Source organism: Capsicum annuum, chromosome 1 (assembly GCF_002878395.1).
Source record: "Capsicum annuum cultivar UCD-10X-F1 chromosome 1, UCD10Xv1.1, whole genome shotgun sequence".
In the NCBI taxonomy this organism is placed as follows: Eukaryota; Viridiplantae; Streptophyta; class Magnoliopsida; order Solanales; family Solanaceae; genus Capsicum; species Capsicum annuum.
The window spans coordinates 75,662,295-75,734,383 of NC_061111.1; the positions used below are offsets into that span (position 1 = coordinate 75,662,295).

The window sequence follows — 72,089 nt, forward strand, 5'->3', positions numbered from 1 at the left end:
CTAAGTTCCGTAGACTGATAGAACGTACTGATATCTGAAGACTGACTGAGGGTACTGTTGTTACTGAGATTTTTACTTGGAATAGTGAAATCATTGAGATTGCTGAACTGCTGAGATTTCTGAGATTTCTTGAGTCACATGGTTGACTGAGTTCTATGGATCATGGCTTAACTGAGATTATCGTGAAACATGACATGGCTCTAGGCCCACAGCTAAATTATCGGGTACAAGTACCCCAGGACTCGATGGAAGAAAACTGACAAAACATGAATTTTCTCTTCTTGAACACATGACCAATATTCATAATTCAAAATACCATAAATTGGGGATTTCATACTACACATAGTTCTCAAAGTCTTATCCATGGAAGGGAATGCACATAACAATATTCCATAAGTCCATCAATCTAGTTTCATGAACATAACATCAACAATAATAATGCATAACAATATCATAGAAGTCATTATTTTCATAAGAGTGTAGCATACATTTGTCATTTAGGTGACAATTCAACTAAAATACATGACTTCTAGTCTTTTAGGCATTTTATCAAATACCTTACATGCACACTTTATGGCATAGGTGTATTCATCAATTTAACAAACTTGAGCCACCCAAACTCATGAATTTCAACTAACATGCTCACATACACCTAAAATTACATTAAGATACCATCTTTAAACTCCAATAACAACCATCAATATGAACATGATCACACAATAAAAAGAAAATCATAATTTATTATTTAAAACTTTATTCTTGGACTCCATGTATGAAAGGAATCCATGGATGAACACTACGCATACCTTAGGGTTTGAATCATGAAAGAAAATTAACCTTTCTTGAATGTTCTTTGATTGATAATCTTAATTCTTGAATATCTTGTAGAGAGTGTGATGGGATCTTGAAGTTAATTGAGAAGAAACCCTAAGTTTGTTCATGGGTACAAAGAGGGTTAAGTGCTTTTGAAACTAAATACCAATAGCTAAATATGTGTTTTTGGTGTTTTATGTCGTGGGGTAAGGTTTAGGGTGAGGGAAAAAGGCCAAAAGACCCCAACAAACTTACTTCCTATTTGCTGAAATTATCAGCTGACGACATGGGCTTATAAGCTATCAGGTCTGTGATAGCCCATCAGCCCAAGTCCTCACCTAGGACCTGAAATTGATGGGCTTCTGCCTAAGGCTGATGACATTAGCTGATAAGTCATAAGAAATGTGATTAACCATTAGAATGGTCATTAGAAATGTGATAACCCATCAGACAGGTCGTCACTCAGTTTCCTGGTTGATATGCTGGAATAAAATAGGTATAACCTTTTGCTCTGATATCGGATTAGGGAGAAATTGGTATTGTTGGAAAGATAATTCAATTATATATCTTTTTATGGGTCATGAGATCAAAAATTCTTAGTACACTGAGAGATATGCCTCAATCTAACTTAGTAAAACCTAACCTATCAGGAAACTAAAGAAAGCTCAAAAGATCCGCTAAATCACCATTTTTTCCTTCTGAGTAGTTTCTGCAAGATGCCACACTATCAAAATCACATTCTACTCATCAATACGAGTATAAAGATACCCATATTTCACTATTATACTTTGGATCCAAAAATCATACCCATATATCATGTGGGTTCCACTAATTAAATTTCATTTTTAAAACTAACCCATCATTCCCTCATGCTCAAGGAATCATTAAAGTAATAAATGGGTGGAATAGAAAAAAAATTTGGGATAAAATCAGGCCTCCAAAATTTTGGGATTACTGAACAATGAATGAGAAAATCCACTATGAAAATGGTGAAATCTTACCAAGAATCATAAGATAATTGAATAAATAAGTGTTAGTCAAGCTCTCAAATCACCTACAAGATTTAATTTTAAGTTATCTCTGTTCTTAGGGGTTTATCTCTCTTAGAATGGATGAATAATAAAAGAATCATGCTAAAAGGGGCTATTATATCCTTGCCAGGTTCTCGAGTATCATTATAGCGAATCAAGGCTAGTGATGACCAAATCTTTTAGCTGAACAAGGGAGTTGCAATCACAGCATTTAGCCTCACAATCATGGGATTAGTTTCCTCGCTTAATGAGTTGCGATCGCATCCTAAACCATCGTTATATCGATTTATTAGATATAGTTGTGACTTTGAAATTCAAGCCCTCAATATTAATATCAAAATATTATAAATTATGATGAACTATGTAAAAATACAAAATTCAATGTTATGGAATCAATGGTGCCTTAAAAAAATCCATCCAAGGTTGTTCTGATGAATGTTAATCCTACACCTAAATTCCAATTTTCTTAATTCTCTGACCAATTGGTCAAAATTATCTCAAGTGCCTCAATACCTGAACAAATAGAACTATTAACCTAAAATTGATATTTTGGAGCTACTGAAATAGTTTGAATTTTCATTTGAGATTATTCAGGTAAATGCTCTAGCTGATGGCTAATTGGAACCAGTGAAGACTTCAAAACATAAAATTGACTCTAAAAACCAATTTATTGCTCGATAACTAAACTATCATTCTCAACAAGTCATAAATAAGTTTGAAAAACTATAAGAAAGCTCTAATGAAAAAATTAGTTCAAATGTAAAAAATGACCAGAAGAGTTGTTACAACCCGTACCTGAATAGGAATGCGAGTGGGTTACTTTCGAGTTTTTAGGTGGTTTGACTCACACTTCTTATGTCTTTGATACAATTTTGGTCATCATAGATCTATTGAACAAGTCATCCCAGTTCATCCCCATTCAGACATTCCTTAGTCCCTAGAGATTAACTTATATTTATATTCAACAGGTGGTTTGCCTTTATGGGGTACCCGGGTCTATTAACTAATGTCAAGGCTCTTAGTTCAATATTAGCTTCTAGAAGACATTTCAATAGGATTGGGAAGCCAGTTGACCTTAGTACTTCTTTATATCCCTAAAAAAATGGCAATTAAAGAAAACTGTTCAGTTTTTTAATGTTTGCTTCATTCTTATTTTTTTCATTTTGAAGGTCAGCGAGACCAGTTTTTATATTTGGAAAAGTTTTTTTTTATAATAAAAAATACCATTTCAAGTGTTCATATGGAACTATTTGAGGTGTTGTATTATAGGCATTATCGATCCCAATTTGGTTAGTTAAAGATTTCAGGGGTCAGGCCCTGTGGTTCAAATTTATTTTGTGAGTCTTTTGATTGGGTTTGGGTGACTCAGGATAGGCTATGGGTGATGATGCTCCAATTACACCCTTTAGAGGTAAGCAATTGTCATCAACATTGTAACCCAATGGAGGTTGGGGTTTAATACTCAGGTATTGAAGACAAGGTTTCAATTTTAGAAGTTAACTAGGAGTTTACCCTTGATACGTAGTAAATCAACATAGAAGTAAAAATAGGGTTTTATTTAATGTTTTCAAATTTAACAATTTTGTTGTTTTGAGAATACCATTTCTAAGCATGAAATAATTAGTGAAATAAAGTGTGGATGGTACACGGGTTTATGCCTTACTAGGTAGGTGTTCATGCATTGGTATTTGATTTTTTTTTCAAATTTAGTTAGAAGTCATGGGTAGGCTAGATCTAGAAGTTTCAGTGTTGATTTGTCAATCCAACACCAAATATCACAAATTGGTTTTTTTGAACAACTCATAAGTGTAAGGATTTTAGCAATCTATGGGATCAATTGACATGCTTACATCTAATAGATGCTATTAAATGAACTATTTCAAGTTTGTTACACCCATTCCTCACCCATATCACCTTTGTCAAGAATGATATGGGTTCAAAGGTAATTGGGCTTTCAACCTCCAATTCTTATTTAAGATGTGAAATAAATTAAAAATCCATATCAAATTGCTAATTACGGAGACAAATAAACAAAATTAATGCAGTAACCACAATCTATTCAAGTATAACACCAAGATAAAGATTAACTACTCATAGAGAGTGAAAGTACAGATATAACAAAATTTCCTTCAAATTGATACTTAGAAAGTAAGGAGAATGCTATGTACAATCTTTAATTTTAATAAATATTCTATAAGAACACTAAATTCATCACTGTAAAGTCACTATAGTGTTTCTTAGCTCAAGAAAAGTACAATCGTAGATGAAGTGAACCGAAAATCCTTTTTTTACCCTAATTACTATTTGCCAAATATTATAAAAATGCCACTGCACTAATGACTTGCTTGAGCAAGGTCAACATAGGAGGGGCGCAGGTCAAGCACATGTCCAGCATTACACTGTTTAGACCATTTTGGCCACCTGCATTCGCATGTGCCTCAGGTTCATATCACAATTCCCCCCAAAAATAAGTGTCTTTCCCATAAACTTAGGTGTTCACATACATACCCTACTTAGAATCATGCAATGCCTTAAAGGAGGTTAAGTGCAGAATGCAAGATTTTCATAAAGGGTTTAGGGGTTATTGTATTATTATAATAAAAGAATAAAGAAAAATGTACAAAAGGCTCAAAAGGGTTACCGAGGAAAATGTTAAGGTAGGAATTTGGCCATTTAATTAGGTAAAAATAGCCTCGGGTCATCCTCTAGACCAAGTTTGCCTACGATTTCTCTTTGATAAACTTGGGGAAAGGTCTAGACAATGCGTATGTGTATGAATTAATAAAAAAACCTCATCACACAAACAATCATACTCACAGGAAAAAAAGTTAGTCTCCCAACCAATTTGAGCGTAATAAGTTACTCTATGTCAAAGATAAATCCTTGTAAAGAGAGCGCCAAATACTGACTTTAATCGTCTCACTTAAGAGAAAGCTCCTAAACATCCTTCGTTTTTTCCAAATGAAAAAAAACTCTCTTATTTTTTTCTTAAAATCATTTTATTCCTTGCCAATGACATTTTGAAAGAACTTTCAAACTTTAACCTATTCTTAATCAACTCAAAATACTAGACACTTTACATAAGAATGTCTCCTTATCACCCATCATGGTGAAATATACGTTGGCTCAACAAAGAAACTAAACAAAAGTAATGTGAAAAGATAAAAAGAAAGAGAAAATAAATTTTCTCCTTGGAAAAGAACCGAGTTTTGATAAAAATCCTTAGAGTTTATTGAACACATATATACAAAAAGAAACAATAACAATACTCAAATTTTTTTAGCATCACTCAAATTATAAAATCACCACCTAGACAAGCACACTCGTGTATCACATTATATCATGTACTTGTAACAAGCCCAAGAATGTCAATATCTAACATCATCATTAATATGCCTAACAAGGGCCAAATCAAAATCAATGTCAATCATCAAGAATAAGCACCCCGAGGGCTAAATTTAAATAAGCATTAAAATACAAGCCCTATAAGGGAAACATATATATAAACATCAAAATGTAAAAATATATACAAATATCAAAATGCAAAATTAGAGTTTGTCTATACAGCCCATAAAAAAAAGTTATAAAATGAGATCAATATGCATTGACCATAAATGAATAATAAAAATGGGACAGATATGATACGTATATACCCTCTATTATACTTAGGGTGTACATATTCCCCCATAGTTAATGAAATGATATGTATATTCCCAACACACTAATGGTAGGAACATATGTGTACCCAATGTATGGAAAGGGTATATGTGTATCATTTATAATAGTTCGAAGGTATCTTTGTCCCATTTACATATTATTTTTTTAACCCAAATAACTAACAAAAATTAACTAGCTGACCAAATAAAACCACTATGCAACCTTCTCCCAGTAATACTCAAGAGACACATATCTAACAAATACATTTTTCCACCCGTAAAATAATATACCCTCAATATAGTAACACCCACTAGGAATAACAACGATCCTCCTCTAATTCACCATTAACAACATAAAAATTAACAAAAGTACAATAAAAAAAACTAATTACACTTTCTCTTTTATTTCAAATGAAAAAATAACCCCACATATTCTATACAACTATTACCAATTTTAGAAGAAAACTAATTCACCCATAACACCCCAAAACAACACAATGATGAATCATCGCTGCACTCTTAGCTTTGGCCACCTCTAGCCTAATCTCCAAACATCTTACTAATAACCACAAAATAGCAGTAGGGACCAATCAATGAAATTTGAATGAAGTTAATATTCAGGATAAATCTAAAGGTATTATCCGGTTTGGAAAAAGAAATTTAGGTCAGGTTGAGTTTGTTTGAAATCTTGCTAGATTCATCAAACCAAAAAAACCACATGATGAATCATCGCTGCACCCCTAGCTTTGTCCACCTCTAGCCTAATCTCCACTATATCTAACTAGTAACCACAAAATAACAGTAGGGACCAATCATTGAAATTTGATTGAGGTTAATGTTTAGGATAAATATAAAGGTATAATCACGTTTCAAAAAAAGAAATTTAAGTCAGGTTGAATTTGTTTGATATCTTGCTCGATGGGTTTATTAGGCCAGACAGTGTATTTGGGTTATTTATTTAGGATAAAAAATAAAAATAGAAAAGGAAAAATATATTCCCAAACTATGATAAAGTATACGTATCTACCTTTTTTCATGTTTAAACTTCTATCAAAATCTCATTGTAAAAAAACTAAGCATTAGTGGTAAACACAACAAAGCCATAACTTTAATCAAACCAAAAACACCAAATGATGAATCATCGTCGCACCCCTAGCTTTGGCCACCTCTAGCCTAATCTCCACTACATCTAACTAGTAACCATAAAATAGCAGTAAGGACCAATTAATGAAATTTGATTGAGGTTAATATTTAGGACAAATCTAAAGGTATTATCAGGTTTGGAAAAAGAAAGTTAGGTCAAGTTGAGTTTGTTTAAAATCTTGCTCGATGGGTTTATTAAGCCTGACAGTATGTTTGGGTTATTTATTTGGATAAAAAATAAAAATAGAAAAGAAAAAATAGATCCCCAAACTATGATAAATTATACGTACATACCTTTTTTATACTTTGGGTATACATATGCGCCTATTGTTAGTGTGAGAGTCATAGATGTACTATTTCATAAATGGTAGGTGCATATGTGTACCATAATTATGACATAGGGTATATACATATCATTTATCATAGTTCTAGGTTATATTGTCCCTTTTTCGAATATTTATAAAGGATGGATGCCTTATCCCCTATAAAAAATCATTACAATTTTCCTAATGCAAAAATAGAAAGGAAGTAGAGGAGGCAAAGAATTCCCTAAAGTGTACTAGGCATTTGGGTCCCTGTTAGTAGATGGTTGTCTGATCTTACTAGAAGCCTCATCTAACTAGGCTTCTTTAATTGGATTTGTTATAAAAGGCAACGCATACTCTTGTTGGGAGCTAGAACTTGTCTTAACCATTCATGCATTCTCCTCATCTATGGATATTTGCTTGGCAAGATCAATATGTTGGGCTTTAGTAAGCCCATTGGATAAATCTATCCTGACCTCATCTGTAATGTATTTATGACCCTGTCCAAATAAGTCTGCAAATAGAGTTTCCAAGACTAAATACTTTAGAGGGAAAGATACCTCCACCTTATCAAGATTAATAGGGCTTACCATATTAAACTCTACATACAAGCTATCAAATTTTCCCTAAATGAAGTCATCGCCTTACAATCCCCTTTCTCGACTACCATGTCTAATCTCTACTCAAAATTAGTCATGCACATACACAGAGGTTTCATGTGCCGCATGTAATATGCGATGAAGACATAGAGAGGTGCCAAACTCCACTTAATAGCACTCTAAATAGATAGAAGAATGTCAACCACCAACAGTGTAAGATTACCATTTTTGTCAAATTCATGGAAGTGACATTGCAAATATAACTATAAAAGACTTCGCAAGTTGGGTAGGCTAAGGTGGTGGTGTGGTGCTCGAAAGAGGAGTGTCGTTAGAAATATGAGTAATGTCTGAATCAAGTGTAGGAACTAGAGGGGCCTCAACCCCCTCTATTCTAGGAAAATCTCCCACAACCAAATCAACCAAAACTAATGCTTTCCTCTTAATACCATGGGATTTCCTCAACTTGGCAATGTGTGATGTCAATCACTCCAGCACATATAACTCTCTGATAAATATTTGAGTAGAAAGTGACTTTGTATTTAAGGTGAAGCATTATAATTACTTAAGTAATAGGCAAAAACGTTCCCAGATTCTTTGATCTCAACTCTATCACATCTTCTATCAATTCTCCCAAAATTACCACAATATTATCCATTATGTACCCAAAAATGATAGCCCTATTTACTGTGATATCTTTATCATTCCTTGAAAGAAGTAGGCAGTTATGAAAAAATCAAAGCCAATGATTGGCTTCAACAAAAATTTCCCTCATTTTGGTATGAAGAATACCATTTTCCTATATAGAAAGCCCTTTAAAACCATACAGGAAAGTGAATGGAAACATTCATGACCACAAAAATCTCTCTTCTTGCATTCCACCTTAGATTCTATCTCAGAAGCAATATATATCTCATTAATATCTTAGGTCGTGCAAGGGAGTTCACTGAATTAAACTAGTATACTAGAGAGACATGATTCTTTGGAAATTAGAAGCCTGTACAATCAATCATTCATTGTTCCATACAAAATAAGAGGCATAAAATTCCTAGACAAGTTCTTGAAAGTAGAGTGAAGGATGAGGAATGGAGACCAAATCTTTGAAGACATGTGAAATCAAATCTTTTATTCCATCAATTATTTTAGGACAATGTTCTTCAGATCTCTTCTTATTAAATATCTTGACAAGATTAATGCCCCAACTTTTTACCCAATCATCATAAAGGTCTCTTGCAGCCTCTACTCCAAAATAGATTTGATCTACCTCGATGCCATTAACTTTGTACGTTCTACAATGGTCCACACTTTTTGGCATTGTTGGATCACTTTAGAGGACGATTCTTTGCCAATTTTGCTTATTGATTTTGCCTTGCCCTTTTCTAGAGTATTTTCATTCATAGAACCTCACTGAAAATTCTTTCTTGGAGATATACCTACGAATAATAAAAGAACAAAACCTAAATAAATGAAAAAGATGAGACACAATTTTAGGATTTTCATATATCAAGAAAGAAAATAAAGCTAAAGAAATATAAAGGTCAATGCATGGTAACATCGCAAGTAAACTCATTGGACTATTTCATCACAACATTAAAAAATTTAGACTCTACATTGCCATATAATCTTCATATTTTACCAATTTTCCTAAAATAGCATCATACCCTTATGAACGGATTAACCTAATCTTTCATTTGGTAAGGCAAGCAATCATGACTCCCGGGTTACTTAGACTTCACCCGTGGATTCTATGTCAAGCACATTTACCAACCAAAGCCATGGAAACAACTTTTATTAACAAACAAATTCAGTAAGAAACTACCCTTTTTCAACCATTATGGTGCAACTGGACTCATACTGATGATTTAAAAATGGTCAAATTATACTCCATAAATGAATTCATTAACCATTAGTAAAAGTCAAGTCAACACTCTCTCATTGGCATTTTAGCAAACATATGGTGTAGATGAAAAATGAGAGCTTTTAAAAGTAAAATAAAAGCACTTGTAAGCAATTTCAATTTGACATTTCATCGCCAAAGTACATCCATGGTTCTCATACTAACCTAATTAGACCCCACACCACTCAACTCAACAAACAAAATTCAAGTGGCCATTTCATCAAACACATGGTGTGCACTAGTTTAAGTATGCATGAATTACCAATTAAGAGTGTAAAACAAGAACCCATGCCATAATCTTCAGTCCAACCATAACAATTCACCAAAATAAGCTCAAATAATTCCAATTTAATGAAAAAAGCTCCCTGAAATATGAAAAAACATTTACAATTTAAAGAGATTTCAAAGAAAATATCACCAAAGACCATACCTTTTAAATTCACATAAGAGATGAGAGAGAAGCCCAATGTAATGATTCGGAGTTGAATTCTTGAGTTACGAAGTGAGTACTTTGAATTTAGGTTGAAGGAGTTTGAAAATGTGAATAAAGAGAAAATGCGGAGTTTTTAAGTGTGAAAATCTTCCTAGAGGTAAAGATGGATGAAAATTTTCCAAGTATGGGAAGATTTTTTCTTATTATGTTATTTAAAGTTAATTTTAGATTTCAGTGTCGGGTAAACCAAATAAAAATGTGACCATTTTTAAAGACCCAACTTTTGGCTCAAGCAAATCCCACATTGGTCAATGTAGTAACTACCAGTTTTTTGGCTCAAAATTTAGCCCACCTGTGTGACACATGTAAACGCAGGTATAAAACATGTGATATTACCTGTAAACATCCAAAACAAGATACAATTAGTATACAAAACACTAGAAAAAAACAAGAATAAACCTTGGGTTGGCTCTTAAGAAGGGACTTAGTTATAATCATGGCATGGCATCACTCGATCATCATTTGAGATCCTTGAAATATTAAGACTAGACCATAGACTCTCCAGGTACACTGACATGGTAATACTTCAATAATTTTATCATTACCCAGTTTACGAGTCATGATGGAATCTACTTTTCCAACTATTATGTAAGCTAAATTGTAGCCCAGATCTAGAAACAATGGAATAATCTAGGTGAAAAAATTCATAAAATCCAAACACTTACAAGTAATGACTTACAATAATAATAAGGCAAGAATAATAATCCAAAAGATAAATAAAACATCAATAACCATTCCACGACTTCATAGTGTCGGTACAAGAGCTATTAACAAAAGGAATATGACTACTGAAATAGTAAAATTCAAATTCATCTCAACTAGTGAAAGACTAGACATAAATAATAGAAGGAAAAAGGGAAAACCTACTCCAAGAATGTAATGACCTTTCAGGTCATTTTTCATATTTTTGCTTATTTTTGCCTTTAAGCTTTTTCATATCTACCCTAAGTTATTTATTACATACTAGGACTGACAGTTCGATTATCGGGTAGTTAGTTTAGATTTTAGAGCTAGTCCCACATTTAGAAGTCTTTACAAGTTCTAAATAGCCACTAAGCTAAAACTTTAGTAAAAAAATCTCGTATTCAAATTCTGACTATGCAACGAGCTTTGGAATACTCATCTCAGATTAGGTGGACCATTGGTTCTGGTCGCTAGGCTCCCGAGCTCATTTTGACATATTGCTAAAAAGTTGAGAAATTAGAAATATGGTGTGGGACCCATATTTGATCGTACAATATCGAATGAAAAATTCGAGTGTGCCATCACATCTAGAATGACAAATTTGGTTCTAGTAAATCTATTTCATACGTTAGGTATCCACACCCCCTACAATTGGTATCAGAGCCCAGTAATTCAAAAAATACGGAAGTGAGATATATGTTAAAATTATTAGAATTTACCTATAAATTATTAAATTAACCATGCGAAGACCATTTAAAAATACAGAAGCTTTTAGAAAAATTAAAGAATCTTTAGTTAGTAATTATTCAGAATATATAAGTCTAAATAAAACAAAAAAAAACCCACAAAGATTAGTCTACTTAATTACATTAATATCTAGTATTGAATCAAAATTAATAATCCATTTAAAATCTAGAAGAATGAAACACATACCACCTAATTATGATAATATTAGACTTAGATATCCGCCAAGATATTATAAATATAATTTAAAATGAATAAAGTACAACAATACAAAGAATTAAAACAAATTATTTCTGAAAAACGTAAAGAATTAAAAATAAGAATAAAAAGACTACATTATAATATATTTGCCGGAGTTAGTAAAAACTCAATAGATATACAAAAAGATGAAATATCAAAATTAGAATCACAAATAGATAGTTTAGAATATATATATCAACATGAACTATTCACAATAAAATGAACAAAGAAGAATTTATAATAGATGAAAAAATATATGAAAACCACGAAGGATCAAAAATAAAAATAGTATTTTCTAATCTAGGAAGAAGATATAAGAAAATAGGTGAACATTTATATCTAATGTTTGAAAAACAAGAATTAAAATTAGAAGATAAATTGATAGTAATGGTAAGAATAGAAAAAGAAAATGAAGAGATAGATAGGAAAAAGGAAATAGAAAAAATAAAACAACAAACTACGGAAGAAATACGAAAAATAGAAGAAACTAAAAATAGTAGGATTGCTGAATTAGAAAAAGAACTACACATGTTAAAAGAGCTGTATGAACAAAGGCAAAAAGAAAAAGAAGAAAAAGATAGAGAACAAAAATTACTGAACGAGATAAATCAATTTAAGGAAAAATTAAAAATAAAAAACAAAGAATTAGAAATAAATAATATAGATGTTGAAGAGACAGAGACAGATAATTATGATTCCGAAGATAGTGAAACATATACAGAAACATTAACAAATACCAAAAATTTAAAAATCAATGAAAAACAAAAAGAAATTAATGAGGAAAACTTAGAAAGCACCCACACAGAAATAAATACTCTTGATAAAAAAGAAGATGAAAATATAATACCTAAAACAACAGAAATAAGAAAACCTATGTATTATAAGAATAAGTTTAAAAAATATAATGAATATGACAAATGGATACCAAAACAAATAATTAATAAAAATGATAACTTTTTAGACCTAGACTGTGTAATAGATACAGAAAAAACAATACAATTATGGATAGGATATATGACAAAATAATTATTAGATAATAATATAAATATAATAGATGCACCAGAATATATAGAAAAAACATTAATAGGATCAGTAAAACTATGGTTTGCAAATCTAACCGAAAATAGCAAAAGAGTGTTAAGAACTAATAAACCTATAGAAGGAACATCATCGACAACAACTAAACTAACACCTATAGAACTATTAAAAAAATATGAAACAGCTATAAAAGATGAATTTGGTAGCACGACAACAATCGAAGAAGAACAAAATGAAGAAAAAGATACAAATAGGAATTTAATGTTAAAATTAGCAATATGTAATATGTGCTATATAGATGAATATACTTGCGCATTTAAAGAATATTATTACAAAGGAGCATATAGTATAGAAGAAAGTAAAGAAATAAGAAAATTATACTTTAATAAATTACCCGAACCATTTAGTTCAAAAATAATAAAAAGTTGGGAAGAAGCAAAAATAGTAGATACGTTAGGAGCAAGAATAAAATATTTACAACAATGGTATAGAAACTTATGTGAAAAATATAGAGAAGAATTAAAAATGGAAAAAACATTAATAAGAAATTTAGCTTGTTGCAAAAATAAAATAGCACCCCAATTTGGATGCGAAGAAAGATATTATAAGAAAAGAAAAAGACATAAGAAATATAAGAAATATAAAAAATCAAAATATAAATATAAAAAACCAAGAAAAAGATACTATGTAAAAAATTATAAACATAAAAGACCATATAGAAAAAAGAAATCTATAAAAGAATGTACTTGTTATAATTGTGGAAAGTTAGGACATTTAGCTAGAGATTGTAAATTACCTAAAAATCCAAAAAATAAACAAATATCAGAAATAAAAATAGCAAATACCGAATACATGCAGATAGATTATATAGATTATGAATTAGAAAGTGAGGATAGTATATATGAAATTTCAGAAAACGAAACAGATAATGAAACAGCTAGTGAAATAGATGAATTAAATGACTGAAGAAGATATAAAAATAATAACAAAGGAAGAATATTTAAATGATGAAGGAACGGAACAAAAAATAATATTTGACAGTAATATATTTGATGAAATAAAAGGAAAAGAATTAGATTTAAGTGTAGACAAAATATTTAAAATACCAACAATAAAAAATATTTTTACTAGGAAAAAGGATGAATATTATGTAGTATGCCAAAAAGAACATGTAATAGACTGCAGATATGCAAAAGGCAAAGTTAGTATACCACTGGTAACAAAAAGAATATTTAATAAAGAAATAAATGATATAAAAAGTAAAGGAGATCCAATAAAATATGTACACCTTGGAGGTACAGAGATACTAATAAAAACATGTTTTAGAGAAGGAATAGATACACCAATAGAATTATATTTAGCAGATGATAGAATTATAAAACCTATAGAAAAAAGCATAATAACTGCCGTAAAAGGAAATCTAATATACCAAAAATTTAAATTTATAATAAGTGCAAATTATTCAGTAGCGGTAACAGATAGAAATATAGATAAATCACTTGTATTATATTGGAAAATATCAAGAATAGAATTAACCCCATGAAGTAAAATATTTACAGCAAGATGCAAAAATCTATATGTATTAACAACAAAACATAAAATAACAGGAAAAAATAAGATTAACAAAATACGAATAGAAAGTCCATTCGAACAAATATTAAAAACAATAGATTATAATGATTATAGCTATAGAGACATAGATATAGAAGAAAATTTAGAAATAGTAAATGATAGAATAAGTACAACGAAAAGAATAGCTAATGAAAAATCAGAATCATCAAGCTCATAAAAAAGAACAGGTTATGAAACAAATTCAATAAGTAATTTAAACCAATATTACATAATAGGAAAAATAAATGAAAAAGAATATCTAATACTTTTGAATACAGGACAAGAAGAAAATTACATAGCAAAATATCTAGTAAAAAATGAAGAAATAAAGACTGATAATAATATGTGCCCAGATCTACCAAGAAGTTTAATAAATAGTAAAAATATAGCAGAAAAAGAAATAATAATAGGAGTTAGAAAAATAAAAATAGAATTCGAAGTAAAGGAAGAAATGCAAAAAGCAGATATAATATTAGGAATAAAATGGTTAGAACAAGTAAAACCATATAATATAGAACATACACAATTAACCTTAACATATAACAAAGAAAAGTTATTCTTAAAAAGAGCCTTAACATGAAATGAAGATATATGTATTAATAAAGATAGTAGTAGAAGGATATTACAGTAGATATTATACGCCTATGATAGATACATGAGCACAAGCTAATTTATGTAGATATAATTGCTTACCAGAAAGTAAATGGGATAAATTAAAAACATCAATAATAGTTAAAGGATTTAATAATGAAGGAAGCTTAATTACTTATAAAGCTAGAAATGTAAAAATACAAGTATGAGATAAGATATTAACAATAGAAGAAATTTATAATTATGAACTAACATCAAAAGATATACTTTTAGGAATGCCGTTCTTAGATAAATTATACCCACATATAATAGACAAAACAGACTGGTGGTTTACAACACCATGTAAACAGAAAGTAAGAGCAAAAAGAGTTAATAATAAAATAAGAAAGAAAACTGATTGGATAAAAGGAAGTGAAAGAATTACACAAAAGTTAGAAAATATAAAAAATACTGAAGATACAATAGAACTAGTAGTATTTTCGATAAATAAAACAGAAATAACTATATTTTCAATAAATAAAGTAGAAATAATTAAGAAAAAATTAGAACAATTATATAGTGAAGATCCATTAAAATGATGGGAAAAACATAAAACTACTATAAAAATTGAATTAATAGATAAAAATAGCATAATAACCCAAAAACCATTAACATATAATTTTGACGATTTAAAAGAATTTAAAATGCATATAGATGAATTATTAGAAAAACAATATATACAAAAAAGTAATAGTAAACATAATAGTCCAGCATTCATAGTAAATAAACATAGTGAACTAAAAAGAGAAAAAAGTAGGATGGTTATTGACTATAGAAATTTAAATGCAAAAACTATAACATATAATAATCCAATACCAAATAAGATATTAAAAATAAGGCAAATACAAGGATATAATTATTTTAGCAAATTCGATTGTAAATCAGAATTTTACCACCTAAAGCTAGAAGAAGAATCTAAAGAATTAACCGCATTTACGGTACCACAAGGATTTTATGAATGGAACGTATTACCATTTGGATATAAAAATGCACCAGGTAGATATCAACATTTTATGGATAGTTATTTTAAACAATTATCTAATTGTATAGTATACATAGATGATATATTATTATATACAAAAACTAAAGAAGAACATTTAAAATTATTAGAACAGTTTACAGATATAATAGAAAAATCGTGAATAAGTCTAAGCGAAAAGAAAGCTGAAATTATGAAAAATCAGATAGAATTTTTAGGAATACAAATAGATAAAAGTGGAGTAAAAATGCAACAACATATAGTACAAAAAATAATAAATTCGAAAGAAGAATTAGATACAAAGAAGAAATTACAATCATTTTTAGGATTAGTAAACCAAGTAAGAGAATATATTTCAAAATTAGCAGAAACTTTAAAACCACTACAGAAAAAATAAAAAAGGATGTAGAATATAACTATAATGAAAAAGATAAAAAAACAAGTCCACAAAATAAAATTACTTTGTAAAGAATTACCAAAATTACAATTTTCAAATGAAAATAGAAAATTTATATACATAGTAGAAGCAGATGCTAGTGAATATAGTTATGGAGGAGTACTTAAATATCGATATGAAGCAGAAAAAATAGAACACCATTGTAGATACTACTCAGGTACGTTCAACGAGACAAAAATAAAAGGGGAAATAAATAGGAAAAAATTATGTTCATTATATAAATGTTTGTTAGCATTTGAGCCATATATTGTATATAACAAATTTATTGTACGAACAGATAATACATAGGTACGCTGGTGGTTAACAAAGAAAATACAAAATTCAGTTACAACAATAGAGATTCGGAGACTAGTCTTGAATGTATTAAATTTCACATTTACAATTAAAGTGATCAGTACTAACAAAAATTTCATTGCAGATTATATATCAAGACAAAGCTACACAGACTGAAATAATAGAAGAAGATACTCTAGAAAAAATACTTAACACCCTAACTACGCTTTCAATGAAAGTGGACAGTATGGGTAATGAGATAGAAAAGCTAAAGACTAATGAAGATAAACTGAAGTCTATAGCTACAAATCAGCTAACTCAGCAGTGTGCAGAGCTATGTCGATCGAAAGACATTAAAGTTCCAGAGCTAGAAGGAGACGTTGGGACACTCCATAAAACCCATAACATTTACCAATCTACTTCTGCAGGTACAAGCAAAGGAGTTAGTCGACCAAGATACCAGAATATGAATATGAATAAAATATTTGAAAAACCATTTACACCAAAAACACAAAAAGATCATTTGTTCATACCCCTACAAGTTAGCACATACCGAGATAGCCTAAACCAAGATAAAAAAGTTTACAACTACACCGCCCAGAAATACATAGAAAATATCTACAGAGTACAAACTTTTCTAAACCATAACCCCAGAGCTACAAACATCAAAGAACCAAACACCAACTATATAACCCAAAAATTACAAGGATATAACAAACTAATTGCACTACCCAAAACTAACCCAAGCCTAGTAAAAACTTATTTTGACTATGGACTATTAAACACCATATATACCCATGACGGAGAAGAATTAACATCTATGGAAGAATTACACAAGATATTCACCACCTACAAAAGGATAACGAAAGGAAATCTATTTTACATAAAGTGTTATACTGCACCAGCAGAGATACTATATGACGAAATAAAACCAGTTATACAAGTTGTAAAAATAGGACTAACTAGAGATATGATAATGTCAGAAGATATTACACAACAATCGGAGATACCCAGAATTGAGATACCCGACTTCTACGCAAATAAACAACTTATTGGACTAGCTACGATTATCCAAGAACTAGCAAATAATTATACTAATGGAAACCCAATATGGAGCTATTATTCGAGAGATCATCAAATGATTTACTCTAATTCAAAAGAGCTACGACAAGCAGATATGGAAGATGTCAGACAATGGATAATGGCATTACTTAACCCAGAAAAATAATCTACCGCAAGAGCAATCAAAAAAGGATTTATTTTAGATGGACTACTGACAAGGTATTGTAAAATGATTGGACACAAATATCCAGATCACCAATGTTCAAGATGTAATGGAGAAGATAACATTATTCTAGAAGTACATCTAGAATAAAAGAAGACAAAATGCCAGCTGGAAAGATAAGATAAGAAGCAATAATGGAGATATAGCAGATACAACAACATCAACGGAGACAAGATATTGAATTATTTATGATCATTGTATAGATTTTGTCTTTACATAAAAGAATTGTAATTATTGTAAGTTCCTATATGTAGACTTGTAGACTTATAGACTTGTAGAATTTTCTTAAAGGCTATAGGTCTAGGTAGTAGCCTTTTTGACTTTTTATTAGTAGCTCTTTTTTTAGCATTTTAAAAAAATGTGTGACGATTGTAAAGATTTCATTCTATAAATAAAGGAAGCCGAAGGCATTGCAAAGCAAGCCTTCATGCTTTGAAGCAAATACTCTCTCCATTCCACAACAAATACTTTACTCTGTTAATTAAATAGACATATTTCAATGAAAAAAGCTATGGAGGAAAAAACTTCAGAAATATCAAAACTACCCGAACAAGTATATTTATTTATGATTATGAATAGCTAAATTCGTAATTCCCAACAATCATGCTATGATAAAATAAATTCATATTAGTTACTTTATAGTAGAATTATTCGAAGAGTAATATGTTAAGAAGTTTATTAACAAAGCGAAAACGGAGAAAAATCCCTAAGAACTATGCCATCCTAAAGGTGAAACCAATGAGGCAAGAAGCCGTGGCGGGGAGTAACCAGAGTAGAGGCGCTGTTTAAGGGAAAAAGTATCCGGACTACCATGTTAATAGTGACCGAAGAACATATTATTTAAGAATAATCTAGTATATAGTAATCTAAGATGACCATATTTTGTTATGTACATGGTTGAAGGGAATATTTTGAAAAAAGCAATTTTATGAAAATGAATAATTATTTATCTGATGTGATGGTAGATAAATTTAAAATACTTATTTTGTATGCGCTTAAAGATATAAAAGTAGCAGATATAAGAAAAATAATATTAGAAAAAGCATTTGGTAAATATTACATGACTAGAGTAAATTATGTACCATACCTACCTAATTACTCTTACAAATACTTACCATGATAAATTACATAGAATTTTTAGAAAAAGATATGAGAAATATACAGTTACTAGAAAAACAGATGAAAATAAATATAGACAAATACATGGAAAATAAAGATATAAAATATATAGAATTTCTTAATAAAAATATGCAAGAACTACAAAGGCTAAAACAAACAACTACAAAATATTATAATAAAATCAATTTTAAAAGATAGATCACCTAGATTATCTTAAAGTTTTAATCTTATATATACTTAAAGATATAGAAATAATAGATATTAAGAAAATAATATTAGAAAAAGTAATAGACTATGAAATTGAAACCATAAATTGGCTAGAACAGTTATACGAGGAAATTTACCCAGAAGGATATTATACAGATTGAGAGATGTTAGAATATATTAGAAAAACTAGAGAAAATCAAGATAATCTAAATAATGAAATTAATTATAGAAATCGAATTAGGAAAATAATGGAAAATCTAAAAGAAAAATTAATATGGATAGAAGAAATCTTAGAAAATTTAGAAAAAAGTACATGTGATAGTTTATATAATTTAAAAAACTCACTACGAGAAGAACAACACAAGATAATAAATAACATTGAAAATCTAGAATTAGATATACATTACAGTACAGTTAGGATAAATTATTATACAGAAATTTGTAACTCTGCAATTACTACAGGATAAAATAATAAACAAATTAATGAATATATCTTACGAAAAAAGTAAATCATTAAAAGATATTGAAACAAAATTTAAAAAATATCCACGCACAAAGAAAAATAGATTTACTAGATACATAATAAATCTATTTCATACGTTAGGTATCCGCACCCCCTACAAGTTGTGCTGGTGATCGCCAACTAGGCCTATGCGCATGACTCCTCATGCATAGGATGTAGTGCAACCGCCAAAGGGATCTCGTGATTGCGATAACCTCGAAAGTTGAGAGGTAGTGTAATTCCACACCTGTTGGTCATGATAGTGACATCTTATTACTTTGATAGGGTAATAATAGACTCTTTATGTTGCGAATTAGCCCATTCTTCAACCATACATTGAGAGAAAAAAAACCTTACAAGTGATAGCTAGAAGTTGAAGCTTGATGGTGACTAAGGAGCTTGATTGACATGCATTTTCATAATTATTATCTGATTTAAGGTAGGAATTCACCCTTCTCTTGGTGGAATATCTTGATTATTTTCTAAAAAGCCCTATAGCTTGAGTGCTTGATTTTAGTCCCAATTTAGCTTGGCTTTCATCCATTCTTCAGTGTTATGATTTCTTGATCATTTATGATCATTTTGTTGGCCTCACAAAAGTAATATTTTTAAGTGGGTCCCACATTAGATTTTTGATATTGTTTTGGACCCGAAGCACAATGGTGCAATATGGGTATCATTATTCTCATAGTTAAGTATTGAATGTAATTTTGATATCTTGGTATCTTGAGGTGGTTTATTGGATGGAAAAGTGAAGGTTTAGTAGTTTGTTGAGAATTCTTCAACGTCGAGATAGGCTAGGTTTAACCCTCGATAGATTGCGCTACATTATTTTATTTGTGTGATATCTTGTTAAATTTGGGATGGGTTTTAGGTGTTGATTGATGTAATTCAATACTTGGAGACGTTTAGGCTATTTTTACATTATAAGCTTTAAATACTTAACTTATTCTATTATTCTGTTAATGTATTACACTATTTTTACACTATAAGCTTGAAACACTTTACATATTCCCTTAAGTTGTTAGTGAATTAGACTTCATTCCTTATGTTTAGCATGAGAAGGTCCTAGATTACCCAAATTGGGCCTAATTGAACTAGTTTTTCAAGTTTTAGGTGAATTCCCTATCTTAGGTCTAATTAAGGCTTATTTGACATCTAAGAGCAGATTTAGGGACTTTAAGCCTAGTTCGGGTAGTAGTTTTCATAAAATAGTACTCGAGGATTAGACTGATGTATTTACAATTTTTAGACTCTTGGATTATATTGTATGATTACAAGATACTTTAGTACTGACCGTTCTAGGTTGTGGGATTGGTATCTTGTACGACTATTTATCCATAGAGAACAATAACTTATTTATAACTTGTGCTTCTTTATTTCACCTATATTTTGAATTCCCTTCCAAATTAGTCCATTATGTTAGATCTGCATTATGGTTTGGCATACCTACTGGTGAGATTTAGTAGGTGCTATAATAACTCATCAATCGAGTCATGAAAAATTGGTATCAGAGCCTAGATTTGACCAGTATTATTGGTGCAAGAGCAAGTGTCTAGCAGTGTCCTACAGATTGGAACAATATCATTCATTTTATATATTTTGGAGGATATGGTATATTCTTAAGAGTTTATCCATTCATTCACTCTTTTTATGCTAAGAGTCTGAGTTAGCTTGTAGAGTATTTCCTTGACTTTACACTTTTGCAAATGGATAAGACATGTGGTACCACTACATAAAATGAAGGTCTGAATATTGAGCCTAGGCATCCTACTTCTATTCATGGATGACCTAGAGGTCATGGATAACTGCATGATGTGTACCCAACTACGAACATAGATAGGCCATCTACCCCAAATAATATTCCCACTTCTAAGCTAGAGATGCTATAGCCAGCAGTTTGTAAGTAACCAACCCAGGCTCAACCAGGGTTGAATCCTTCTTCATTACTCAAAGAGGCATTGAATCAACTTTTAGGGATAGTTGGTAGTGGTAGTCTGATGGTGCATAGTCTACTAATTTGAGTGGTACTAAGGATGGGGTGCAACCTGTAGCTCTGAATCCCAGAGTTGATGTTCTTTCTGCACCGGTAGTTGCTCATCCAGTGGTTTGCTAGCCTTGTATTTCTTCTGAGGATCAAAATATATTGGGTAGATTCTTGAGATTGGATCCACCTAAGTTTTCTTGTTCTCTAGACGAGAATGCATATTAGTTTCTAATTACTTACAAGGATAGGCTCCATAATTTAGGCCTAGTTGAAGCACGTGATGTGGATTACACTATATTTCAGTTGGATTTGTCTGCTTATCACTGTTAGGGAGGTTACGTGGATTCTAGACTAGATTGATCATCTGCCTTGTCATGGACATAGTTCTCAAATAAGTTTATGTAAAAGTATATGCCTTCCAACGATAAAAGATTATTTGATTGATCAGTTTACTAGACTCGAGAAGGGCTCCATGATTATAGTAGAGTATGAGGCCTATTTTCATGATTTGGCTATGCATGCAACTTTTATTCTTTACATAGAGTATAAGAGAGTTTTTTGCTTTGTTATAGAATTAAGAGTCCCCATTCACATGTTTATTCAGACTTTTAGCATTGTAGGTAGATCTTTGCAGATATTTTGAATCATGCACTAGTAATGGAGGAGATGTATTATGAGTCCCAAATGGTCAAAAATAAGAGGGCAAGTTATCAGGGAAGGTTTAGTGGGAGCTATAGTAGTTCCTAATTCAGAGGTAGTAGTTCTTATGGTAGGTATTCTATGTGTCCATCCTATCAGCCTCAGAGTCAGTCATGTCAATAGGTTTGGGAATCTTTTCATATTACTTACGAGGTTAGTCTAGTTCTAGTAATCACCCTAGTCAAGGTAGTGTTCAGTCTTCTAGGGGTTTGTCTTCTAGTAATTTTAGTTGTGGTGGTTATTCCAGGACAACCAGATCTATTAGTTCTTGTTCAACTCTAGGAGCATGATTTAGTTGTGAGTCTTTTTATTATTTGGTGTGTAAGTACCCTAGTCATAGGGCAAATGTTGTTTTCACTCAGGGTGATTACCCTATTAGAATTGTTTATCCCTTATATATAGGTAATTCTCATGGTCGTAGGGTGGTTCATAAGGTACTCAAGAAGGTCCTCAGGCCAGTAGGACAGGAGGTCATTTAAGTGCCCAACCAGATGGCGGCCGTGGTCAGTTTTATGCAATACCTATTAGTCCCATGGCAGAGTCTTCATATTCTATTGTTATAGGTATAGTTTTAGTGTGTCGCCATTTGGCACATGCTTTATTTTATTTGGAATCTACTTATTCTTACATATTAACTTATTATGCACCATAGTTGGAGTCTTTTTATGAGTCATTATTAGTGCCATTATGTGTATCAACTCCTATGGGTGATTTTTTAGTAGTAGATTAAGTATTTATATTACGTGTTGTAACAGTTAGCGATGTTGATACTTATGCTGATCTTATTACTATGTATATGGTGGATTTTGATGTGATTTTGGGTATGGACTAGTTATCCCACTATAATGAGGTCATGGATTATATTTCTCAGATTATTACCTTTTCCATGCCTGGTGTACCCCCTAGTAGTATGGAAAGGAGTGGTTAGCTATGAGACGATGGGGATTATTTCTTATATTTGTGCTAGGAATCTTATTATGGGGGGGGGGGGATACAAGACTTATCTTGCTTATATTTGTGATACTTGTGAGAAGATTCCATGGATTAAATCTGTTCCTGTTTCTTGTTAGTTTTCTAATATGTTTCTTATTGACCTACCTGGTATTCCCCCAGATCATGAGATTGATTTTTTTATTGATAATGAGCTTGGCACCGGACCTATTTCTGTAACACCTTATTGTATGGCTCCTGTAGCTCTTAAGGAGTTATATTCTCACCTCCAGGATCTTCTTGGTAAGAGTTATATTTGACCAAGTGTGTCTCTTTCAGGAGCTCAACTACAAGATCTTTTTGGTAACAATTTTACTAGGCCAAGTGTGTCTCCTTGAGAAACTCTTGTGTTGTTCGTGGAAAAGAACGATAGCTCCATGCATATATGTGTATAGACTATAGGTAACTTAATAAGGTGGCAGTGAAGAACAATTATCCTATGCCTCACATTAGTAATTTATTTGACCATCATTAGGGTGTTGTAGTGTTTTCTAAGCTTTACTAGGGATCTATTACCATCAGTTTAAGATTTAGGCTGAGGATATCCAAAAGATAGGTTTTAGGACCCGTTATGGTTATTATGAGTTCTTAGTGATTTAATGTGGATTTAACGATTCCCCAAAAATATTCATGGATTTTGTAAACCAAGTGTTTAGTCCTTATTTTTATTCCTTTGTGGCTGTTTTCATCGATGATGTCCTAGTGTATACGAGAAGTATAGAGGAGTATGTGCATTATTGGAGGATCGTGCTCCAAACTTTGAGATATCTTTTGCTTTTCTCCAAGTTCTCTAAGTGTGAGTTTTGGCTTTAGTCAGTGGCATTTTTTGTTCATGTCGTGTTTAAGGAGGGGATTATGTTAGACCCAGCCAAGATTGAGGCAATTCATAATTGGCCTAGACCTATACCTCCAACCAAGGTTCGTAGCTTCACAAGTTTGCCCAGTTATTATGGACACTTCATCGAGGGATTTTCTACTATTTCATCCCATATGACCCAATTGACTAAAAAAGAGGTACCTTTCTGATAGTTCAAGAAGTGTGAGTCAAGCTTTGGAAAGCTCAAGGATTTTCTCAATTCGACTTCTAGTTTAGCTCTTTCTATCAAGGGTGAGGGATTTATCGTGTTTTGTGATGATTTTTATGTTTATTTGGGTAGTGTATTGAATTAGCAGGGTCGTGTTAAAGCTTATGCTTCCATACAACTTAAGGTGCGCAAGTGCAACTTCTACACTCAAGATTTGGAATTTGTAGGGATAGTCTTTACATTCAAGATTTGTAGGTATTAACTTTATTATATGCATTGTGAAATTTTAAATGATCATCGCAACCTTGAGCATCTTATGACTTAGAGAGAGCTTAATGCTAGACTATGTATATGGATGGAGTTTCTTAAGGATTAAGATATTAACATCTTATATCATTTGGTAGAGGCAAATTTTATTTTAGATGCCTTGAGATGGAAGGTTATTAATATTGGTAGCATGTCTTGTATTTCAGTTTCTTAGAGCCCGTTAGCAAAGGATATTCATTCCTTAGCTAACTTGATAGTTCGCCTTGATATTTCAGATCCTAGAAGAATTTTTGCTAGTATAGAGTCGAAGTCCTCTCTATTTTAGCATATTCAAGATCTTTAATTTGAAGATGGTAATCTTCGCTTCCTTCATGATCAGGTATTGAATGGTGAGTTCGAGAGGGTCACCATAGATACTAAGGATGTTTTGAGATTTGGTTGTCATATTTGTGTTCCATAAATTGATGACTTGATTCAGTTGATTTTGAGTGAGGCTTATAACTCTAGATATTATGTTCACTCCGGTACAGTTAAAATGTAAAGAGATTTGAGACAACATTATTGGTGGAGTGGTATGAAGAGAGATATGGTAGACTTTGTAGCTTATTGCCTTTTTTGTCAGAAGGTAAAGGCCGAGCATCAATGACCAGGTGGTTTGACTCAGAGATTGCACATTCTCGAGTGAGAATGTTAATTGATAACTATGGATTTTTTAAGTGGCATGGCATGTACTTCCCATGGTTTGGATGGTATTTGTGTTAATGTAGATTGTTTGACCAAGTCAGTTAATTCCTATTAAGATGTCCTTAAGTATTGAGAGATTGACATATATCTATTTTTTTAGGAGATAGTTCGTCTTCATGGTATGCCCATTTATATTATTTTGGACGAAGGTTCTGTTTTTACTCTGAGGTTCTGGAGAGATCATTTCAAGAAGAGTTGGGCACTCATGCTGATCTGAGTACAACCTTTAATCCAAAGATTGATGTTTAGTCAAAGCGGACTATTCAGATTCATGAGTTTTTTCTCTGAGCCTGTGTTTTAGATTTTGGGGACCTGTGGGAGCAACACTTTTCCTTGGTAGAGTTCGCATATCATAACAACTATTATTTGAGCATTGAGACGACATTTTCTGAGATATTGTATGGTGGAAGATTTCGTTCTCCAGTTGGGTGTTTTGAGAATTCCTAGGTTAGGACTCATTGTAACAATTTTCTAAAGGATTCATTGGATAGAGTCAGGGTGATTCGGGATAGGTTGAGAGCGACTCTAAATAGGAAAAAGGCCTATGCGGACTATAGGCTTCGTGCATAGGATTTTGTGTTGGTGACCTTGTATTCCTCCATGTATCAGTTATGAAGGGTGTTATGAGGTTCAGGGTGAGGGTAAGCTCAGTCCTAGAGACATTTGACTATTTGTGATCCTTGGTGCAGTTGGTGAGGTGTATTTCGAGTTAGATCTACCTCAAGATTTTTCCATTGTTCATCCAATTTTACATGTCTATATGTTGTACCAATATATTCATGATTCGTCTTATGTCCTTAGATGGGACTCAGTCAAGTTGGATGAGCGTTTAACCTTTATAGAAGAGGTGGTGCATATTTTGGTTAGTGATTTAAGGTTATGGTGTGCTAGGAGATTCCTATAGTTATTGATAAGTGGAGGCACAACTCAATGGAGGAGGCCACTTGGGAGATCGAGAGCGAGATGCGGACTCAGTATCCTCACTTGTTTAAGAATTTAGGTTCATCCTAAAACTTAACTTTCTAAAATGAATGTTCCTATAAAAGTGGATATTGTAATTATTCTACATGTCATTTTCCATATATTCCCCTATTTTCAATGGTATAACACTCAACTTGCATGTCAATTTGAGTGCAAGGTTGTTGTTGTCAATATATTTACCCAACTAAGAGTCGGGGTAGAATCCACGAGGAACAATGTCAGTGATGATTGAGTAAATTCTAAATAAAAGTTGTTTTCTAGTGTTCAAACCTATTAGACAAGATGGTTTGTGGGTTTTCAATGTTTTCTAATGTTAAATTAATTTTGGGCTTCTAAGGACTAATTCGAGACTAAGAATAATTAGAGTATAATCAATTAAAATGGATCTTTAGATTATGCTTTTCTAGTGGCAAGCCAAGCATGGGAACATTATAATTCGATAAAAATTCTAATCATTGATGATATGGTAGGCTAGATTTAAGGTATTCTTGGCTTCATTTTCAACGAAACCTAAAAGATGTCACTCATTGACTCTTTTGAGTACCTTATGAGTGTGCCAATTAAAGCCACCCAATACCTAAATTAAACTCCCCTATTTCTAGGATGGTGCCCTAAGTATAGTCAACATCATAATCACCCTTATGTCTAAGATAGTGAAAATTAGCAAACTAAACCCACAAATTATCTAGTATTTCTTTGGTTCCCATATTCCCCTTTTAAGGATAAGGTGGGTTCCGAAAGTAAACCCAAAACCCCTCTGTCAAGGATGGTTTAAGTTTTCAAGAGATTAAGAATTTCATCCATTAAACCCATTTAGGAATTTGGGGCTTTCACCCACAAATCCCAACCATTTCAACCAAGCAATAGTAAAACCAATCATCAACCAACTAGAATCTACACAAACATGTCCTAACCCACACATAATTGCATCCTATTCTAGCATCATACCAAGCGGTAGATCTAGAACATCATAAGGATAATGAAAACAAATATACCGAAATGTCCATCAAAGTTTTTCTTAAGAAAATAAAGAGATGACAAACAACACTTTAGACTCAAATGAATCTTCAATAGACAAATCTAGATCTACACTTTAAGCTCCTCTAATTTAATCTTGTCTCAAATTAGTGTAAATTTTTGCTGCAAGTCAAATAAATTACAAAACCCTAAACTAAGGATGGGAGGTACGGTTATAGAATGATGGATCCCCTCTAATGATGGTTTTGAGAACCATTTTTGCGAAGTGGGATCGACTGTGTGATATGATGATTTTGCCCTTTTGCTGATTTCCCACTATGCCGCGATCGCTTCCCCACGATCACTGAATTCTTCAAGCAATCGCAACCTACCAACTTTTTTGACTTACCGCGATCACGGTGGCCACTCTGCGATTGTGGTACCTGAGACCTAGTCTGCACAGGTTTCCAACTTTTGCACTTCTCTTCCTTTTTTGATCATTTTCAGCTCAATTCTACATCATTCAACATCATCACTTATACACCTACCAAATTTTGAAATTAGTGCATTTAATCATGATGTTGTCTCATTTATACCTTTAAATCAGAGTAATGTGGACGAATGTTAACTGAAAATAAGCAGTAATTTTACTACTCATCAACACCCCAACTTAAAACATTGTTTGTTCTAAATCAACACTATCCCTTATCATGAGACAATGCACATTTATGACCATATTATATGACCAAACTAATCATGATTACTTCAACATGGTTACTACAAAAAAGTTCTCTTTGCTCATATGCAAAACTATTCTCACGACACCCCTCAACATAATGCATTATTTTGTTAGATGCAAAAGACATCAAAGATCAATCATTCAACAACCACTAATAAGTAAGATATGACTCCTTTTTGATCTCAACTACATTATACTCCTCTTGCCTCATTTTTCGGGAGATGACAAAATCTTCCACCTCAACTTGTTTACATACATCCTGATAAGAAATAAAATTCCACACACCAAGTTATCAGATATGCAACAAGGAATTTAAGTATGAAAATCTCTCCCTCTAAAGAAATTTTGATGATAAAAACTACAATGCCATAGGCTTGCCCCTATTTTGAATTACAACTACAATGAAAGTAAATGGTTGGAGATCTGAAAGGGCTTTTTGATCTTTTAATGTAGGATCGGGATATTGTAGGATATTTTTTTGGAACAAAGTGACAATACCATCCTTGAACATCTACATTATAATTTTACATCCAACTTTTGACCATGGGCTACTTTTTTTTTTCACTCTTTAAGTATGTGCCTTCTTTTACTACCTTGATTCACCCATCTTTTAGAATGCAGCTTCTTTTCACCTTTTTGAATTGTACATTTCATGCTTTTCTTTCTTTTCTTAGTTCCTATCCTTTTCCTATTCATTTGTTAAATTTAGCTCTTAGGCACTAACTTACATTCTCATGGCCCAAAGTTACCTCTTTTGATCATCACCACCACCAACTTAGGCTTTTAGCCTCAATTTGCCTTTTTATGTCAAAGAAAGATAGGGTTCAAAAGAGGTATACGAATTAAAAGGCTCGCAACTTGAAACGAGTTTGCCAAAGAAAGGTACAAAGGCTCAAAAGGGGTGACTAGGGATATCATCCATGCTTGGATAGGCTTTTTAGGATAAAGTGGGCTTCCAATGTCACAAAGATGGCCTAAGATCATTCCACCAAAAAAATAGAATTAAAATTAGCTTTGAGAGTTTAATGGGGCAAGTTTCAGATGGTACAAATGTACATGAGATTCAATCAAATAAGCTCACCATACCTGGCATGCAAATTTGCCAAGGAAACCTAATTACCCCTCCCGCTAGAGAAAAAATAGAGTATCTATGAATTTTTAAAAGTAAAAAATTTGAAGTCACAAAAAGAGAAAATGAATTATTAAAATGCTACTCACGTCAATACCATTGAATGCTGAAAAAGATTTAACGGAGGGTGGTGTTTGCTTTGTATTTGTACCATGCACAATTTGCTAACTGTGGCAACAGCCCAAGTCGTTGTCTTATATTTAGGCTTTATTTGGGAAAACTAACCTTATAGATACTCAGATTTCACCAAGGGTTTGAGTGCGATCCCAAAATCAAAATTCCACAGATACTTAAATTTCACTTGAATTTATAGTTTCGATGCTATGGGTAATCAAACTTCCCTTGCATCCATGGCTGTAAACTCATTCATGATGTTTTTCCCTTAAGAATGTCATCAATCATTCTATCATAGTGAAAAGCTCATCCACCATCATTATCAAAAGAACAAGAAAACCACAAATGAAAAGAATCAATTCACAAAATTTTTGTGCTTCATGTGAATAAGTTTAGGTATTGCAAACCAATGAATACACAAAAGGGTAGTGCCACACCCCCTACTAAAGGACTTAGAGTGACCTCACTTTATTACATAATAGCATAAGAAGGGTTAAAGTACTCCCAAAAACCAAATTGATAGCCACGTTAAAAGTTGGACACAGAGGCTCGATCATGGATAGATTTATACGATTGTGGTACCGTGATTGTGACCCTCAACCCGCAATCATAGAAATCGAGTCCATCTACTCCTCGATATTTCTCTTTTATTCTGCATGGTAGAAACACTTCTAATTTAGGTTTTCCCTTAGCTTTGTCTTCAAACCTGTTCAATGCACCTACAAAACATCAAAATCATGTCACTTATTCAAAAGCATATAAATCAAGCCTTGATTTATCATCGCGTCCCGATGCCTTTTTGATCCTTATTTGCGTCTCCACTTAGAGGACTTGAAGTTTTTGCCTAATTTTTTATCATTACATCTTTTATGTGCGTTGGGCAAATACAAGGGCGGGACAAAATATGTTCAATCATTCCACTTTGAATCTTGAGCCTTTTACTAACCTCAATATCAGAAATTTTATTCCTTGGCCTTCAAGTGTAGGGCTCCTGTATGCTCTTTTGGAATATCAAACTCCAAAATGTAAGGGTGGTGCTCATTTTCCCCATGATCCTCTATTTCCTTAGGTGGATGGAGTTTCATCATATCCTCTAAGTACAATGTTGAGAAATGGTTTGAATGATGTCTATAACTTAATTCCGGAGTTGCATCCTCATTAGCATCTTTACCCTGAAATGGGTTAGAATCGTCATAAGAGATAGTTTTGGTTTCATATTTTTACTTTATCACCATTTGTTTGACTTCGACATCTTCACTCATCTTTGGTTCGAGTAGTTAGGGAATCGCCGAGTATAGAGTTGCAATATTGCATAATTTATCTCCAAGACTAACTCTTCTTTTCTTTTACTTTCCTCAATACATGCCCCCATATCTTGATGCATAATATGTATGTTATCCTCGTTGATTCCATATGATCTAAGATAATTTAATGCATAGCTTAAACACCATTATTTTTGGTGCTTTGTTCTTCCTTTTTTGGATCATAAGAATTATTAAAATCACAAGAAGAACTAGCAATTGGGTTAGCATAACCGAGATAAGGGGCATTTGGACAATAACTCTAATGAGAATCACGACCAACATAAAGAGAGAAACCATACTCCCTGTATGATCCAGATGGTACACATATCTCTCGCTGGGTAGCATATCTATAATCTTGTTAAATATAGGGCCCATTACAATATGGACATGGATTGTCAGGATAGGATCTCCAACCTCTGAAATTAGTTCATTTCGAGATACATAATGATAAACAAATAAAATAAAAACCTACCTAAGACAAGCAACAAAAGAAAATCACAAACAAATATTCACAAGTTTGAATCAAATCAAGTAGGCTAAAATTTTAAACTAACTCAATACACCAAATTGTTCCCCGGCAATAATGCCATTTTTCTTAAGATCCAACTTATACGTCAATTTGAGAGAAAGGAAGACGTTGTCAATGAATTTACCCAACTAATAGTCTTGGTCAAATCCACGAGGAATAATGTCAGGGACAATTGAGTAAATTTGAAATATAAGTTTCTTTCTAGGTTTTAAACCTATATTACATGATGGTTTTGAGGTTTTCAATGATTTCTAATGAGAAAGTAATTTTTGGGCTTCTAACAAACTAATTCAAGGCTAAGAATAATTAGACTATAATTAAATGGATCTTAGGATTATGCTTTCCAAGGGGCAAGCTATGTATGGGAACATGATAATTCGATGCAAATTCTATTCGTTGATTATGTGGTAGGCTAGATTTAAGGTATTCTAGGCTACTTTTTCAACAAAACCTAAAAATGTCACTCATTGACTCTTTTGAGTACTTAATGAGTGTGCCAATTAAATCCACCCAATAACTTAATATGACACCCCTATTTCTAGGATGGTGCCTTAACTATACTAAACTTTAAAATTAACCTTATGTCAAAATAGTGAAAATTAGCAAGATAAACCCACAAATTGTTAACTATTGTTTTAATCCCCACATCCCTCTTTAAAGGATGAGGTGGGTTCTTAAAATTCACCCAAAACCCATCTTTAAAAGATTGTTTGAGTCTATGAAGGTTTTCTAACATTTGCACTTCTCTTCCCTGTTTGATCTTTTTTAGCTCAATTTTTACATCCTGCTTTGTCATCACTTGTACACATACAAAATGTGGAATTTAGTGCATTTAATCAGAATGTTGTCTCATTTATTGATACAATCTAAATGGCCATCCTAAACTTTAAAAACATTATTGGGGGCCAAGATCTATGGACTCAAGAATTGATCAAGCTAACGAAACAAGATTATGAAAGAAAGACCCATTTTGATCACACCAAAAAGTAATGTCATGTGTGGATGGTTTCTTGGGAGATTTCCTTGATGCCTACCCAAGAGTGCTAAGGGATCCTACGTTTTCAAGAAAGGATTTTGAATCTTTCATTTTTCTTTGCATTTGGGGTTTGAAGAGACATGGCATTGGAGCATTGAATAGAAACTTCATTAAGGGTGTTTTAATTAACTCACAGGCTCAAGAGACACTTCATAGATGGCCACCCTCATTAAGGGTAGTATGGTCACCTGATTTTTATAATAGATATAAATAGACTTCTTTAGGATTTATTTCATTAGTTTATGAATGATGAAGAATTGATAAGTATCTTTTGAGAGATACTTCTCTCTTTTGAGAGTGAAAACTGAATCTAGGTTTCAAATTCATATGTGGTTTCACTTGTGTTGCATGTTGTCTTAGAAATGTTGGTTCTTGAGGGATTGATGTCTCTCTTATATCTCCATAAGAGTTTGGTGATGTCTATGTAAGCATTAGGGGTTTGAGAATTTGATACATTCTATGGTTCTTAGAGTTTATGTATTCCTTAGTCAAATTACCTATCTTTAGTTTTGTTGTTGTTATCTTGTGTTCTTGCTGTGTTGTTGAATCCGTAGCTTATGTTTATCTTGTTATTGTTGTGTGTTCACTATTTTACATCTTTTGTTGGGTGTATTCTTATAATTTAGTATTAGAACAAGGATTGATTTTGTTGCTATGAGATCAATCTTCGGCTTGGTAACTTGAAAATCAAATAAGAAGTATTGAACACTAAAAATCCAAAAGAAACACAATCTTTCCCATTTGTTTCTCTTGGAAGAAATTTTGGTCTTGAATTTTGTGTGTTCTAATGTTAGATATTTGTTTCCTAGCACTAGAAGAGTTGTCCAAAGTCCAAAATCTCCCAAAAAGAGAAGTTGTTCTTGTTCAGTATCTTGGTCAAAATAGTTGTTCCTCCTTTTTGTATCTTGGCCTAAACTTTGAGTCATAGGTCTAGGAATTTTTGTGTGTTTTGATTGTTTCTAGTGTAAGATCCTTTCTCACTAATACTTCTAGATCCCAAATCCAAATTTTAAGCTATTTTCAAGTTGTTCTTAAATTTTTTGTAAGGCTATTGTTGTTGTTGTTCTTGAAGTTCTTCTTGTTGTGTTGAAGAAAAAGCTTAAAGAAGGTTGTATGATCTTAAATTAAGGGAATGAGAGTGTGACTACTTGTTTGTATTGGAAAAAGACTTCAAAGACATCACCAAAGAAGTAAAAAGACAAAAGGCATAAAAAATGGCTTGTTACCAAAAATGAGTTACGCACTTTTCAAGACTGACTAAAAAGGAAAGGAGACAAGACTTGCAAAAAGTTTGTCCTACCACAAGAGTGAAAGAAGGTCAAATATCTTTGAATTTTTAAAAAGAAGCCCTAAAGTCTTGTTTATCTACCTAGTATTGCAAAAATTTCTCTCTTACAATTTAAGATTGAACAACTCAAATTTGGAACAAGAAAACTTTAAACTTCAACAACATTTTGATGGCCATTAGGTGGATACCACATCATCATAGGCTCAATTTTTTTTTTTGAAATTCCTAGTTTCTTTTCTTTGTTTCAATTTGTTTCAATTTAGTTAATTCTAGTACTAGTTGACAAACTAGTAATCACCTACTAGGTTGTAAGTTAGTTTTTAAAACAGTTTTATTTGTGCTTATGATCTTCGTCTACTTTTATCTTTTGTGCTTTGTTGTAGCTTCTAGGCTCAAGTCCGAACAAGATTTCCTTGAGTCTTTCAAATGAAAATCCATTTCAGACAAGAGTAGAAATCATCCCTCAAGTTTTATGGATTATAAACCAATTTTTGACACATGTGAAGCGACGTGTAAGGTAACCGAAAATGTGAGAGTGTGCGGTGAGGATAATTTTGAGCTAAATTGTATGTTGTTTTTGTTGTTGTATTTTCTTAGGTACCATGTACGAAAATACTACTAAAGCTATTTGGGCCTTTATTGGAGCTATGAACCCTGTCATGGAAATAATACAAGCGGATATGACATCAATCAAAGGGAATTTTTCATTGAAAAACCAAGGGAGAAGTATTGATAAACTCCTTTTTCATGAGAGCTTCCCAAAGGAGTAAGTTAACTACCATGACACATACTAAGGTGAAGACCACACCTCATGTGAGCTATGTGGTAACAATGATATCTCCTACACTTTTATAAATAAAGAATGTTGTGATGTGGCTAGTTGTAGCCAAGTGGATATAGTTCATAGTTTTCGTAAAGTGGAATTGCATGACTCGGCCCTTTGTGATACTCTTGATATTGCTAAGTTGCATGAATATCCAATATTTGTTGAAAGCAAGCAAGCATTAGTTGATCCTATAAATGACAAAATACATTCTTCTTGTAATACTGAATTGAGTCTGCCTAGTTTTAGCACTTGTAACTTAAATAATGTACCAATGCAAATTTATTAGAGTATTCACACACTTGTGGACCCTTGGGTAAATCAAGGTGAGTTTATGTCAGCATGGGATTTTCCCACAACTAGTGGCTATGTGAAAGATGATCAACTTACTCCTAAATGTAGTCCACTGCTTGAGCATGATTCTTTGAACATGTTGCATGATGAAATCCATATTGATGCTCATAGAAATCATGGAAATGAAAATGTCATGGAGAATGATCATTCGGGTAAAATGATCTTGATTTGCTTGAAAGTTTAGAAAACCCAAATCATTTTTGTTCGTGTAAAAGTGATTTTGATTATGATTCTTTCTATGCTCATGGTGGTTTGTATATATGTGAGGATTACTCTTGTGAAATAGACGGTGGTGCATGTTTAGAAATTCCATCTACTTCCTCTCAATGTGTTTCTTATATTGGGTATACTCCTAGTTGATATCTTGAAACTAATAGTAAGTGCATGCATGAGAATCCAATATTTGAAGATGACTTATGGAACACCTTTCCCAACCCTCTTTTTTCTTATGATATTTCCAAGGTTGATAAATAGGGTATGCCTAATTTTTGGGATGGTTTCGTAGGTAAAATTTGGTACAGCTAAACCATAACTCTTTGGATACTTTACCCATTTGACCCCGGTAACCTTTTGGGGAATGGAGATTATTATACATTCCCCTTGATTCTTGGTCAAGATGACAAGAAAGGGTTGGTTGTTAGTGTTGGAATCATTCCCTATGATGGAAAGTCTTTCTTGGGAATTTACAAACCACATGATAGGCCTAAGTTGTGCATGGAGGAATTTGCTACTATGGTAAGTGTTCACTAAAGAAGGTGGGTAATAGAAAGAGACAATAGAGTTTATCCTTGAGTGATTCAATTCTTGACCAAGGTATCACTACTTGTAGGTCAAGGAAGGGGTTACATATTGAAAACACTTTGGGTGAATTCCATTTATATGATATCATCCTTTGTGACTTGATTTTGATTTTGCACCCTAGGGTAATGGTGCAATCCCCTCCTTGGGATATTGCTGATATACTTGCATCCATGTTTGAAACATTTGTGCTTGAACTACAACTTGTGGATGCCAAGTTGAGTTCTTGTTTGTGGAAAAGTCTGAGGATGTTAAATACTTCTAGTCACCTTCTTAGCTTTGGACAGTTTAAAGTATCTTGTGGGACTCTTAGGAGCATGCTTAATATCCCTAGTAGAGAGAAACAAAGTTTTTGGGGAAACTACTTGTCTTATATTTTTTTGTTGCATAGTAGCTTCTGTATACTCCCTTATTGCATAAGTCCATTGATAAAGTTCCTTCCCTCAAGATATTTCTTGAATAAGAGAGGTCTGTATGGTTGCCATTTCTCTTTCTCCCTTTGTGTGTTCCTACTCGTGAATACATCATTGATGGGAATAGTGTCCTTAGTATCTTTCTTCATTATCTTTTGCATATGATGATATTAATAACCTTGTTAAAACTACATCAAATATTGGAATGAACTGCCTCAAGGAAAGAATTTGTATATGCTTAAATGCTCAGTTTTCATAATTCGACATATTTTTAGCTAAGTCTTGTGAGCCATATGGAATTCTCATGAGTAATAGCACCTTTGATGGTACCTTTACATTTTATTCCTATCTATACTACCATAATGCTTATAATGACTTCCATAGTAGTTTTAAAATGGGCGTATGTAGGGTAGGATAGGTGTTGGATGGTCCACTAGTTTATGTGACATTGATATATGTTCAATATGGACTTTAACTTCAATTAAGATGCCACAATCGATGTGGTCTACTAAAGGGATGAAGAGATAATTTTGTCTTATAGCTCCTAAGAGGAAGATATTCTTCCCTTTAGAGGTTGTTGGTACCATTATGACCTTTGAAGTTTCATTATGTATTGTTTATTATCATAAACATTTCCTTTCTGACATTTTTACTAAGTTTTTTATGATTAAAGCAAAGTATTTTTGGTTATATTTCAAGTGCGTACCTCCTTGGTATGATGTTGATCTTAGTTATACTAACCCTGACCCTCATGCCATAAGGATTTTTTACATGTTTACCCTCTTTTTTTTATGAGCTGTATATTAAAGGTCAAATCTTTTTCAAGTGGGGAAGGATGATACGAGCCAAATGGCCATCCTAGCCTTTGAAGACATTATTATGGGACACAACCTAAATACTCAATACTTGGTCGCCTCGAGGACACAAAATATGCAGGGAAGGCCCATTTTGCGCACACCAAAAAACAATGTTGTGTGTTAAAGGTTTCTTAGGAGATTACCTTGATGCCTACCCAGGGGTCCTAAGGGATCCCACATTCCGAAGACACGGTTTTCAAGTGTTCATTTTCCCTTAGGTTTGGTGCTTCAAAAGCCATGACCTTGTATCATTGAAGAGCACCTTCATTAAGGGTGTTTTAGGGAATTCACATGCTTAAGAGGCACTTCATAGCTGCCCATCCTTATTGATGTTTTGGTCACTTCATTTTTTCAATATCTATAAATAGACATCTTTAGGAGTTATTTCATTAGTTTACAAATGATGAATAATTGATAAGAAACTTTTGAGAGATACTTCTCTCTTTTTAGAGTGAATACCAAAACTAGGTTGCAAATTCAAATATGGATTCATTTGTGTTGCATATTGGGTTAGAAACGTTGGGTCTTGAGGGGATTGATATCCATCTTGTGTCTCCGCAAGAGCTTGGTGATTTCTATGTAAGCCTTAGGGGTCTCAGAATTTGATAAACTCTAGGGTTCTTAGAGTTTATGTATTTGTTTGTCAAACTACAAATCTTAACATTTTGTTGTTATTATCTTGTCTTCTTGTTGTGTTGTGTTGTTGAATTAATAGCTTGTGTTCATCTTGTTATTTTTGTCTTGTTGGATATTTTGCATCTTATATTGGGTGTATCTGTATCATTTATGCTTTAAAAACACAATAGTGTGCAAGAATGTTAAGTGAAAATAAGCGGTAATTTTACAACTCATCACACAGTTAGAGCTTTTCCATAGCTGCCCCAAGTCATTTATGACTTGCTTGGACTGGCAGTTCAGTTACCGAGCAGTTTATATGGTTTTTAGAGAAAATTCCTTTTTGAGAAGTCTTCGCTAATTTCAAAGGTCCATTAAGAAAAACATTAGTAAATGGAAGTCATATGCAAAGTCTGACTACCCCAGCAACTCCAGAATATTGATTTTAGAATAGGTAGACATTTTATCCTGGTCCTGAGGCATCTAGCTTATTTCAACCTATAGGTCAAAAAGTTAAGCGATTGGAAATATGTTTTTGGGACCCATATTTAGTCAAAACAACTTCATATGTAAAATTTGAGAGCACCATCACATCAGTAATGTGTATTTTTTATGGTTACATAGTTTGTTTACGTATAGGGGATTTCAAATTAATCCCGAGGGAATGATAGAAACTTGTGAATTTTCCAAGTTTTTAGGTTCTATCTGTTGTGCTAGCTATCACCAGAAAGGGCGACGATCGCGACTCCCTATGTAGAGGAGGTAGTGCAATCTCTAACGGCCTCTTGTGATCGCGATAACCTCTATAGTCGGGAGGTAGTGTGATAGCACACTTGTTGGTCGTGATTGCAATATTTGATTACCTGGATAGGGTATAAATAGACCCCTTATGTTGCAACCTATTCTTCATCCATACCTTGAGAGAAAATACCATAAAGAGTGACAACTCTTAAATTTAAAGCTTGGCGTGACTTAGGAGTTTAATTTAGCCTCAATTTTCATGATTATAATTTGAGTTAAAGGAAGAATTCACCCTTTGCATAGTGAATTTTTTTCAATTATTTTCTCCAGAACCCTATAGCTTGAGGGCCTTATTTTAGCCCCAATTTAGCTTTGTTTTCACCCATTCTTGAGGGTTATGATTCCTTGATCACGTATTATCGTTGGTTGACCTCAAAAAATTAATTTTCGTAAGTCAGACCCACATATGGTTTTTGATGCCCTTTTTAGACCTAATGCATAATCAAAAAAATATGGGTATCATTATTCTTGTATTGACATGTAGAATATGATTTGATAGATTGGTATTTTAAAGAGCCTTATCGAAAAGGAAAAGCAAAGGTTTAGCGATTCATTGAGATTTCTTCGATGTCAAGGTAAGGTAGGTTTAAACCTTGTTAGATTGATCTACCTTATAATATTTGTATGATATCTTGTTAGATTTGGGATGGATTTAAGGTGTTGATTTATGGAATGCAATACTTAGTGCTAGTTAAGATGTTTAGGCTATTTTTACACCGTAAGCTTGAAACACTTAGCTTATTCCCTTGTGCTATAGGTGAATTAGACTTCATTCTTTATGTTTAGCATGAGAACATACTAGATTACTTAAATTAGGCATAATTAACCTAGGCATTCATATTTTAGGCGAATGACCTATCTAGTGCTAAATAAGGCTTTTTCGTCATCCAAAAGAAAATTTAGGCACTTTAACTGTAGTTGGGTAGAAGTTTTCCTAAAATTTTACTCAAGGACAAGAAGTGGAATGTTAACCAACTAGTTTTGGCAATCCTTTACATTATTTTGTCTCTTGGGAATGAGTATTGAAGTAATAGTGATGAATCTTTAGACTTGATGGATATCTTTTTAAATATGATAATTGAAATCTATCTAACATGTGATGGGTTATGTTATTGATGATATGAATTATAGTGATGATAATATATATATATATATATATATATATATTATGACGGGTTCAATTCTGAGAATTACTTATATTTTGACCGGTTCAATTTTGGGTGTTGCTTATATTTTGACTGATTTAATTCTGGGTATTACTTATATTATTGTAAGGACCCGATTTACTGAAGTGTAACACTACGGTCCTCATGACCCCGAAGGACTACAAGCTAACCCATAATTGATATCTATACCTGTATACTGCATAAGATAACATAATACTATGGAAATATACACTGAAAGGTCATAAGGTTTGATCATGAACATAACTAAATAACGTAACATCTGTGTGGGGTAATAAAATACCCAAAACAAAACTGAAGTCTAAAACATGATAGTCTGTATCTAGCCTGAATCTAGTCTGAGAGCCTCTACTGTCTTAAGAATGTGAATAAGGAGTTGATGGGACATGTCCCTAACTAACTCCAACTAATAAGATAATCAATGAGATACTAGAAAATCATTATGTCCTCGAAGGATAAGGACTCACTTCTACTCTCACTGCTGAATCTGGAATCTACTACTGATCTGGAACTCGTGCCTCTGAACCTATGGTGTAACATAAAAAGAAAGCACCATAGCACGAATACGTCAGTACATATGTATCCAGTATATATGTAAGGTATGCTATATGCAATGGTTCACATGCATGAATAATGCTAACTGCCTGTCTAACATAAACGTGAGAATACATGCATAAATACGTAACTGTAACTTACAATGTGATTTCGTGATTTCTGAGTCTTTATACTGATAATGTGACATACTAGTAACTGATATGACTAATAACATGAAGGACTATATCTGAATAATACTGATAACATGGGTGACTGTATCTGAGTACAACTGATAACGTGGATTACTGTAGCTGACAGTCCTAAATCTGATGGAACTATCTGAGTTCTGTACTGTATCTGACAGTCCTAAAATATGAAGAACTATCTGAGTTCTATTACTAAGACTGATTGACTGTATCTGTCAGTCTTTATAATAGCTGAGCTGGGTCCAATCTATGCCCTAATTTGAAGGATGTTAATACCGCACCATTGGTAAGGAAAACATGTGAGTAACCCTTATAAATAGGTAACTTTAGAGAGAATGATGGGAACCCTTACATAATAGGTTAATCCACCTTATCTACCCTCATATAGTAGGCTACGATGTCTCAACCTATGCTGGCTACATAGTTCTGGAATGCAAGAATTACTTCCAGGAATCACACCTTCTTATAACAGGTGAGTCCCCATCTTTAGGTTCACTCGGTGCTAATTCCTACTCCCGTATTAATAGACACTGAACATGATTTACTGAACTAAACTGAGCATGGACTGAGTTACTTAATTTTTGTGGCTGACAAAATACTACTGATAGCTGACAGCTGACTGATTCATGAGATCATGGAGATTTTTCCTGAATCATCAGACTATCTGAAGTCTAAGAGTTCATTACTTTAATAAGAGTATTGTGAAAACATGACATGGATCTAGGCACATAACTAATATTTCGGGTACAAGTACCCCCAGGACTCGAGTGAAGGAAACTGACAGAGCATGATTTACTTGAAAACTTGACTAACATCATAATACATACTACCTTTATAGGAGCTTTTCATCAATCATGTAATAGGCATGATCTTGTACATACATAGGGATTTCATGATATCATGCTAGTTAGACAATATTCCTTCATCTAGGTATTTAATCCAACATATGACAGGCATGGTACATGTAAACATCGTGGTATAGCAATTAAATATCATGGTTCAATTCCCATTCCATCATATCGGTTTTAGTCTTGATATTTCATAAATCTTTATCTATACTAATTAAACCACATGGAATTTATCATCAAATCATGGAATAGAAATCATTTCCTCATTTATCAACATGAAAGAGAACATACAAAGCAGAAACACATGAAGAAAATCCCTAACTTGCAGTTGAAAAGGGATTCTTGGACTTTATGGACAAAAGGATCCTATGAATGAACACTATGCATACCTTAGTTCATGATTTTGTGAAGATTGATGGTGAAACCTTCCTGAATTTGAATCCCCAATAGAAATCCTAGTTTGTTCTTGAGATAAAATTTAGAGAAACTAATATGTTTGGGTGAAAAGTGGTTGAATCATGTGTTAAAGGGATTATATAGGGATAGGAAGTTGACCCTTTTAATCCTGGACACGCCATTTAATTTTTTGTAAAATTTCCCGAGTTTTGGCCTTGGCGCGACGTGGTGCTATCATGTCGTGTCACTGGAAATTAACAATTGGAAAACTGCACGATGACACGATATGAAGCTATCGGGTTGTCACCTTGTCTATGACCTAGAAGTTTGGCATGATATGCTAGTATAGCGGAGAAACACTGGAAATTGACAATGCCATTTGAGCTATCTCCGCGATGCGCTGAAGGCTCAGGTCAAACACTGTCTCACTAAAAAGGCTCTAACTCTTCGCCTGGGTGTTCGATTTGGGCTAATTATATATCAATGAAAAGCTTATTCAATTTTCTATGTGATAGGAAGTTAAAATTATAGAAATACTACATGTATAAGAATGAATTCTTATTTCAAATCAAGTTTTACATTGTTGAGAGGATTTTCAAGCTAAGAAAAAATGCAGGTATTACAATTATGATCAGTTCCATTCCGGGTATTGACCATATATATATTACCAGTTTAATTATACATATTTTCTATGACATTTTGAAATGATAAAGTGATAAATAATTGGTATGGAAGTCTAGTCAATAAATGATTTTTTGTGGATAAATAGGGACTAATTGATATCCATCTTAGTGATAAAAGATAATTATGGATTACTAGTGGATTATGAAAAAATGTTCTTAAGAGGTGGCATAATTCCAAATGATTGTAAATTTTTGAAGGACGGTTGATTTACTATGATGGTTAGTTATAATGTCGAATGTTTGCTTTATTATGCTCTAGAGTGTGCTCTCTAGTCTTATGGGAGTCTTTGATGAGTCCTTTACTTTTCTGCACCAATTGTCATATGGGAGCCAATTTTTTGTTATATTTTCATATGTTTGATTTGTTACTTATGTTATCTTTGATATTTTTGTTTATATTCTATTTAGGCACGACGATGATGGAAATGATTCAAGTTCGATTCTATATCATGACTTAGTTACTCTATCTTGAATTATATTAGTATTATATCATAATTTAACCTAGTCCGCCGATGATGCCTACTAAGTACCAATTATTTTTGTACTAATACTATACTTCTGTACCTTTTGGGTGCAGATTTGAGTACTAGTTTCCATCGTTGAATCAAGTTTATGCAAAGTTTAAATTTTAGAGATAGTGTGAGCTCATAGAGTCAGGGTCTCTCATTTCCTTCTATCTTAGTATTATTCAATCTTTTATATAGACACAAATGTATTGTCCAATTATAGACTCTCAGTTTGTATTGTACATTCTCTTGTACTAATTCTACTAGGTCGTGGGATTGGTATCTTGTTTGTTAGTTTATCTATTGGGAACACTTGCCTATTTATAACCTATGTTCTTTTAATTCGCCTATGTTGGGAATTATATAAAAATAATCCTTTGAGTTATATTCGAGTTATGGATTCTCTTACCTATAGTGAATTTAGTAGGTGGCGTCAGGACTTGTAAATTGGATCTTGACAAAGAACTTTACCCTATCTCCGAACTCAACTCAACATGATCTCGGCATCAACGTTGGCCATTAGTACTTGGATCTATAATAAAAAGGTGGTGAAGTGTAGTATGAGTACCAAATCCATGGGTACTCAGTAGGCATGATAGGTCAACTAAGATAAAACGTGATATAAGTATGATAATATTCAAGAAAAATAAGCTATTTCAATTTAAAAGGGGCAAATATAAAATAATGCTCCAAATACTTTGCATAAATAAATAAATCTGGAATAGTAATGTAAGATCACACAATTATAATTACTAAATTTCCCCATAAGAAATTATGTGTGGAAAAGCAAATTACCCAACATGATCCCCCTTAAACCCAGAGGGTACAATCAAAGAAATGTAAATATCTGAGGTTCCAAATATTTACCGATTACCAAGCCATAACCATGAATCCATCCATACCGTATTGTATCATAGTAAAATAGCAATGTTGCACTCAAATAAAAACTCAATAGTATCAAAATATAATCATCATTTTTCATAGTTGAACTGGAACTCATGTCAACAATATTATCACCAATTGCCAAACTTGAACCAGAACTCGATATATAAAAACCCCGGGTCTTACTTGGAATTAGTATAAACTCCCAATCACAAAACTAGGAAAATCATCAAGTATTTAATCACCTCACCATCCTAAAATAAATATTTTTAAGGGTACAACATGTGTTTAGAAGTCTAGAGAGGATAACACAAATCTTGGCCTAAAATAGGCTGAAGGGCCCCACTTCTTATCCTCCAAATCAATTCTAAGGCAAATTCTACCCCTGACTAGCCTAAGATATCTAAATGCATTCCTAGATATTAAATAAGCCACAATTAGCACTAAGAAATTCTATCTTAATCACGAGCATCTAAGTCAATTATTTCTTAATTTTAGATCTTTAATAGGCTAAACAGTACAACTGATGCTATTTATACCATTCTTACCTACAATACCTATTTCTCATCCCCTATCTAGCATAATATCATAAATATACTAGAAATTAGTTGAATCTATAGGGAAGCTAAATCTAGCCTACCTGGATGTCGATGAAATGCCTAAAAATCTTCTATACTGATGATTTCCCTTATTGAAAAGATTTTGCAAGATACCATGCTATCAAAATCACAATCTACTCATAAGAATGATAACAAGGATACCCATATTACACTATTGTGCTTCAGGTCCAAATTTAGGTAAAACTCCCATGTGGGATCCAGTTGTGGAATCCCACTTTCAAAATAAAAAATACATCACTCTATGCTAAAGGAATAAGTAACCTCAAGAATAGGTGAATTCCTAGTTCTAAGGGTGTCATAATAAATCCTCCAATATTCTAGGGATTTCGGGAAATTATGAGAATTTAATACATTTAATTGTTAAAGGCTTCCTAAGAATTTTGAGAGAAAACATGTTATTCGAGCTTACGGACACTCCAAATTCACCCACTAATTGTTATTCAAAGTTTTCACACACCTTTTAGGGATGCACATTATTTATAATGGGTGAAAATGGGAGAAATTAGGATAAATAGGGAATTTATAGCATCCACTGTGGTCCTGGTGTTGCTTTAGTGACATTTGTAGAGTCTGCATATTATCTCTTAAGAAAACTATTGATCCTTAAGAGCCAAAGGTATCACTTGAGCGATACTTTCTGGGAAGTACTTGGCCGCTTATGTGACCAACTGACCATTTAAGAAGCCAGTGCTTAAGTGACTAAATGGGCACTTAAATGATACACCAGCACTAGCAGTGACTTTGAATTATTTTTAGTCTCAATCAACCACTTGGGATTCATTCAAAATCTTGTATACGGAAATAGGTTATGATATCCTATTTAATTTGATGCTCCAAACTCAATGATGAAATCGTAATTTTCATCAAAGGTCATTTCTACAAAAAGTGGGTCTCACACCCATGTGCAATTTTTCATAACTTTCGACCAATATCTGAAAATGAGTCTTGGAACCTTGAGTCAGAACCATGGATCCTCCTAGACTAATATTTATGTTCCTTTGCTGTTGGATCTTTCAGAATTTGCGTACGAGGTTGTTTGACTGTACTTTTTTCCCAATATTAAATTTGAACAAGCAAAGACTTCAAAATAAGGAATTGGCTATAAAAACCAAATAAACTATCTTATAATCGAACTGTCAACTTTAACAAGTCATGAATAACTTGGGGCAGCTATAGAAAAGCTCTAAATGGAATAAATGAGTAGGAATACAAAATTTGACCAGGAAGGTCATTACAATATCAACTTTTAAAATAACTTTCTCCTATAAAATTTAAGTTTTAAGATGTACCTAAGGTCTCAAATAGGTGAGGATACTGGTTTGTGTGTCTCTCTCAATCTCCCTAGTACCCTGCCGTACTAGGCTATGCCTCCACTAAAGATTAACTACTAGAATCTCTATAGTGAGCGACCATATTACATCACTGGCTAAAATAAGCACCGGCTTCTACACAAAGGTCAATCTCTCTTCCAATTGAACTAAATTCTATCTAAGCACAAGATATGCTTCTAGAAAATACAATTGGAAAATAGAAATATAGAAAACCAGATGAACAACTACAAAATCTGGGGTAAGTCTAAACTAATATGCCACCTCTCTAATCATGTATAGGATCTCAAAGGGTCTAATATATCTAGGGTTGAGCTTTTCTTCTTCCCAAACCTCAGCACAACCTTCATGGATGACACACGGATAAATACCAGTTCACAAACTTTAAATCTCAAGGCACAAAGTCTATGATCTGCATAACCTGTCTTCCTACTCAGATCTGCCCTCAACCTATCCTAAATTACCCTAACTCTGTCCAATGACTCCTGAAGCAAGTCAGTACCATGGGGTCTTATCTCAGAGGTGTCAAACCAACTAATAGAAGAAAGATATCATCTACCATATAAAGCCTTAAATTTAACCATCTCAATACTTAAATAGTAGATATTATTATATGTGAACTCCGCTAAAGACAAGTGCACTCCCACAGACATCCAAAATACAAACATAGGCTCAAAGCATATACAGGAGAACCCGAATAGTTAGTACTGAGGGTGGAAGGTTATACTAAGATCCACCTGAGTGCCAAAATCCTTATAAAAAGCCTCCCAAAATGTAGAAGTAAACTTCAAGCCGCGATCCTAGATGATAGATATAGGCACACCACAAAAATAGACTATCACAATAACATAGGTACGAGCTAACCTCTTAACATTGAAGGACATTTGAATAGGAGTGAAATATGCCGATTTGGTCACCCAATCAAAAATGATAAAAATACCATCAAAATCACTAGATGTACGAGGAAAACCACTAATGAATTTCATGTTGATCAACTCCAACTTCTATTCGAGAATGGAAAACCTCTAAATCAAACCACTAGGTATCTAATGCTTGGCGTTCACCTATTAGAAATGTAGATAATCAGCTACAAAGTCTACCACATCTCTCTTTATCCTACTCTACCATAATATTTCCTTAAATCACTATACGCCTTAGTTGTACAGAGGTAAATAGAATATTTAGAGCTTTGGGCCTCGTGCAAAATCAATAGAATCAAGTCTCCAACCCTCACAACACAAATACAGATATTAAATCTCATAACACCCTCAGAATTAATTGTATCCCTCAAGGACTCACCACTGAGCACTTGATCACAAATGAAAAAATGATTTACATCCTCAAATTGATGTCTCCTAATCCTTTCAAATAAAGTAGATCTCGCCTCAACACTAGCTAGAATCCTCCAGGGGTTTTAAATATCATGTCATATCACTAAGTTGGATGAGGATCGAATGTTCCATTCCAGAATCCTTTGAGAAATTAAAATAGAAGTCAAGCTACCTATACTCATCGCGTTGTGACTCAAAGCATTTGCTACCGTATTTACTTGCTCGGATGATACAAGATGGAGATGTCATAGTCCTTAAGCAACTCTATCCATCTATGCTTCCTAGAATTAACCTCCCTTTTGGTTATAAGATGCCAGAGACTATAATGATTCATTAAGATCTCAAATTCATGAACGAAAGATAATGCCTCTAAATCTTAAGGGATAAAACTCTCATTGCCATCTCCAAAATATGAATAGCATAGTTGTGTTTGTGCACCTTCGGCTGCCTCAACACAAAAGCCATAACTCAATCCCTTGCATCATAAAATAACTCAAACTAGTACTGAAAATATCACAAAACATTAGGAGTCCCTCACCCATAATAGAAAAAGATAATATAGGGGAAAAATGAGGAATCCTTTGAAATTTCCAAAGATTTACTCTTATTCCTTTAACTATTCAAAAAGAACCTACTTTAGAGTCAATCTGGTCATCAAAACTAAGGTAGTAGCAAAACCCTTAATGAATCATCTACAGTAACTGGCCAAACCAATGATGTTATAAACCTTAGATGGAGATATAGGCCTAGAACAGTCACAAATTTCCTTAATGTTTGTTGTATATACCATAATCCCTTAATTAGATACCACGGTCCAAAGAATTTCACCTAGTCAAGCAAAACCTCACACTTTTAAATAATTTGACAAAAATCATATAATCTTTAAATGCTTGGATCATAATCCTTAAATGTTGTATATGATATTATCTACTCATTGAATACACAAGGATACCATTGTTGAACATAGTAACAAAGGAATCCGAATAAGGCATGAGCACATGATTTATCAAATACATGAATACAACTGGTCAATGGTCATCCCAAAAGAAATCATTAGGAACAATTAATTATCATATTAGGTCTTGAAAGCTATCTTTGAGATATTCTCATCTCGATTTTTTAACTGATAGTAGCTAGACATATCAATCTTAGCAAACACTGTTGCTCTTTGAAGCTGATCAAACAAATCATTAATACGAGGCATAGGATATGAATTCTTTACAATCACCTTATAAGTTGCCAATAATCAATATATATATATATATATATATATCAAGCCATCTTTCTTCAGAATTAACAAACATGATCTCCCTAAGAAGAAACACTGAATCTATTAAAATCCTTATCAACAAGAACATAAACCTTAGAATTTAGCACCTTATGATCGATAGGAGCTATATGGTAATGTGCAATGGAATTAGGTTAGGCTCCCAACTAAAGATCAATAATAAACTCAATATAATTCTCAGGAGTATGTCAAGGTAAATCAATTGGTAAAACATTAGTAAATTCATATACTATAAAACTAGAGTCAAGCGAGGGACTTCCCATGCTAATATCACAAATAAAAGTGATATAATATCTGTAAAACCTTGAAATAAGTCTCCTAACAAAAATATAAGAAATAATCCCATTGTCATATGGCTAATATCTCCCAAACACATAAGTGGGGGTATACAAATCTGGGTAAGGTAATATTCATAGAGAAACAATCCTAGGCCACATATTAGTAGGATAACTGGTATATTCCTAGAATCGCATCAAAATCCACCATGTATAGTAAAATAATATTAGCCTGGGTATCAAACTCATGAATAGTCACCACTTATGATTTATAAGCCTGATCCACTAATAAAGAATCACCCACGAAAGTAGATACATATAAAGGTACAGATAAAGAATCCGAAGATAACTCCCAACTATAGGGCATAATAAGTTAACATATAAGAATAAATGGATCTGGAATCTAAAAAATAAAAATATGATTGTCAGTGCACTGGGATCATACACGTGATATCATCAACCAAAGACTCAGCCTTAGGTGTAGAAGGTATGACATAGAAATGACCACTCTCGCTATCTGGAGTGGCATTTCACTGATCTCCTATACTACCTATCTGAAAACATCAATGACTACCTTGGGTGGTACCCTTATGACCATGTACACAACCTCTAGATGGTGGTGACACTATCCTAACTAGTGGAATACTTTAAGTTGAAGTAACTATTGCTTCACAACTTTGGCACTGTTTTGAGAAATAGCCAAAAGGCTCAAAACCTTAAAAGGACCAAGCATCGTATTGAAACATGAATATTAAGATAACCTAAAATAACCACTATGGCTAGAATAAATTGAATACGTATCCTTAGGAGGCTGACAACAACTCTATCAAGGATGATCATTATAACTAGATTAGCTTCCATTTATGATCTGAAGAGTGTGATGAATATACCTACTAGACTTACCCTAAAGCTTTTAATGTTGACAAAGAGGGCATCTACTCTTGAACCCACTATCTCTAAACTATGAACCACCATATCTCCTACTTAAACTACCCTGATATTATGTTATCTTATCACTGCCCCTTAGGTTATGCTATACATTTTTTATATAGACCCTACATGTCATTATTTTTTCTTATTTTTTCCATTTATAGTTTTCCAATAGTTGCACAACTCATTTATGACTTGATGGAATAAACAACTTGGTTATTGGGCAGTTTATTTAGTTTTTATGGTCCATTCTTTATTTTCAAGCCTTTATTGGTTCAAATTCTCTATCGAGTGAAAAATTAAATTAAATAACCTTATATGCAAATTATAATTATTCTAACAACTTTGAAACAATGATTTTTTGTTAAGGGGGACAATTTTTTGAGTTTCGACAATCTCAAACTTATTTTTGGCTATTAGGCAGAAGTTAAGAAATGGCATGTGCGTATGGGACCCACTTTTCATTATAAATGACCTATGATGGAAATTTTTACTACACTACTATTTCTGAAACATTGAATTTTATAGGGTACCATAGTTGATTATCTCGTATGAGATTCTAGTTAAATCTCAAGGGGTTATGAGAGACTTGGAATTTCTCAAAGTTTCAGCTGGTGCTTGGAAGTTGGTACAATCGCTAGAGCATCCCTTTGTGATATTAAGTAGAGGGTGATTTAGCATCCCTTAGTGCACTTAAGTGGCCCTTACTAACATTAGATAACACTTTAGCATCACTAGTGTGCTTTAGCGGCTAGTGATAAAATTAACCATGCTACACTTTAGCGGCCTTGCTAAGGGGTCAACTATTTCTATATAGGTGGCAGACACTTTAGCAAAGATCACTAAAGAAGTAAAGTGCCCACTGTAGTGGAGCCTACATTCCTAGAAAAGTAATTTAGCTCTTTTTCACCATTATCATCGATTCTCTAGTATCATAAACCCTAAAAAATGGTAGTTCTTGGGAAAATTGATTATTGGTTATTATGGAGATATAACATCATTAAATTAAGAAATTTCCCATTAAATATTTTGTAGATTTCAATTATTTTAAAAGTTGGATTCTCCATTAATATCTAAGATCCCTAAATTCATGATGTCTTAACTATTGCATCATTAGAGACTGGAATCTACCAATTTTTTGGAAAATATTCCTTGGGCTTGATGGGTGTTTTGTTTGTTTCGAAAATGTAATTTCAATAAATGGCCCCACATGGGATTTTTACTAAATTTTAGACCCAAGGGATAATGGTGCACTATAAATATCATTGTTCATGTATTGATAAGTAGATTATGATCTTGATAGCGTGACACCTTTCAAAATGTTCTCATAAGGTGAAACTTATTAATTAGCAAATTCTTTGGGCTTGCATTAATTCCCAATTAGGCTAGGTTTACCCTCTTTGTAGATTGAGTTATTTCATAGTATGTTTATTATATTATGCAAGATATGGGTAGGATTTAGGTGCTGGAGGTATGATTGAAAAAGTTTGATTTATTTAGGAAGTTAGGCTACCTTTAAACCATAGACTTGGAATAGTAAGAATAGATATTCATGTCTTAGGTTAATTTAGCTTTATGGTATATGTTTAGAATTGAAATGTATTAATTACTCAAGCTAGATAAAATTGTCGTAGTCAATTATGTTTGGGTAAAATTATCCTTAGTTGCTTAAATTATGGAAAATTTCCTTGGTTGCTCATGGTAGGGAAGAATTATGTAACACCCGAGTTTTTGGATTCTAAGATTAGATTGAAAATTGAACATTAACCTAGCAACAACTCAGGTGAAGAGTCGTTATCACTCATCATGATTCATATAGTGTATCTCATTTCCTAAATAGTGAAGTGTACATTGTTTACTATCTTGATCATGAATAATACCCCATGAGTCATTGGGTGAGGTATAAATATCGGTAAGGGACTCATAACCAAAATAGTGTGGTTTCCCAATTTGTAATTATAGGGAATGACTCATTACCAGTCACTATAAGTTATTACCTGACCCATAACAAGTTAGACCTATTTTCCTACACATGTTTTGTTAGGGGAAATTAGGTCCTCTTCCTTTCTTTATACTTTACCCTCTACTTGAAACACCCCAAACATTCTTTTTTCATTATTTAACAAATCATAAACATTATTCTGTCTTCTTAAACTTCTTAAGTCAAGCAAAAGCTTGTTAAGAATCATTGCATGGATTACACTACTTTTCTATTGTACTTGGCATATTGACATTAGTAGATACGTCATCTTGATTCCAGGCCTGCTATATCTCTCCCTTTGACATGGACTATTTAATTTAAGATAATATTTGATAAGTATATGCCTTACAACTTAGGTATCATTAAAGAGATTAGTTTAAAAGGATGGAGTAGGGCTCTATGACTATGGTAGAGTGTGAGGCTCAATTTCATAAGTTGTCAAGGAAGGTTACTTTTATTTTAAATTCTGATTATGAGAGGGTTCATTGATTGTCCTAAGTTTAAGACTTCCTCATTGCATGATTACTAAAATTTTAGTTGTCATAGGTATGTCTTTTACTGAGGTTACTGATCATGCTCACCTTATGGAGGAGATGGATCATGAGGCCTAAGGGGATAGTATTAAAAGGTTTTGATATCAGGGTATATTTAGTGCGAGGTATTGTAGCTCCCAATTCATAGATAGAGGTTTATAGGGTATGTACCCTCTATGTCATCTATTTTAACATCAAGATTAGTCAAGTAGACCCATTTAGGCTACACTATAGATTACTGATGAAGGCCATTCTAGCTCTAGTAGTTGTCTTAGCAAGGGTTGTCGCCAGTTTTTGAAGGGTTTAAATTTTGACAATTCTAATTGTGGTGGTTATTTTAGGTCAGTCGAATCTTCTAATTTCAGTAGAGTGCCTGGAACATATTATAGCGGTGGAAATTTTTATCATTTCTCAAAGAAGTTCCCAAGTCGTGGAGCAATTATTCGTTCAACTCACAACGTCCCACTTGTCAGGGAAAGTTCGTCACTTATCTAGATATGGTATGTATAGTTGTAGAAGTGATTCATATGGTGCTGATAGAGGTTGTCTAGCAGGTAGAACAGTAGGTGGGTCAGGAACCCAACCAGGTAGAAGGAATAGTTAGTTTGTATGTAGTATATGTTAGACCTTAGGCTGAGTCTTGGTATGTTTTTATTACTGGTATAATTTTTGTATGATTTTTGTTGGATTTTGCTTGATATGATCTAATATCCTCTTATTCTTTTGACTTTTTTTATTAAGATGCATGGTTAGAGTAATATTGGGATTCATTATCAGTGCCATAGCATGTATCTACTCTCGTAGGTGATTCATGAGTAGTTAATCGGGTTTCATATAGTGTATTGTGAAGTGTAAGATCTTAATACATATGTTGTACTTAGTATTGTAGACATTGTTTCATTTAATGTGATTCCGGAAAAGGACTGGTTATCCAACTATCATGAAATCTTGGATTATTTTGCCAAGACAATTACCTTATCCATGCCTAACATATCTCCAATCTTATGAAAAGGATCTATTAGATGCTAGACAATGGGGATAATATCTTATATATGTTAGAGGAGAATTATTGAGAAAGTTTGCAAGTATTATCTTACTTATATTTGTAATATTAGTGTGGAGACTCTGTCATTTGACCCTGTTCCAGTTGTTTAAAAGTTTACTGATTTTTTCCCTACTAATATACTTAGCCTTCTTCCTGACCATAGTATTGAGTTTGTTAACGATCTATATTTGGGAACTTGACCGATGGTTATAGCACCTTACCATATGTCTCCTAGTGAGCATAATAAACTAAATTCTCAATTTCAAGATCTTCTTGGTAAGAGTTTTATTATACCAAGTATGTCTCCTTGGGAGGTCTTATCTTGTTTGATAATAAGAAAGATGGCTCCATATGTATGTGTATTGATTATAAACATCTTAATAAGGTGATGATGAAACACTATTATCTTATAACTTCTATTGATGACTTATTTGACGAACTTTAGGGTCTAGTATTGTTCTCTACAATTGATTTAAGGTTTGGTTATCATCAGTTAAGGAATCGGGTCGAAGACATCCCAGAGATAGTCTTTACAACATGTTATGATATTTATGTGTTCCTAGTGATGTATTTTTTGTTGACTAATGCCACAATCAAATTTATGGAATAGATAATTGTGTTTTCAGGCCCTTTTCTGATTGCTTTGTGATTGTGTTCATTAATGTCATCATTGTGCTTTAAGGTGTAGAGAGGAACATGCATAATATTAGAGGATTGTTCTCAAGAATTTAAGGGATCATATATTTTTTGCCAAATTCTCTATGTTTGAGTTTTGGCTAGAATAAGTGACATTTTATTGGGCATGTGATGTCTATGGATGGGATTATGGTAGACCCGACAAAGAATAAGGCTGTTCGTGATTGGGCCAGGCCTATATCTTGGATTGAGTATCATTGATTCATTGGCTTCGCTAATTATTATATAGGATTTTTTGAGTGTTTTGATATTATTTCAAAACCTATGACCATATTTTCTCAAAAAAAAAGGTCTCTTTCTGATAGTTCGAGAAATATGAGTTAAGCTTTAGGATGAAGTAGGGTCAGGTGATTTCTTATTCTTTAAGTCAGCTGAAGGTGCATAAGCATAACTACCTTTATCATGATTTGGAGTTGTTGGTAGTTGTTTCTCGTTTTAGATTTTAAGGCACTATATTTATGCTATGCATAGTGAGATCTTCATAGTCTTTAGTATGTTATGACCCAGAGAGATATTAATGATAGGCAGCATAGATGGATGGAGTTGCTTAAGGATTATGATATCTCTGTCTTGTATCATCCCAGATAAGAGAATATAGTAGCAGATGCCTTGAGTTGAAAGGTAGTGCGTATGTGTATCTTGGATTATGTTTCTATTTCTCTGAGGTTGTTACTATAGGATATTCAATTCGTAGAAAACTTGATGGCGCGACTTGTTATTTTAGACCCTTGGAGGTCTCATGCTAGATTTAAGGCGAGGTCCTCACTTTTTAAGTAGATTTGGTATCGCTGGTTTGAGAATAAGACACTTTGCATAATCTATGATCAGATAGCCTCATTTACCTTCCGAGGTTGATGACCTAATTTGGTCAATTTTACATAAGGTTCATAACTTTAGATTTTCTATTCACCTAGGATAAGCTAAGGTTGTATCGAGATTTGAGACATCATTATTAGTGAAGAGTATAAAGAGATGCGGAAGACTTTGTAGCTCATTGTCTATGTTTTCCATTGGTAAAGGCCGAGCATTGGCAATCGGGCAATTTGATTTATAGATTTTTATTTGGGTCATTATAGATCGATTGACCTATTCAACACACTTCATTCCTGTTTAGTTGTCCTTTGGTGCTTAGAGTTTAGTTCATTTCTATGTTAGTAAGATAGTCTATTTTCATAGGGTGGCTTTGTGTATTATTTTAGATTAGGGCTCAACGTTCACTTTTAGATTTCAAGATCTTTACAAGAGGAGTTGGGTACTCAGGTGTACCTTAGTACAAAATTCCATTTGCAGATCGATGGCAAGTCGGATTGAACTATTCAAGTTCTTAAGTATATGTTCCAATCTTGTGTTATGGATTTTGGTGGTTATTGGGAGAAATACTTATCCTTGGTAGAGTTTGCATATAATTATAGCTATTATTTGAGTATTTAGATGGCATTTTTTGAGTCTTTGTATTACAGGAGATGTCATTCACAATTGGATGATTCGAGACTTGAGATTAGGCCCCTTGGTATTATTTTTCTTTAGTGTTAATTTGATAGGTTCTGGGTGATTCAGGATAGGTTGAGGGAAACTATGAGAAGGCAGAAATCTTATATCGATCATAGACTTTGTGCCTTAAGATTTTAAGTTATTTAGTAGATAGAAGGGTTATGTATTTCTTTTACTTTGTCGCATAATATTTGGAGCAATTGACAAAGTATTCCGCTATGTATCATACATGAAGGGTATTATTAGGTTTTGGTAAAAAGACAAGCTCAGTCGCAGATATATTGGACCCTTTAAGATTCTCTGTTCTGTTGGTGAGGTGGCATATGAGTTAGGATTACCCCTCATATTTTGTTGCTTTCTATCCAGTTTTCCATATCTCAATATTAATGTGGTGCATTCTTGACCTATCTCTTGTGTATAGATGTGGCTCAGATCAGTTGGATGAGAGTTTGACCATTATGGTGTAGCCTGTGCTGATCTTGGATAATTGTGTCAAATGGTTGCACACTAGAGATATTCAAGTAGTTAAGGTTTAGTCGAGGCACCTACAAATAGAGAAGACTACTTGGGAGATTGAGAGTGAGATGCAAACCCAGTATCCTCACCTGTTTGATTATTCAAGTACATCCTAATCCATCACTTTTGTAGATGAAAGTTTTTTTAACAGTGCATAATTTAATGACACTCTAGATCATTTTCTATATTTATGCTTATTTTCACCATTTAGAGCTTTCCTATAGCTTCCATAAGTCATTTATGACTTGTTAAAACTGACTGTTCGATTACTGGGAAGTTTTTTTTGGTTTGTAGGGCCAATTCTCTATTTTAAAGTCATTGCTGGTTCAAAATATGTTGTTAATCACAAACTCCATATAAATGACCTCATATTCAATTTTTGACTATTCCAATAGCTCCGTAACATTTATTTTAGGTTAGGTGGACTATTTGCTTTGGCTTTGAGACTCCCAACTTATTTTAGTCTATTGGCGGGAAGTTAAGAAAATGGCAAGTTTTTATGGGACACCCTTACCATCGAAATGGCCTCAAATGGAAATTTTTTCGATGTATTTTAGTTTGGAACATTTAATTTGATAGGGTAACATCGTGTGTACGAGATTCTGGATTAATCTCAAGTGGTTGGCAAAGACTTCAAATTTCTCCAAGTTTAAGCTCCTGCAAAGTATCTGGTGTGACTGCTAAAGTAGCCCTTTAGGTGCTTTAGAGGAAGGCACTTTAATTGACTTTGTGCCGCTTAAGCGGCGTTACCCAGCTAGCAGAAACTGCATTAGCAGAAATAGGGCACTCTAGAGGGTAGTGTTAAATTGCCCCATGACCTGTATTGGAGGCCTGGCTATGGGTTGAGATACTAATTTAGTAGTACAAAGCTCTTTAGCGGTGACAATTAAGTAGGTAAGTATCTTTTTTAGCGGTACTCGCATGCTTGGAGAGGGTATAAGTACCCCATTTAGCCCATTTTCACCATTTCACCCATTTTATAGAATTTTAAACCCTAAAAATTGGGATTTCTTTTGAGAATCAATTGTGGGTGATTATGGAGCTGTATCATTATTCATTTATGCAATTTCCCATGAAATTTATGTTAAGATTTCCATTATTTCATGGTTGGTTTCTCCATTATTATCAAAAATCCCTAAATGCCAGGTTTCTTAACTATAGCACAATTAAAGCTTGGAATTCTTCTATTTTGAGTATAAATGTTCCTTGAGTTGGTGGGAGGTTTTGTTGGTTTTGAAAATAGGACCCACATGGGAATTTTTCATAATTATAGAATTAAATAACAATAGGGAAATATTGATTTCATTTATCTAGTATTAATAAGTGGATTGCGACTTTTATAGGAGGTGCCTTGTATAATTTTTTCGGAATGGGAAATTAGTGATTTAGCAAATTCTTCGGTGCCTAGGTATTCTAGGTATACCCTCGTTGTAGGTTTATTATTTTGTAGTATGCTTATGTTATTATGCTAGATATGGGGTGGGATATAGGTGTTAGAGGTATGATTAAAAATGTGTGATTTAGTTGGACCAGTAGACTACCTTTAAATCATAGACTTGGAATAGTAAATGTAGTTATTCATGCCTTAGGTGAATTGGTCTTCATGGTATATGTTTAGAATGAAAATTCCATAATTACTCAATCTTGGTGAAATCATCTTAGTCAATCTTGTTTAGGGTGGAATTATTCTTAGGTTCTTAAATTAATGGAAAATTGCCGTAGTTGCTCATGGTTGGGAAGGATTACTATGTTAGGGATATTTATATCTTATTTGACATCAAGAAATGAACTTAGATACCTTATGCTAGTTGAGGGTGGAAACTTCCTAAAATGGATCTTGGGGATTATAAATGGGCCCGTCTATCCCATTTTAGGTAAAAACTTGTGTTAGCCTTGTTGACTTAGTTGCACATGACATACTCTAATTGATGATTGGTTTAACACTTTAGCATATTGATTGTATTCATTGATATTTTAGTTGGATGTTGCAAGTTTGATGCTAATATCAGACATTTCTAATGTTATTTGTTATACGTGATTAATCATATGATTTACTGATACGCCCAAATTAGAACTCTCGTTAGAAAGTGTAAGCAGTCTCTGTCAAATATAGACCCCAACTGGGTTGGGTGTTGAGTATCACAGGGAATACTGTGCTCACTAAGTATTGTGGTTGTTATTAGACTGTTAATCAAGGGTTCTAGAATAAAATAGGGGTTTTGATTTATCAATTGTATTCATATGTTTGTCACAGAAAGTAATCAAATTGTAGGTTATATTGCCAATAGTAATTCAATAAGAGAAGTCAAACTAGATTTATGGTTACCAAGATGCTTAAGCAGCTAGGGTTGTGAACTATTTTGGGTTCCCAATTAATAATTCTTATTGCAAGAGTAATTGAATTCTATTGTTTACCCATTAGTTTCTCAACCTAAATGAGCAACTCATTCCTTAATTCTTTCAAACTTACGGAGCATAGTATTATTTCAACTATAATCTCATATGGGTTGATCTGGTTAAGGCATCTACCCTCTATCAAAAGGTTAAAGCCTTTAGATTACATAAACCCTTTCTTTTCCCAAAAAGCACTTTTTTATTTGAACAAGTGTGTTCTTGGGCTAACTTTTCAAGTTTGCAACCAAGAAAAGTCAATAAAGTGAATAAGAGTTTATGCAATATCAATTACTCATGGGAATCTACTAGATTCAAAATCCAAAATCAGTTTTTCATATCAAGGCTCCCATAACCCTTGTTATGGGAGCTTAGCCACACATTTTCACCCAAGGAACAAAAGAAACCATTGTGTTATTCATAAATTAATTCAACGTTTACTTGCAAAAGTCACAATTGTTGTTCTTTAATCTTTAATTAAAAATATGATAGAGGAATCTAGATCCACAAATATCTAATGGATTTAGAGAAAAAACTATGTAACAATGTATTGTCAGCATGGAAAACCCCAATAAAAGATAAGAGAACCTAATAAAACCTAAAACTAGGTATTTATATGTTCCCGACAAAAAGAGATTTAAAATTTGAACTTAAGCAGCCGCGTCCAAAGTGGTGGTCCATTGCAAGGTTGATAGTCCTTTATTTGGTCCATCGTTCCTAATCCTGGAAAGTCACTTTCTGGATAAGACTGACAGTCAAAGTGGTGGTTCATCAAAAGACTAACGGTCCACCATTTTGACCGTCACTGATGATCCTTAAGAAACATGTTTTGGATAGTCCTGATAGCCAAAGTGGTAATCCATCATAAGACCGACGGTCCACCATATTGGCCGTCGTTAAGAATTTCAAGATGCCTGGTTGTGTTTAGCGCTGATGGCCAAAGTGATGGTCTGTCAAAAAACTGACGATCCCCCACATGGGCCTTCACTAGGTCTTCTGAAATCATGGATTCTGTTTGGACCAGAAGGTTGAGTTGGTGGTTCGTTACAATTCTGACTGTCCACCATTTTGACCGTTAAAAGTGTTTTTCTACTAATTTTCTGAGTCTTTTCCTTCAGCTAGATCCTTACCCTGAAACACTAAAAACCAGCATTAAATGCAACCTTGGTTGCTTGAAAACATGCAATTTTGTCAAGAAAAAAATGGAAAATATTCCATAAAAACCAAAACATCAACACCCTCAACTTAAGATTATTGCTTGTCTTCTAGCAACATAGCACCAAATTTCAAATATGAACAATACCATGAAGGGCATTTACTACTGAACAAATCCTCATACAACCATTGACCTGTCATCCAAATCATATGTTTTAACATATCAGAGTCTATAATCGACATTGTTTCAAATTCAATTCATTTACACAACATGGATACAAGAATATACAGAGATATGCCATATTAAGTATGACTTAGGTGGCCCTCATAGACTAGGAGATCCACTACTCAGTATATTTTGTGGATATAAATCAAAACCCTCTCAATCATCAAAGAAGTAACCAACATAGCTTATGCACCCATAAACTTGCCTTTATCATCCAACGCCCCCTTATAGCTGAGTTCCAGGATTAAATTTGTCTTTTCTAGGCTAGTAATGAGGTATCAGGCTAGGTTAGGAAGGAATTTTTTGCAAAAGTGACTAAGAACTAGGCTTTAACTCTCTTTGCCATCAAATTTGTCTTACCAAGGCCATTTATTTGCTAGCTCACTTACCTCTTTCTCATTCATTCATGCTTTACCATGATAAACCCCCTATTTTTTATATATATATATATACACAAGAATCAGCCATCCTCAACTTAGGTTGATGCCAAAAGTCAAGGTGCACATTGTCTTAACTAGACCACGGCCAAATTCTCAAATCCAAATTCAAGACCAACATTCCATTAGGCAGTTAATAGTCTTACAATGGCAACCCTTAACTTAGGTGTTTTTCATAAGTTTAATTACACATTGCCCATTACTAGGACAGGGCAAGATCTAGGAGTCAACAGCTAAAAGAGAGTTGACTAGAATGCTTAGTGATGAAGAAAAATTAACAAAGGCTCAAGTAAGGGTTCAAAAATGGAAAATTTATTTTTTATAGGGTTAATTAATTTTTCTAGGTGGACTAAAAGAACAATGTGGCCTGCAATCCCTCCTTATTTCATCAACTACAGAACAATATCAATTGAACAAACTAAGTTCTAGGTGCTATACTATGTAAGAACTAATACAAATGCTCGCACACACAGTGGCAACTGAGTCACAGTTATTCTACTGTTCTTAAGAGTTTCATCATATTTCATGTATCTTTACAGGTTAATTCCAACCACAAATTCACTAACAGTTGAGCACATATCCTAGGGGACAAATAAACAGTCATATGGAAATAGTCCTAGCTTTGTGCAAACACCATTCATCATTCGTCTTTGTAACAAGATATTAACACAAATAGCACTTTTATTCCATGGAAAACCATTGAAAACATAACAAGTCTTAAAAAGAAGAAAAATGTGAATCTGTAGTTAAACCTAGAAAATAAAAATGCAAACTTAACATGATCCTAGACATGCCAATTCTCCTAGCTAGCACATGGTAGGGTTTGGAATATCGACAACACCACCCCCGTGATATAAGTACACCACCCCCACATTAAAAAATAGGCATTATACTTAAAGTATTAAATTAAAGTACAAAGGAATGGGTATACTTATTTTGCCTCTTATTTATTTGAGGCATCAGTTATGTGTGGTGAGGCTCCTGTGTCCTCACCTGTTGCAATGATGGCCCCTATGGTGGTAGGGGTACTCTAAACCTTACCCTCTTGGATTGAAGGAATCATCTCTCGGACTGGTGCTGAACTTTGCCCCCTTACTGGGGCAGCACTAGTAAATATTCCTGCTGCTTCATCTTTCTCTTTTCTTCATCTTTCTTTGATTTCTTTCGGTGTCTCTTTAGATCATTCTGTTCCTATTGACACAGTTTTATTTCTTCTCTCTTTCTTCTCTTTTTAGCTTTCCTTGTAGCTCGTTCATCCATGTGTTATTTTTCTTTGTCTTTTACAGGTTGTTCCATTAGGTCCACAATGCCTTCATCATTATCACTCACCACTAAGGCTGGGTGAAAAATAGTCTGTTGTGGCTGCCTTCCCTTTTTTTCTACTATATTATCCTTCGCCTACTTAAATTAAACATGAGCTTGGCAATATCAGGGAGAGACAGTGCATCTAGCCTTTTGTAGTATGGTGTTCCATGTTTTCCATCCTAACCTAAATAGTTTAGAGTGGATAGATTGCCTCAACTTCAATTCCATCAACAAAAGGCTTGAATTCTGATGCCCATTTACCTAACTATTTTTGAAACCTCTTTATCAGCTCCACTAATTTTGCATAATTTTCCTACATTGACCTGTATTCGATAAAGTTTGCTCCACCCATAGATGGTGCAGAACCTAACCTTGCAGATGTACTTGGAAGCACATACATAGGTAGCACATAAGTTTTTATGCTAAAAGTCATACCTACAGGAATTTTGGTAGCATCGAGAGTTGGTGCAGATTGAGTCTGGTAAGCAGGAGGCTTGGTGACAAGCATTTAAAATTTTGAGTCATCTTTCAACATCTCAATACCTTGCCTATGTGTACCTGAACTGTATTTTCAACTCCATGAATCAGAGACACACCTTCTTTCCTACGCAACTTTGTGATCAAGCATGGGAACAATAATGCATAGGCAATTTTATGTGCCCTTACAAATATCTCATTTGCAATAATCTGGCCGAAGTCAACTTGTAGCCCTGAAACTAAGCTTGCCACCAATACAACTCTGTGTTTATCCAGGTTTCCTTTACCTTTTATTGGCATTAGCCTTAAGAGAACAACGGCCTACCAGAACTTAGCCTTAAAGCTAATAGAAAATTTTTCAATATGCTCCCGAGGATTGGTCATCCAAGAGAGGTTACCATCATCAGTCAATAATGAAGCCACCCAAGGCCTCTAAGTAGATGCAGTTCTTAGCATATACTCAAGATCAGGTATAGCAGGTGGAGTTTCATACTCTGGCCCAAACAACATCCTATTAATCATTCAGGATGAAATGTTGAAAATGGTCCTTCAGATAGGAACTGACTCTCTATTCGGCAAGCTCACAACTAACGTCCCCTATGGACAGTCCTTCTCTACTAATAATAGATAATTGGCAAAGAATTCTCTTACCAAATTTGATTGATACAATTCTGGAGGCCTGCTCAGCTATGCTAGTTTATACTCATTGAAATGGTGTTCCAACTCTGGATATTCATGTAACTCCATTATCACATGTTGTAAGTGTCAATCCATCATAGAATTTCTCTCTTGCTCTCTTTATCTGCCATCTAATTTCCTCTTAAACTTGAGGATCCTTATTCTTGATAATATTAGCATCCTTAGGTTCAGTATCAACATCATTTGCTTCTATTTTTCTCCTACGTTAGCAGCCCCGGTTCCACCATAAATAGGGTTGGGTTGATTTGTAGCAACCATTACTTCATTTGGGCTTGAGCTGGTACTGCTTGTACTACTATCACTCTCTTTTTCAGATTGGGAGAGCATGGGATTTTCCCTTTCTCGTTGCCTGGTGTTGTAAGCGAGTGCAGATTTGCCTCTACCCTTTTGGGATCTTCCTTCTCAGTTTGGTGGAAGTTTATGAGCTATAACGCTTGAAAAAAGAAGTAAGGAATTAGCTCAGAGTATAACAACAACCTAACAGTGAAAATTTAGACTTGATATCCACAGTGGTGATCTATCGGGTAAGTGGTGCTCCACCAGGTGGGCCACTAAGTCCTATCCAGAAGACCTAAAAATTCAAAAAGTTGCAACGGTCCATATGGTGTTCTGTTGCAAAGTTGACGATCCACCACTTTGGCCATCGTATCTTAACTAGTGGGTGTCATTTCTAGGGTTCTTATGATAGTCCATTTCACGGTCCATCTTATAATTGATGGTATACGATTTCAACCACCGTACCTCCTTCTTCAGATTCAGGATTTAATTCGGCACTTTGTCGAACATTTTGCATACAATCCAATTTTTTTAGAAAAAACTGACGCCAACTTCACATTTATGCATAAAATTTCACACTTTTGAGCATATGGGTTACTAAGACTTCACCCACATAGTGTATAGTATCATTCCAAACTCAAAATAAGTTAAAGCAAAAGAAGAAAAACAAGATGAACTTTTATCAACTAACCAATTATTCATTTCATGTTGTAACAGTTCAGAAAGAGAGGACATGGAGGTGCTCATACCTTGGTTATGAAAAAGTTTCTCTTTTATTTGCTTACAAATAATGAAAATAAACTTAACTTAAAACTCTATAATTTCTTTCAAGAATGTTCGAGATGAAGATAAAGAAAAAAAAGGGTTTTTTAAATCAAGAAAAAAAGTAGATAGAGAGTCCTAGAAAGATTAAATGCCCTCATATTCTTTGAATCTAATGGAATTTGGTCAGTTGAAGAAGATAAAAAGGATACAACGTATGTAACCGCTCTTTTACCTCTTTAAAATAAACTATCCAAATACGGGTTACTTAAATAAATCTCAATTTTAACCTTACCCTACCTAGTGCTAGGGTAACAACGATGGCTACTACGATGGTCTGTCGAAAATGCGATGGAACACTATTTGGGCCATCACTCCTTACCAGAACATGGTCACTTTAGCTTGATTTTGATAGTCCAAGTAATAGGCCACAAAATTTGCGATGGTCCACAACTTCAGCTGTCGCACCTTACCAGAACTTGGGCAACTCAGTTTGGTTTTGATGGTCAGTGTGGTGGTCCACCAATTTAGTGATGGTCCACCACTTTGGCTATCAACCTTCTCCAGTGAATGAATTTTTTAGCTTCTTTGCAATGGTTTAAATGGTTGTCCGTTAGGTGAATAGTGGTCCACCAATTCGACTGTCACTTTTGTTTCAGTAGATCAAATTTTCAACCCTTTTTCTAATTGTATTACTCCTTTTTGCTACATTTTAAATCTTGCACACTTCACAAACATAACAAAAATGCACTAGAAAAATAAAATAATTTAACTAATGCTTTAGAATAATACACTTTGGGCTGCCTCCCACCAATACCTTATTTATAGTCGCGATATGACTCAGTTATATCGATTACTAAGACTTAATTGATAAAGATCGTTTCAATACTCCTTATCGAGATGATTGGACCAATATACAGTTTTATACGCTTCTTATTTACCTTGAAGACACTTCCATCTTCATTTTCAAGTTCCACTACTCCAGATGAGTAGACTTGACTCACTTTAAATGGGTCGGACCATTTGGATTTCAGCTTACCTAGAAACAATTTGAGTCTTAAGTTGAACAGAAGCACCAAGTCACCTTTCTGGAAATCCCGCTTTTCAATCATGTGGTTGTGGTACTTCTTCATTCTTTTTTGTATAGATCAGCCTGATCATAAGCTCTTAGACGAAACTCATCCATCTCATTCACCTACCCCAGTCTCATATTCACTGCCAGATTCCAATTTAGTTAAGCCGCTTTAGTGCCCACAATACTTTATGGTCTAGCTCAATTGACAAATGACACGCCTTTCCATTAACCAATTGGTAGGCAACATACCAATAGGTGTCTTAAAATCCATTCGATATACCCATGGGCCCTTCCTAGACCAGTCCTTCCTGCTAGCATTTACAGTCTTGGGAAGGATAGCTTTGATTTCCCTATTAGAGATTTCAACCTGCCCAATGGTTTACGAGTGGTATGGTATAGCTACTTTATGCTTCTTAACTCTATATTTTTCCAAGGCTGCTCTGAACATCTTATTGCAAAAGTGTGATCCTCTATCACTAATAATGGTATGTGGTACTCTAAAGTAAGAGGATGTTTTTCCTTAATAATGCAAAAACTCTCTTTCCTTCACTATCTACTAGATCCACTGCCTCAACACATCTTGACACGTAGTCAACGATAACTAATATGTACTTCATCCCAAATGATCTTATGGAGGGACCCCTAAAATAAATGCCCCATACAATAAAAAATTCTACCTCCAGCATTTTAGAAATTAGCATCTCATGGTGCTTTGAGATGGACACTTGACTTTGAAATTGGTCATACCTTTTCATGAACTCATAGGCATTTTTGAACAAAGAAGGCCAATAGTAGCCACTCTAAGGCACTTTTATTACAGTCCAATCACCTGCATGGTGACCTCCAACTGGAGAAGCATGACACGCTTCCAGTATACTCAACATATCTACTTCTGGGATGTACCATCTAATAATACCATCCACATACCGCCTAAAAAGATACGGCTCATCACAGAAGAAATGTGTCATATCATGGAGAAACTTTTTACTTTGATGAAAGGAAAGATTTTATGGTATTACTTCACTCACACATAATTTGCTAAGTCCGTATACCAAGGTACTTTTTTGAGCACTGGCGCCAATATTTTCTCATCTGGAAAGTAATCAACAATAACTTACTCATTCTTGGTTTCCTGTTTGTCTTCGAGTCTGGATAGATGATCTATTACATAATTCTCACATCCCTTTCGATCCTTGACCTCGAAGTCAAATTCCTGAAGTAGCAATATCCATCGTATCAGCCTTGGATTAGCATCCTTCTTCACTATTAAGTACCTCAAAGAAGCGTGGTTAGTGTCCACCAATACCTTGATACCAAATAGATATGCCCAAAACTTCACAAAATCATACACCACTACTAGAAGTTCCTGTTCAATCACCGAATAATTCTTTTAAAACAACTTCTCTTTCTTTTGGCCAAGAAAACCTCCAAGTTCCACTCCACTAGCATCACACATAATATTGAATGGCTTCGTCCAACCAGGAGCAACAATAACTAGAGCCTCCACCAGTTTCAACTTCAGACATTCAAAGGCCTTTCTGCAGTCATCTCCAAAAGTAAACTTAGCCTCCATCTCTAGAAGCTTGCAAAGCCGGTTTACAATATTTGACAAGTCCTTCATGAATTTTTATTAAAACTCTGTATGACAGAGAAAGATATGGACCCCTTTAAATGAGATAGGGGGAGGAAGTTTCTCAATCACTTCGACCTTTGCCTTATCTGCTCCAATGCCTTCACTAATGGAAAATTAATAGTCAAATTCTTAAGCATGGCCATAGACTTTCCAAACTTTGTTTCATCAGCCTTTTTTTTAACTGATAGGGAAATGAAGGAGGTAGTTTTAGGAGTGTAGTAACCACCACTCCAATCTCATGTCCCTTGCTCTTCTCCAACTCATCAACCTGCTTACATTTGGATGGTGTATTATCAATAATTTCATCCAGTGTCTCAGACTTCACTAGATAGCTTTCTTTATGCTCAATCTCCTTTTGAATCATGTCTTTAATCACTTATTTGCCCACAGACGGTCCTGGTAATACCCACTCCATGTGGTGATTGCCATAAAGAGTCATCATTTTAACGGTTCTAAACTGTATCACTTGGTAACGTTCCGCTCTTCCTCTGATTCAATGCTTTTGTGAGTTGTCTCATTTACTGCTCCATCTATTTGATAGAAGTGGAGTGTGAGTTTACCAACTGAATTATGGTAGAACTAGTTGCAGCATTATCTCTGCTTCCAGGAGGTACTTATAGTCTACTCCTATCCTTATTTCTCTTCTATTTTCCTTGATCTCTATCTTTGTAACCATTTTTGTTGTAATAGTTCCGACCTTGATTTCCTTGGCTATTTCCTCAAAAACACCCCTAGTTATTTAGATAGTTCACCTCTTCTTCCGAATCAAAGTTAGCTCTTCCCTGGGATGCAACAACTTTCACCTTCTCAATTTTTCCAGAAAATAGATTCTTAGTTAGCAAATCCATTGTGTCTTCAAGTATGCCATGTTTTGGTCACATTATTTCTCCTTCTTGCATTGCTCTGCAGTCATACTATAAGACAAAGTAGGGCTTGCTACCATAGAATCCATGGTATGCCAAGATCTACTCTGTTTGGTTATCCAATCAAGCATCTCCGAAGCCTCTGGAAAAGTAAGGTCAACAAACGACCCTCCTGCAGCCTTATCCACGACTGGCTTTGTAATAGAGTCAAAGCCCAATAAAGAGTCTCCATTAAATTAATATTGGTCATATTATTTTTCAGGCATTGCATCAGCTTCTTTTTAAACCACTCCCAGGTCTCTTGAAGAGCTTTAGTGGGAAGCTGTCGAAAGTTACTGATTTCATCCCACAACTGTACCCTCCTAGATGGTGGAAAGAATATTTATAGGAAAGCCTCTTTCATCTACATTCAGTTAGTTATTGAGTTGGGAGTAAATCAATTTAGCCATAGTGTCACCTCTCCAGATAGAGACAATGGAAGGCTACTACGACGGTCTATCAAAAATACGATGGACCACCATTTAGGCAATCGCTCTTTACCATAACATGGTCACTTCAACTTAAGTTTAATAGTCCAAGTGATGGGCCACAAAATTTGTGATGGTCCACCACTTCGGCTATCGCACCTTACCAGAACTTGGGCAACTTAGCTTAATTTGATGGTCAGTGTGGTGGTCCACCAGTTTAGTAAAAATCCACCACTTTGGCTGTCAACTTTATCCTGTGAATAAATTTGTTAGCTTCTTTATGACGGTTTAAATGGTTGTCCATCAGGTGAATGGTGGTCCACCAACTTGGCCGTTACTTATGTTCTAGTAGCTCAAATTTTTAACCCCTTTTCTAATTGTATTACTCCTTTTCGCTGCATTTTAAATATTGCACACTTCAAAAACATATCAAAAATGCACTAGAACAACAAAATAATTTAACTAATGCTTTACAACAATACACTGTGGGTTGCCTCCCACCAACAGCTTATTTATAGTCGCGGCACGACTCAGTTATCTTGGTTACTCAGACTTTATTAAGATAGACAGTATCAATACTACTTATCGAGATGATTAGACCGATATACAGTTTCACACGCTGCCCATTTACCTTGAAGATACTTCTGTCTTTATTTCAAGTTTCACTAATCCAGATGAGTGGACTAGACACACTTTAAATGGGCCGGACCATTTGGATTTCATCTTACCTAGAAACAATTTTAGTCTGGAATTGAACAGAAGCACCAAGTCAACTTTCTGGAAATCCCGTTTTTCAATCCTGTGGCCATGGTACTTCTTCATTCTTTCCTTGTATAGATAGCCCGATCATAAACTCTAAGATGAAACTTATCCATCTCATTCAGCTACCCCAATCTCATATTCGCTGCTTTATTCCAATTCAATTAAGCCGCTTTAGTGCCCACAACACTTTATGGTCTAGCTCAATCAGCAAATGACACACCTTGTCATAAACAATTGGTATGGCGACATGCAAATAGGTGTCTCGAAAGCCCTTCATATGCCCATAAGCCATTGTCCAGCTTCCTATACCAATCCTTCCTGCTAGCATTTATAGTCTTGGCAAGGATAGCTTTGATTTCCAGATTAGAGATTTCAACCTGCCCAATGGTTTGTGAGTGGTATGGTGTAGCTACTTTATGCTTCTTAACTTCATATTTTTCAAATGCTTCTCTGAACATCTTATTGCTAAAGTGTGACCCTTCATCCCTAGTGATGGTACATGGTACACTAAAGTAAGAGAAGATATTTTTCCTCAAGAATGCGACAACTCTCTTTCCTTCATTATCTACTAAATCCATTGCCTCAGACCATTTTGACACGTAGTCAATGATAAATAATTACATCATCCTAAATGATCTCATGATGGCCCCCATGAAATCAATGCCCCAGACAAAAAAAATTTCTACCTCCAGTATTTTAGACATTAGCATCTCATGGTGCTTTGAGATGGACCCTTGACTTTGACATTGGTCACACCTCTTCATGAACTCATAGGTATCTTTGAACAAAGAGGGCCAATAGTAGCAACTCTGAAGCACTTTCCGTGTAGTCCAATTACCCTTATGGTAACCTCCAACTAGGGAAGCATGACTCGCGTCTAGTATACTCAACATATCTACATTTGGGATGCACCGTCTAATAATACCATCCACACACTGCTGAAGAAGATATGGCTCATCCCAGAAGTAATCTGTCACATTATGGAAAAAATTTTCCTTTGATGAAAGGAAATATTCTCTAGTATTACTTCACTCACACATAATTCACTAAGTCTGCATGCTAAGGTACTTTTTTAAGCACTGCCGCCAATATTTTCTCATTTAAAAAGGAATTATCAATCTCTAACTTATTTTTTGTTGCCTGTTTGTCTTCGATTATGGATAGATGATCTACTACATAATTCTCATATCCCTTTCGATCCTTGACCTCAAAGTCAAATTCCTGAAGTAGGAATACCCATCGTATCAGCCTTTGCTTAGTATCTTTTTTCACTCTTAAGTACCTCAAGGCAACCTGGTCAGTGTGCACCACTACCTTGGTAGCAAATAGATATGCCTGAAACTTCTCGAAGGCATATACCACTGCTAGAAGTTCCTATTCAGTTACTGAATAATTTTTTTTAGCCTCATTTAAGGTCTTGATCGCATAGTATATTAGATGGAACATCTTCTCTTTCTTTTGGCCAAGAATTGCTCCAAGTGCCACTCCACTAGCATCACACATATTCTTGAATGGCTTCATCAAATCAGGAGAAACAATAACTAGAGCCTCCACCAGTTTCAACTTCATACATTCAAAGGCCTTTCTACAGTCTTCTCCAAAAGTGAACTTAGCCTCCATCTCTAGAAGTTTGCGAAGTCGGTTTGCAATCTTTGACAAGTCCTTCATAAATTTGTGTTAAAACTCTGCATGACAGTGAAAAATATGGACCCTTTTGAATGAGATAGGAGGAGGTAGTTTCTCAATCACTTTGACCTTTCCTTATCTGCTCCAATGCCTTTACTAATGGCAAATTAATCATCAAATCCTTAAGCGTGTCCATAAACTTGCCCAACATTGTGTTGTCAGCCTTTTTTTTTAACCGATAGGGAAATAGAGAAGGTGGTTTTGGGAGTGTAGTAACCACCACTAAAGTCTCATGTCCCTTGCTCTTCTCTAACTCATCAACCTGCTTATGGTTGGATGGTGTATTATCAATAATTTTATCAAGTTTCTCAGACTCCACTGGATAAGTTTCTTTATGCTCAATCTCCTTTTGAATCATATCTTTAATCACATTTTTGCGCATAGATGGGCTTAGTAATACCTTACCACTCTGTGTGATGATTGCCATGCAAGGACCATCATTTCGAGGTTTTTAAACTGTACCTCTTGTCAACATTTCGCTCTTCCTCTAATTCAATGCTTTCGAGAGTTAGCTCATTTGCTGCTCAAACTGTTTGATAAAAGTTGAGTGTGAGTTTACGATAATTCTCAACTTACATGTCAATTTAGTGCAAGACGATTGTCTTCAATATATTTATCCAACTTTGGAGTCAGGGTCGAATCCAAAGGAAATAAGGTGAGTGGCGATTAAACTAGTTTGAAACTAAAAATACAAGTTAAATTCAAAAAAATGATAAAATAAGGGTTTAGGTTTAACAAGTTATTGTTTGTCACTATAATTTTGGTGTTTGTAAATCAAGAGTTTATGAAATAACCAGAATTATGTTCACTAGGGCTTCCAGTACATGACAAATGCTAAAAGTGGTTCAAGATTCTCAAGGTGGGTAGGATAACAAGCTATCTTTATCGATGTTATGCTTAAATGTCTCTCAACCAACTTAAGTGTTTAATTCCCTAATCCTCTCAGACTTAGTAAATTTCTATTTACTGCCCAGATTTGACCTCAGGTTAACTAACCTTATTACAGCACTGATTATCAAATGAAGTATTTTCGAGTCCCTGTTGATAATTCACTTGCTACTATATTTGATTTCTTTCTCAAGCAAATCAAAGCAGGTGTTTCTACTGTTTGCAACAAACAGATGTTAAGTAAAACCTTAGAATTATCAAAAAATCCTACAACCCTTTAAATCTTGAACACTTAGCACCTTATCAAGACCTAACCCTAGATCCCATAACTCATGTTAATGGAGTTTAGACACTCTTGATGTAAAAAATGAAACACATAATTGAATTCATGATTTGAAAGATAAACTTACAGAGATGAATAATAACTAGTGAATTGCAGATTAGATCACAAAGGAAAAATCCCAAAATACTGATAATAATCTCTCAAAAATAGTTGTGTTGTTAAAGTCAAGAAGTAAAGAGAGAAAATATCAAAATATGCTATCCAAAACTCCAGTGCCAACCCCTAGAAAAAACCTAAACAATGCTTTTTATAGTTAATCCTAAATAAGGAAATAAAATCACAATGTTCAAAAAATCCTTCGAAATAGGTGATGGCATTTGGGATGGCGTGTCAGGGTCCTGAGGACTTATCAGGAATGTCATCAGGCCCTCCAACATTTTTTGCATCTTCTGCTTTAACTGATGACAAATCTTGACAACTTATCAGATACATGATGACATATCAGAAATGTCGTCACTTCTTCATTCAAAATTTGATTCTCTACCTACACTTGATGGCAACTCTGACGCATTATCACAGTTATGATTACATGCTAGAAATATCTTCACAGTTACACTTTAATCCTTCTAACACTGCAACACCTATTGTGATTTTTTATAACTTATCCCAGGGCTGACGACTTATCAGGAATGTTGTCAGCCACACTTTCAGTTCTTTTGCATTATTTTTCAGCTGTTTTGCTTCTGTTTTCTTAAATTTCACTTGCATCATGACTTTTACTGCAATATCAAAGTAAAATAATAAAAAATAACAAAAGTTGTTTAAGACTTTAAAATTATTCTTAGTTAATGTAACACCCCGAGATCTAATCCCGAGATGTCACACGGTGTTTATGATCCCGAAGAACCACAAGCTAACCCTTTACTAATATTTGTACCTGTACACTTCATAATATCTGACATAAATATGGAAACTAGCCATAAGGTTCAACACATCTATGAATACTCAGAATACAAAAAACTAAATACTAATCCATCCATTTGAAAAAACTCTAAAATATCAAAATTGCGGAGTTGATGGGATAGGTGGGCAACTAACTCCATCAACTGAAAATAAACAAAGACTGAAGCAATAATAGTAAACTGAAATTCTTCCTCGAAAGAAGAGGACTCACTGCTACTGCTGCTGAGTTGGACTGAACTGCTAAGGATACTCTGGATCCTGTGCCTTTGAACCTATGGTGTCAAATAAAACACCATAGTACGAATGCGTCAGTAC

The 72,089-nt window shown here is 33.9% G+C and overlaps 1 long non-coding RNA gene across 1 annotated transcript; it reads right to left on the reverse strand.

The window, feature by feature from the left end:
- Nucleotides 1–8,439: 8,439 nt before the first annotated feature.
- On the reverse strand, nt 8,440–10,327 carry LOC107855773. Its single transcript, XR_001670369.2, has 2 exons — nt 9,872–10,327; nt 8,440–8,977 (listed from the first exon to the last, which is right to left on the reverse strand). It is a non-coding gene; the product is annotated as an uncharacterized LOC107855773 (long non-coding RNA).
- Between the last annotated feature and the right edge of the window lie 61,762 nt (nt 10,328–72,089).